General features: G+C 37.9%; 2 protein-coding genes, 4 long non-coding RNA genes and 2 pseudogenes across 25 annotated transcripts; 5 read left to right on the forward strand and 3 right to left on the reverse strand.

Annotated features, from left to right (window-relative positions):
• Window positions 1-1850: 1850 nt before the first annotated feature.
• LOC103450887 (uncharacterized) lies at window positions 1851-13649 on the reverse strand. Of its 13 annotated transcripts, none has more exons than XR_011572796.1 (7): window positions 13333-13649; window positions 12923-13048; window positions 12751-12803; window positions 11718-11864; window positions 11495-11608; window positions 11128-11344; window positions 1851-2151 (listed from the first exon to the last, which is right to left on the reverse strand). It is a non-coding gene; the product is annotated as an uncharacterized lncRNA (long non-coding RNA). The 13 variants fall into 13 exon arrangements; XR_011572795.1 differs by having other exon boundaries at window positions 11511-11608; window positions 13333-13642; XR_011572793.1 differs by having other exon boundaries at window positions 11511-11608; window positions 12898-13048; window positions 13333-13642.
• A 704-nt stretch (window positions 13650-14353) lies between these two features.
• On the forward strand, window positions 14354-21074 carry LOC103451072 (probable LRR receptor-like serine/threonine-protein kinase At3g47570). 3 transcript variants are annotated; one of them, XM_029088401.2, is made up of 5 exons: window positions 14354-14862; window positions 15907-15977; window positions 16620-16784; window positions 17701-20357; window positions 20470-21074. In XM_029088401.2, exons 4-5 carry the CDS (start codon window positions 17807-17809, stop codon window positions 20835-20837), a joined length of 2919 nt encoding a protein of 972 aa, XP_028944234.2. In that variant the 5' UTR covers window positions 14354-14862; window positions 15907-15977; window positions 16620-16784; window positions 17701-17806; the 3' UTR covers window positions 20838-21074. The 3 variants fall into 3 exon arrangements, with proteins under 3 accessions (XP_028944234.2, XP_070663607.1, XP_070663608.1); XM_070807506.1 differs by having other exon boundaries at window positions 17706-20357; XM_070807507.1 differs by having other exon boundaries at window positions 15912-15977.
• Window positions 21075-21996: 922 nt separating this feature from the next.
• LOC103445189 (uncharacterized) lies at window positions 21997-28895 on the reverse strand. 4 transcript variants are annotated; one of them, XM_070807547.1, is made up of 10 exons: window positions 28431-28895; window positions 28266-28331; window positions 28104-28172; window positions 27472-27571; window positions 26810-26960; window positions 24816-24866; window positions 23960-24067; window positions 23271-23355; window positions 22840-22955; window positions 21997-22414 (listed from the first exon to the last, which is right to left on the reverse strand). In XM_070807547.1, the coding sequence occupies exons 5-9, from the start codon at window positions 26894-26896 to the stop codon at window positions 22870-22872; spliced, it is 417 nt and encodes a 138-aa protein (XP_070663648.1). In that variant the 5' UTR covers window positions 26897-26960; window positions 27472-27571; window positions 28104-28172; window positions 28266-28331; window positions 28431-28895; the 3' UTR covers window positions 21997-22414; window positions 22840-22869. The 4 variants fall into 4 exon arrangements, 1 of the variants encoding a protein (XP_070663648.1); XR_011572787.1 differs by having other exon boundaries at window positions 21997-22955; window positions 23903-24067; XR_011572788.1 differs by lacking the exon at window positions 26810-26960 and having other exon boundaries at window positions 21997-22955; window positions 23903-24067.
• Window positions 28896-33554: 4659 nt separating this feature from the next.
• Window positions 33555-44673, forward strand: LOC103450762 (uncharacterized). Of its 3 annotated transcripts, XR_011572790.1 has the most exons (11): window positions 33555-33709; window positions 34718-34831; window positions 35268-35316; window positions 35477-35595; window positions 35665-35813; window positions 38695-38799; window positions 41433-41474; window positions 41626-41676; window positions 41797-41872; window positions 42392-42493; window positions 44554-44673. It is a non-coding gene; the product is annotated as an uncharacterized lncRNA (long non-coding RNA). The 3 variants fall into 3 exon arrangements; XR_011572791.1 differs by lacking the exon at window positions 44554-44673 and having other exon boundaries at window positions 35665-35789; window positions 41794-41872; window positions 42392-42776; XR_531604.4 differs by lacking the exon at window positions 44554-44673 and having other exon boundaries at window positions 35665-35789; window positions 42392-42776.
• Window positions 44674-48004: 3331 nt separating this feature from the next.
• Window positions 48005-49422, forward strand: LOC103454056 (probable LRR receptor-like serine/threonine-protein kinase At3g47570; annotated as a pseudogene).
• Window positions 49423-49809: 387 nt separating this feature from the next.
• LOC103450698 (uncharacterized) lies at window positions 49810-50564 on the forward strand. Its single transcript, XR_531596.4, has 2 exons — window positions 49810-50087; window positions 50189-50564. It is a non-coding gene; the product is annotated as an uncharacterized lncRNA (long non-coding RNA).
• A 1244-nt stretch (window positions 50565-51808) lies between these two features.
• LOC103450605 (uncharacterized) lies at window positions 51809-53402 on the reverse strand. The gene is made up of 4 exons (XR_011572797.1): window positions 53158-53402; window positions 52812-52853; window positions 52240-52483; window positions 51809-52149 (listed from the first exon to the last, which is right to left on the reverse strand). It is a non-coding gene; the product is annotated as an uncharacterized lncRNA (long non-coding RNA).
• A 5017-nt stretch (window positions 53403-58419) lies between these two features.
• LOC114819724 (RHOMBOID-like protein 1) lies at window positions 58420-65845 on the forward strand (annotated as a pseudogene).
• The last annotated feature ends 5740 nt before the right edge of the window (window positions 65846-71585 follow it).

Below are 71585 nucleotides of genomic sequence, written 5' to 3' on the forward strand. Positions count from 1 at the left end.
GGATCAGTCAACTTTGAGGGTATTTTCCGGCCATCTCCGGCAATCATTGGGCTTTGAAATAGGTATAATCTTATTCTACACTTTCCTATCTTCATTTTGATACATTATGGGTCTAATATGGTTAAGAAACGATTGAGTTACGAAGCTTTGAAAATTGCTCAAACTTCCTCCGGGACACTTAACGAAGTTTTTAACGGAATGACCAAAATGATGGATGATGAAAAATCTTATGGACCACTTTATCGTTTTGGAATCTTAGGGACCAAAATGATGAATTATGCAAATCTTAGGGACCATTTTGGCGATTTATCATAACTTCTATAGAAAAACCATCATTTTTTGCTTTAGCTAATATAAGGGGCAGATTCGTGACATACGTTTTTTGTGGGGTCTACTCCGTAATGTATTTTAATGATCCGACTCGTCTATTTTTTAGAACATCATACATAGATCATTGAAAGGCTCATCAATCATCTTGCAAAAAATTAGACAAATTCAAAACCATTAAAGCATTCATTTGTAGTGAAGAAAGCAGTTCTACAAAGAAAATCCAACGGTCATATGGTTTCAAATTTGGATGATTTTTGGTAAACATGATCTTTGAAGGAAGATCTAAAATATAGACGATTTGGAGCGTTGAAATGCACTATGGAGTGAGTTCTACAAAATACGTGTCAAAAGTCATGTAAAAAAATTAGTGTCACGTATCCTTCCATAAATGTGTGTGTGTGTATGTGTATATATATATATATATATATATATATATTTTGTACTGTACTAATAGTTTACTTTGATAATCTGAGTTATACCAATTGTTGAATTTCTAGGTGAGTTTCATTTGTTCCTTTCACTGATGGATTCTCCTTTTTCTTGGATGGCCATGTTAAAAGCTAAAACACACTGAAGCTGCATTGTTGGATCACTGTAAATGCAAGCTTCCCACCAAAATTTGGCCCCCAACAGATTCGAATTTTCTTGCAAAGTACCCCATAAAATCCACCCTTCCCCTTCTTTTGAGGTCAATAGTTCGATGTGTTGACAAACACAGAAGGTTCCTATTTTTTTCATGATTTATAAAGCAAAGGAGGGAAGAATGATCAAGGTTAAGGCTAGTCATAATCATTATCAACATTCACCGTCCTTGTTTCTAATATATATAGCATGGGTATCCAACGTAGTATTAACAAGCAAAGATGCCCGCACTTTGCTGCAGATTTTGAAACTGTACCCACATTTTAAAACACCCATCTCCAAATAATTTAGAAACCGATCAAAGCAGTTAAACCCAAATGCAAGGTTTTAAAAAATGTTAGGCGCTAGTCGGGTGGCGGGCTAGTGCCTAGCGCCAAGGCGGCTAGGTGGAGTCTAAGCGGGTGCCTGGGCGGCTAGGATGGGTCTAGGCGGACGCCTAGGCGGATTTAGGTAAATTTCATGTATATCTTATAAATAAGTGCATATTGACACTTACAAAAAATTATACTTGTATGAAATCCATGATTAAGATAATAAAATAATAATAAAATGCAAAAAGAATATCCAACAAGTCCAAAATTTAAAAACACATTAAACATATATGCCACATAATCATAGTGAAGAGTATTATAGGATGACACATGTACAATAAATTCACAATTTAAAACCACATAAAATGCAAAATAGGAGGAAAATATGAAAATATAGTAATGTAGATAGGGTTTTTTATTTATTTCAAAAATAAAAACCGCATAGGCACCGCCTAGAGCCCAGCCCAGCCGATTTTTCCAACAAATTTGCAAGAAAACACCTCGGGCCACCACCGCCTAGCGCTTTGGCCGTTTTTAAGAACATTGCCCAAATGGTAGAAATAAGTCTTTACTTTGCATGTATGTTCTATTGAATTTGCATCAAGAGATGATGTACAACTAAAACGGCAGCTTTCCAAGTACAAATCAGAGAGTAAATAAATTGCTCCCATCATCAATTTGCACCTGATTATACTAACTTTATATTAACAATCTATGTACAACAAAAATGATTCACATGCTTTACTTCATCAATTTGCACCTGATTATACCAACTTTATATTAACAACCTATGTACAACAAAAATGATTCACATGCTTTACCTTTCTTACTTCACTGTTCTTGGGGCCCATCACATTCTTCTCTTGTCCTGCATTCAGAAACACTTTGAAACTTCTTTTTAAAACTGTAAAGACAGAAATTTAATCAACTAAATACAAATATATTGAAACACTGAGAAGTGGAAAAAATAGAGACATAAAGAGTTCATGGAAAGATCAAACAGTGAACAAATCATTATTTTTTTATTTATTTAGAAAACATGCTAACAAATAACTAAATGAGTACCAGCTGAAGTCCTTAAACCATTGTTGTAGAAATAAAGAGAAATACTTAAGAATAAAGTTGAGATAATTACGTAATGAAATAACTGATTGATTTGGAAGCCATTAAATCCAAAATCTAGCCTCTTTTTTAACACCACATCGCGCTAAAGCTAGGGCGTCACCCGTAAGTGGCGCGCTGTGTGGCCCGAGCACAGTGGTAAGTGAGCAAGGGTCGCTGTATCTCCATCGGCACCCGGATGCAGTGTTAAATGAGCAAGGGGGCCATAGAAACTTCTTTTCGAACGACTCCACTCAAAGTTGTTTGAGAGCATATGCTCCTATCAACTTTACCCGGGACACACAAAAGAAGTACTTTGATCCTATTAGACGGGGGAGGGTGAAGAAGCTAGGACAGAAGGGTAGAGTTCAAGAGAGCAAAATGCGTTTAGGAACGTGGAATATAGGAACCTTAACGGGAAAATCTATGGAAGTAGTGGAAGTTATGGTGAGGAGAAGGATAAATATTATGTGCCTACAAGAAACTAAGTGGGTTGGTAGTAAGGCAAAGGATCTAGAAAACTCAGGGTTTAAACTTTGGTATTCGGGCACAAATAGAACGAGAAACAGTGTTGGCATCATCGTGGACAAGACCTTGGTACAAGATGTTGTAGATGTCAAGAGGGTAGGAGATAGAATGATGGCAATCAAGATTGTAATAGGACAAGAACTTATCAATGTGATTAGTGCGTACGCACCTCAAGTAGGGTTGGATACGAGTTCGAAGGAGAAATTTTGGGAAGATCTTGGAGACTTGGTGCAAGGAATTGCTCAGACGGAGAAGTTATTTATAGGAGGAGATTTAAATGGACACGTGGGCAGGGAGACAGGCAACTATGGAGGTTTTCATGGTGGCCATGGTTTTGGGGAGAGAAACGAGGATGGGGAAGCTATCTTGGATTTTGCAATGGCATATGATCTCTTCTTAGCCAACACCTTCTTTAAGAAGAGAGAAGAACATGTGATCACCTACAAGAGTGGGTCGTCAAAAACACAAATAGATTTTCTTCTAATGAGGAAAAGGGATCGTATAACTTGTAAGGATTGCAAAGTTATACCAGGAGAGAGCGTGGCTAATCAACATCGCTTGTTGGTGATGGATGTACATATCAAAAGAGTAAGACAAAAGAACAAGACTTGGAAGTGCCCAAGGACTAGATGGTGGAATCTAAAAGAAGAAAAACAAGTCATTTTCAAAGAGAAGGTAATCACCTACTGTGTGTGGGATAGAGAGGGGGAAGCTAGCCAAATGTGGGATTCCATGGCTAGTTGTATCCGAAAAGTAGCAAAATAGGTATTAGGAGAGTCCAAGGGCTTTGCCCCACACCAAAAGGAATCTTGGTGGTGGAATGAGGAGGTACAAACAAAGGTGAAAGCTAAGAAGGAATGTTGTAAAGCCTTATACAAGGAGAGGACCGATGAAAATGGTGAAAGGTATAGAAAAGCGAAGCAAGAGGCGAAGAAAGCTGTCAGAGAAGCTAAGTTAGCGGCTTACGACGATATGTATAAACGACTAGATACCAAAGAAGGAGAATTGGATATCTATAAACTATCTAGAGCAAGGGAAAAGAAGACAAGGGACCTAAACCAAGTGAGGTGCATTAAGGATGAGGATGGAAAGGTTCTTGCTACAGAGAACGCGGTTAAAGACAGATGGAGAGGTTATTTTCATAATCTTTTCAATGAAGGACATGAAATGAGTGCTTCTTTAGGGGAGTTGAGTAACTCAGAAGAGTGTAGAAACTACTCTTTTTATCGTCGAATTCGGAAGGAAGAAGTGGTTGTAGCTTTGAAGAAGATGAAGCATAAAAAAGCAATAGGCCCAGACGATATACCAATCAAAGTGTGGAAACTTTTGGGAGAGACAGGTATAACATGGCTCACTGACCTTTTCAATAGGATTTTGAAAACGAAGAAGATGCCAAATGAGTGGCGAACGAGCACTTTGGTGCCTATCTACAAGAATAAGGGCGACGTACAAAATTGCATGAACTATAGGGGTATTAAGCTAATGAGTCATACAATGAAGCTCTGGGAGAGAGTCATTGAGCATAGATTGAGGCAAGAGACACGCGTTTCGGACAACCAATTCGGGTTCATGCCAGGGAGCTCCACCATGGAGGCAATCTATCTCTTACGAAGATTGATGGAAAGATATAGAGATGGGAAAAAGGATTTACACATGGTCTTTATAGATTTGGAAAAAGCGTATGATAGGGTCCCAAGAGACATTCTTTGGAGGATTTTAGAGAAGAAATGAGTACGAGTAGCATATATCCAAGCTATAAAGGATATGTATGAAGGAGCAAAGACTGCCGTAAGAACTCATGAAGGACAAACCGAAAGCTTTCCCATAACTGTAGGATTACATCAAGGCTCATCCTTAAGTCTTTACCTTTTTGCGTTGGTAATGGATGAGTTAACAAGACATATTCAAGATGATATTCCTTGGTGTATGCTTTTCGCAGACGATATAGTGTTGATAGATGAAACTCAGGAAGGGGTAAATGCAAAGCTTAACCTTTGGAGAGAAGTGTTGGAATCTAAAGATCTTCGCCTAAGTCGATCAAAGACAGAATATATGGAGTGCAAGTTCAGTGCAAATGGAGGCCAAAACGAGTTAGGGGTGAGGATCGGAGATCAAGAAATACCAAAGAGCGACCGTTTTCGTTACCTAGGATCTATCTTGCAAAAGAACGGAGAATTAGATGAAGATCTTAACCATAGAATACAAGCTGGATGGATGAAGTGGAAGAGTGCATCCGGCGTGTTGTGTGACCGCCGTATGCCACTGAAGCTCAAGGGAAAATTTTATAGGACGGCAATAAGGCCGGCGATGCTGTATGCCACAGAATGTTGGGCGGTGAAACATCAACACGTACACAAAATGGGTGTAGCGGAGATGAGGATGCTTCGTTGGATGTGTGGGCACACAAGAAAGGATAAGATTAGGAATGAGGATATCCGGGGTAAAGTAGGAGTAGCCGAAATTGAAGGAAATATGAGAGAAAATCGGTTACGGTGGTTTGGACATGTGCAAAGAAGGACTACTGACGCTCCGATTAGAAGATGCGACTATGGGACAGAGGTTCAGGGCCGAAGGGGTAGAGGAAGACCTAGGAAAACTTTGGAAGAGACTCTAAGAAAAGACTTAGAGTACTTGGATCTAACGAAGGACATGACACAGGATCGAGCACAATGGCGTTCTAAGATTCATATAGCTGATCCCACTCAGTGACTTGGATTTTCCAAGTTTCCAACCGAGAAGTTTTCCTCACTCGGGAAATTAAGGGAACACTACCCCAACCTACATGCTCCACTCAGAAAGCTTCAACATACAAGCTTCAACAAAAGAAAATTCAAAGAACTTAGCGAAGAAGGCTTTGGTGTATTTAACACAATACGTTGAAATGAAGGAAAGCTTATTTATTGATATCCCCGATAAGCTACAAATATGTACATATACATGAGTCAAAATAAACACACAAGAGGGAGCCTTCACAAAGGTTGCTTAGGAGAAGTCTCAGCAGTCGGTAGAGCCCCAGAAAGAGAAGGCACCGGAGGGGGATCATTTGGAGCCTCAGTACTTGACAGAACCCTAGAAGGAGGAGGCATCAGAGGTTGATCATTTGGAGCTTCATTACGCGGTACAGCCCCAGAAGACGAAGGCAATAAATGCCTTTGGAACAAACCCACAAATCTCTGATGATCAAGTAAAACCTGACCATCAGTTTCCTTCATCTGGTCAAGCTTCCTCTTCATGTTTGTAGCATAGTCATATGTGAGCCGATGCAACTGTTTATTCTCATGCTTGAGCCCCCTAATCTCCTGTTTGAGACTCATCACTTCAACCGCCAATGATTCAACTTGGCGGGTTCGAGCAAATAGGCGTTGGGCCATATTAGACATAGAACCTGCACACTGAACACTGAGAGCCAGCGAATCCTTAACAGCTAACTCATCAGACCGTTTGGAAAGTAGTCTGTTATCTTTGGAAGTGAGAAGGTTCCTGGCCACCACCGCAGCGGTCATATCATTCTTCATCACGGAATCCCCAACGGTAAGAGGACCAGTAGGGGAGACGAAGGATGGGCGCCATATGTTGTCTGGAGAAGGCGGGGCTGCCTCTTCAACAAGGTTCAAGTCAAAACGACGGTCGGATGGGCCAGACATTTTCAAAGGTGTTGAAGAGAGAAGAGGTCGGACAAATCAAGATCTTAGAAGTGCAAGAATGAAGCTTCTACTGGTGGAGATTCAAGTGTGCTTTGGAACTTAATGTCAGTCCCTATAAAAATCTGCACTCGACGGAGGTTCAGAAATCGAAGAGGCGCCTGCTCAGAAATCGAAGAGGCGTTTGCTTTCTCAAAAGCTGGGCTGCTTAGAGATCACGAGGGTTGATCTCAGAAATCGAAGAGGCGTTTGCTTTCTCAAAAGTTGGGCTGCTCAAAGACCACGAAGGCCGATCTCAGAAATCGAAGAGGCGCTCGCTTTCTCAAAAGCTGGGCTCTCCAGAGACCACGAGGGCCGATCTCAGAAATCGAAGAGGCACCTACTTTTCCAGCCTTGTCAGCACCTGTCACACGCACACTCAGCTTTGCGGAAATTATGGGCATTCTGTCAAAGACTTCTGGGGAAGTAGAAAACACATGAATCTTACTGTTCAATCATCCACTTCCCACACGCAACAATAGCTCATGGGTACCACAGATAACTTTGCCAAAGTTCTCTGCCAAAGTTGAGCACGTGAAGCTTGCAGCTCCCACTACATCGCTCTGACCAAGAAGGGTAAAAGAATAGCAAAGAAACAGCACTAACAAAGTTTAGACCCATAAATTTTGAAGGTCTACCTACCATATTATTACCCACAAGGGTAAAGGAACAGTACCATTGCTGGATAATTGGAAAGTCTCTGTGTGTCAACCTCTGTGCTTCGTGGCAAGGTAGACTAGCAAACATGCCCAACCTTTACTCACATTCGAGAAAACACTCCCAATAAGATTGCTTGCTCCAAAATCGAAGAGGCACCATCCTCCGAATCTCAAAAGCCAGACTCCCAACATGACTACTTTCTTAAAAATCGAAGAGAGGGTAAAGGAACAGTACCATTGCTGGATAATTGGAAAGTCCCTGTGTGTCAACCTCTGTGCTTCGTGGCAAGGTAGAGTAGCAAACATGCCCAACCTTTACTCACATTCGAGAAAGCACTCCCAACAAGATTGCTTGCTCCAAAATCGAAGAGGCACCGCCCTCCGAATCTCGAGAGCCAGACTCCCAACATGATTACTTTCTCAAAAATCGAAGAGACACTGCTCCCCGAATCTCGAGAGCTAGACCCCCAGCATGATTGCTTTCTCAAAAATCGATGAGGCATCGTTCTCCGAATCAATCGAAGAGGCGCTCGCTTTCTCAAAAGCTGGGCTGCTCAGAGACCACGAGGGCCGATCTCAGAAATCGAAGAGGCACCTACTTTTCTAGCCTTGTCAGCACCTGTCACACGCACTCAGCTTTGCAGAAATTATGGGCATTTTGTCGAAGACTTCTGGTGAAGTAGAAAGCACATGAATCTTACTGTTCAATCACCCACTTCCCACACGCAACAATAGCTCATGGGTACCACAGATAACTTTGCCAAAGTTCTCTGCCAAAGTTGAGCACGTGAAGCTTGCAGCTCCCACTACATCGCTCTGACCAAGAAAGGTAAAAGAACAGCAAAGAAACAGCACTAACAAAGTTTAGACACATAAATTTTGAAGGTCTAGCTACCATATTATTACCCACAAGGGTAAAGGAACAGTAGCACTGCTGGATAATTGGAAAGTCCCTGTGTGTCAACCTCTGTGCTTCGTGGCAAGGTAGACTAGCAAACATGCCCAACCTTTACTCACATTCGAGAAAACACTCCCAACAAGATTGCTTGCTCCAACATCGAAGAGGCACCATCCTCCGAATCTCGAGAGCCAGACTCCCAACATGACTACTTTCTCAAAATCGAATAGGGTAAAGGAACAGTACCATTGCTGGATAATTGGAAAGTCCCTGTGTGTCAACCTTTGTGCTTCGTGACAAGGTAGACTAGCAAACATGCCCAACCTTTACTCACATTCGAGACAACACTCCCAACAAGATTGCTTGCTCCAAAATCGAAGAGGCACCGCCCTCCGAATCTCGAGAGCCAGACTCCCAAGATGATTACTTCCTCAAAAATCGAAGAGACACTGCTCTCCGAATCTCGAGAGTCAGACCCCAGCATGATTGCTTTCTCAAAAATCGAAAAGGCATTGTTCTCCGAATCTCGAGAGCCAGATACCACAGACCACTTTTTCAAAGTGCTCTGACAGAGTTAAAACATGTGAAACTGGCAGCTCCCACTACCGTGCTATGACCAAGTAGGATAAAGGAATAGCATTACTACTTGTTGTTAGGGAGACTCCTATATATGTCAACCTCTATTCCCAACGGACAGGCAGACCTGCAAAAATGCTCAACCCTTCATCATATCTGAGAGGGCACTCCCAACGAAGCCTTTCGAAATATTCAGCTTTCTTTCCCCCCGATAATACCTCTGCAAACAAGCCATACTAGAGCAAGAATATCTCATATCATCAGGGTTAAAAGCAAGAGTATCCCATATCATGCTTTTTCCCTGTCTTTTCTTTTGGCCTTGTTTTTACCTGTAAGACAAGGAGAAAGAGAGCAATCAGTCAGCACTTGGAATCAAGCTTCCCGCCAGGAACTGACTGCCTGGAACCCCTTACCTGATTACTTACCTGGCATTGCTCTCGAGTACTCATCTTCAACATCTTATGTTTCCAGGGAAGATTCCGCATCTGCTTGAGGAACAGATAGGGCAAGTGCGAAGGATACAAGGAAGCATGTGGAGACAAGCGTAACAGCACACGTGCCGATACATCCATTACTCTGTCAAAAGCAAAAGTATCCCATATCAGCAGGGTGGAACGTACTCTAGATTTGATGGACTTGTTTTGACCCTCAAATTCTTCAGTCGGCCTTATACTCTGGAGGAAATCAGAAAACCCTCCAGCTCAGTTCAAGAATAAGCTTGTGGAAAGTTACTTCTTCAAAAGCAAAAGTATCTCATATCATCTCTTCTCATTTTTCTTCTCTTTATCCTTCATGCTGCTGCAAGATGGGGAGAAGGTGAACAATCAGTCGGAGCTCTGATTGCTTACCTTGTCTGTCACCTCTTTCAGCAGACCCCCTAGCTCGGCGACTTGGGGGACTCCTACTACATGGTTTGTATCGCGCTTGACCAAGCCTGAAACTACAAGTAAGCTTCAAGTGAAATTGATACATTACCTTGTGCATCTCCACCAGTTAAAGATACCACCCCTGGATGGAGGAATAGTACTTCCAGAGAAGATGCCACATCTACCTATGAGACAGATAAGGCAAGTCAAGACGACACCACACTCCGATACTTAGAAGTTTCGTGATTACGAGATCATTCTCCCACAATATTTCCTAATGTCATTTGTACTAAACCATTCACTTGTACTCACTAAAGGAGAGCTTGAACCTATGTACTTGTGTAAACCCTTCACAATTAATGAGAACTCTTCTATTCCGTGGACGTAGCCAATCTGGGTGAACCACGTACATCTTGTGTTTGCTTTCCTATCTCTATCCATTTATATACTTATCCACACTAATGACCGGAGCAATCTAGCGAAGATCACAAAAAGTGACCGTTTTCGCACCTAGGATCTATCTTGCAAGAGAACGGAGAATTAGATGGAGATCTCAACCATAGAATACGAGCTGGATGGAAAGAGTGCATCCGGCGTGTTGTGTGACCGTCGTAGGCCACTGAAGCTCAAGGGAAAATTTTATAGGACGGCAATAAAGCCAGCGATGTTGTATGACACAGAATGTTGGTTGGTGAAGCATCAACACGTACACAAAAGGGGTGTAGCGGAGATGAGGATGCTTCGTGGGATGTGTGGGCACACGAGAAAGGATAAGATTGGGAATGAGGATATCCGAGGTAAAGTAGGAGTAGCCGAAATTGTAGGAAAGATGAGAGAAAATCGGCTCCGGTGATTTGGACATGTGCAAAGAAGGCCGACTGACGCTCCGGTTCGAAGATGTGACTACGGGACAGAGGTTCAGGGCCGAAGGGGTAGAGGAAGACCTAGGAAAACTTTGGAAGAGACTCTAAGAAAAGACTTAGAGTACTTGGATCTAACGGAGGACATGACACAAAACCGAGCGCAATGGCGTTCTAGGATTCATATAGCCGACCCCACTTAGTGGGAAAAGGCTTTGTTGTTGTTGTTGTTGTTGTACTCATTTACTTGGTGCGATGGCAAGTGTCTTCGCCCATGAGCGGTAGGTCTCGGGTTCGAGACTTGGGAGCAGCCTCTCTATAAATGGGGGTAAGGCTAGCCGACATTCACCTCTCCTAGACCCTGCGTAAAGCGGAAGCCTTGTGCACTGGGTACGACCTTTTACTCATTTACAAAATATATTAAAATTCATATAAACTAATAAAACCCAAAAAAAGGAAAACAGAGCTTGAAGTTTTTATATGAACTTACAACAAACAAATAATTTTTTTTTTCTGCAACCAAGTAGCTGATTGTTAAGCCAGAGGTTCTGAATCCCAGATCCAGAAAACGTTTTGGGCAAAGGACCAGTAAAGTTATTGTAAGAAAGCCTCAGGTTTTGCAAGTTCGGAAACAAATCGAACACATCAGGCAACGACCCATATAAATTCACATTACCTGCAGCGAAAGTGACCAAGCTGGAAGCTTCAGTGAGCTCTGAGGGGAAAACCCAAGAGTCGAGATTGACGTTCTGGCTCATGCTAAAAATCTGCAAGCTCGAGAGGCCCGTGAAGCAGCCGGCCGGAATGGAGGTGAAGTTGTTAGTGTCGAGGTAGACTTCTTGGAGGGAAGAGAGGTTGGCCAAAGAAGGAAAGGCACCAGAGAGAGAGTTGCTCTGGAGAGAGAGAGAGTGGTGAGCTGAGAGAGAGTTGATAATAGAATGATTAACCCATTTGCTATAATTGTATAATCAATAGCATTTAAAATTTGTGGTTGACTTCAAAGAATGAACTACTTTATAACAGATCAGATTCTTTATGAATACCTCTTGAAGTGCTTACCGTTATCGAGGCCTTATGCTACCAAAAAAACATCCAAAGTAAAACTGTTTTACAGAATCCAACACCAACCTATCACAGCTCAATGATCACTCAGAACACTGAACGGAAAAATCAAAAAAAAAATCACCATTATAAATTATCATCCGTTTCATTTTCTTAAATCCACTAAAAAAAGCAAAAAATTAAAATGAAATTAAAAAGGTGAACCTGGTGGTCGCCGCTGCTGCTGCCGATGATGAGGAGGTTGAGATCACGTGGTAAACTTCCTGCCTTGCAAGTTGGGCGATTCGCGGGGCGAGGTGGGCTGTCAATAACTTAGCTCAGGCTCAGCAACGTCAAACCGCAAGACCATAACTAATGCAAGTTAGAATGTACCAATCAAATAATGGGTTTAAGGATGCATTTCAGAACGCTACATAGCAAAAATGTCTATTCCAAGTTGAGCATAGATCGGAGAGAAGAAACCATCCACAAAGTGAATAAACCACCATGTGATATAGAAAGTGATCGCTATTGGAAATAGGATCACATTGCAAAAGAGCAAAGAGTGAGCAGCTAATATGATATATATATATATATATGAGCAAAAAGCAATCTCAAAGAAGGAGAACGAAGCTTTGATCTCATTAGCTACTACATAACGGATAAAAAAAAAAAAGGTCGTACCCAGTGCATAAGGCTCCCGCTTTACGCAGGGTCTGGGAGAGGTGAATGTCGGCTAGCCTTACCCCCATTTATGGAGAGGCTGCTCCCAAGTCTCGAACCCGAGACCTACCGCTCATGGGCGAAGGCACTTGCCATCGCACCAAGTGCGACCTCTCTACTACATAACGGATGCATCAAAAAAAAAATCCACACATACATGACATTAGCGTAAAATTATTTGAAATGGGCTCAGTCTAAAACTTGTAATAAGCTAAGTTGTACATTTCTTGAATTCATCTGGCAAGGGGCAAGTTCTCTATCTTAGCTAACTTGTAATATACTTCTACTTTCAGAAAGAGAGAAAAACAGATTATAAATACATGCCGACAATCTAAGTTTAAATTCCTATCACTACTAAAGCACTCCATCTTTCAACTTTAAATCATAAGAAAAATCACAAATCCACCAACTTTAAAGATATTTGACCCTCCTCACAACATAGAATTGATGGTTTACACACAGTATCAAACAGAAAATAGTATAGCTTATGAACATGATTTGAACGAAATAGAAGCCAGAAGAAAGAAATGCCCACCATCCTGTCATGAACTTTTTTGATGCCCAACTTCTAACAACTTTGGAAAACGTCTGCACAGAGATAAGAAGAGATCAGAATGATTGTTATGAAGATTAAGAAAAAGGAGCACAAACACTCAAAGCATCGGAAAACTTATGCCCCAACTTAGGCCACCAAAAAAGTAACAAACTTTGACACACTGTAACTGTTTCTTCTTCTCCTTCCGATTCAGAGTGTATTATGTTGGAAAACTGGACTGGGCATTCATGTGGCTTCCCTTTCTCCGGCCAAAACCAAACAACAGCTTGCTCATCTTCTGCAATTAAAATACAACAAACAAAAAAAAATCAAAATAATAAGTTAAAATTTAAAATCTCATATGGGTACGTTGGGTTCGATATTTTATCAATTGTTGTTTCTGAGTTGTGTTTTTTTGCGGATTTTCACAACCAAAAATAATCCTTAATACCCAGGCCTAAATTTCTTGTTCGGATTTTATCAGATTTTTTATACCGTATAACTTACCAATTTCCATTGTGTTTGAGAAGATAAACTGCTTTTGTAGAACTTTAAAATTCTAAATTAGGATAAATTGCTTACCTTTAGCAAAATGGATTCTACCGCTGTTCTTTACAGGCGACGGTGAATGTTTGGGTGCCGCTGCTGGTTGGGATTGTGCTAGTTGTTGCACACGCGGCGTTGAGGTGGACCGATGGGTTGCCGTGGACGAAGAGAGCTCTGCTTTGTTGACTGGTTATGCGGCGCGATTCTGCGAATTAATGGATTTGGATGAATCAGTGATGGCGGTGTTTTGGGTAAACTATTTGGAGAAACAATTTACAGTCTCACACGGTGGGGAAGCATGCAGAGAGAAAAGGTGGGTCGACAGACTGAAACGGTGTGGGGAGGAAGAATCTAGAAATGAAATAAAAGACCAAAGACTAAGATCTAGGTGCTTAAAAAAAAAATATCTATGAAAAAAAATTATGAAGGTTTTAAGTGTTTGGTAAACTGAAAAAAAAAACTTATTTTGGAATCTGCTATGAGAATAAGCTGAAATCAAAGGAAAAAGCTGAAGCTGCTATTTGTAGCTTTAGAAAACTGGTTTTTTTTCAAAGCACACGGAGCTACAGTGCTCCTTTAATGAAAAGACCCACTATCAGACTGTTTTTTTTTCCAAAAGCACTTTTACAAAAAAGTTTACCAAACGCTCTGCTGATTTATTTCACAACCGCTTGCTTATTCTCACAGCACAGCCGCTTATTCTCACAGCAATTTTTTTCAAAGCTATGCAATACCAAACCAGCCCTAAGCAGGGCTAAAGACGGAATCTCATTGTACAATAAACAGTGACGACAGAAACAAAGAAGGGGTAAAAATGGAATAACACTGTAGAATAAACAGCATTTTAGGCAATTTTCTCTTTTAGTGTGTATATATAATTGTAGAGTACGTAGCACTGGGATAAAAATGACTCGTACCACAACAACAACACAAGAACTACTACCATTAAGTGGATTAGCTGTAAAAATTCTACTAAGTTTTATTCCATTAAATAGATTAGCTGTATAAATTCTACTTCATATTTTTTCTTACAATTTCTTTCCAAGTGTAGAAAAAAAGTAGAAAAGTAAATGACTTTTTTGGAAGAAGAAAAACCCCAAAAAGTAGAAAAAAAGAGGGCAAAATTCAAAACCCATTTCATTCAATTTTGTCCCACATTTTGATTTCGATGAGATTCGAATCAAAACCCAAATGGGGTTTCTGGGTCTGAATCAAAATCCTTGATTGAAGACAAAAAAAAAACAAACGAAAAAAGGGGAGACTTTTATGGAGAGAGGCCAACCTGCTGCGCCGAGCAGCTTAGAGATAAAGGTGGTGAGTCCACGGCGGAGCGACAACGTTGTGCACCCGGCGGGACAGCCTCCGGAGACCACGACGCCGCGGCGGTCGTTCAGCGACTACAGCCCGTTGAAGAGGTGGGTGTCATGGCTGGTGTCGTCGATTGTGGTGGCCAACATTGTGGTTTTTGTGGTGACCATGTTCGTGAACGATTGCCCCAAGAACTCCGACACTTGCATTGGTCGGTTCCTCGGCCGCCTCTCCTTTCAGCCCTTCAAGGAAAACCACGTAAAGCTTTCACTCTTTTATTTGTTGGGGTTTGGAGTTTTGGATTGAAATTTGTGTTTTGGGATTTATTGGGTATTTACATGTGGAAATTTGGAAAATTTTAGTTGTGGATTGTGGGGAACTGCCGGAGTGGCGGCGAACCGTTTCATATAAGTTGATCTCGTTTGTGTGTTTTTGGTGAAACTATGATGAGAAGGGTTGGATAGTTGGATTGGTTTTGTTGTGAAATTAGAGTGGGATCAATCAAGGTTGAGACTTTTTTAGGTAAGAGTAATTGTGAAAGTTATGTTTTTACCTTTTTTTTTGGTCAATTTTATGACTTGGTGGATTTAGAATTTTGGTTATATTACATATATTTGTAAAGAAAATAGTTGAACTGCATGAAGCTTGATGTAATTCTGCTTTTAATCAATGTTGGACTTGGGAACCCTAGTGAATATGGAAGTGAATCTACGATCAGTTGAGAAACTTAAAGGAGCTAGACGGGTAATGAGGGTTTATGTATTTAGTGACATTCAGGCAATGCTTGATGTCTATTTGATGTCGGCATATCGGAAATGCTTGAACAAAGAAGAAGGGAGCTCTGCACTTATCGGAAATACTTGAAGAGTTGCAAGTAGTGAACTACTTGGCTTGATTAGATTGCTATGTTAACCAAAATGTCCCCTGTAATATGTTACAGGGTTAAAGTTTTACAGTAGTGTTCTTTAGCGATTTAGTTTCAAAATTTTCGTTCGACTTTCCTTGCTCTGTGAGGTCAATGTTAGAATGATTATGGAAAAATGAAATTGTTTGTCATAATATCTCTGGTAAGAGCGGGTATGCGTTCTTCAAGGACTTGTTTGTCATTCTTTAAAGCTGTTTAATGTGCTCATTTCAGTATGTGTCATCCAAAGTCTATAACTGCTAAAAGTAGCACTACAAGGCCAAGGGAGCTATCATCTGTATGGAAATAAGAGCTATAGACATGCCCCATAAGGGTCAATAGGTCTCAGCTGCACATCTAAGTATCTAACTTGTTTCTCATATGTTTTCATCCTGAAGGTTAGAAAAGATGGGTGCTCTAGACGTTCAGAGAGTGGTTCATCGACACTAGGGATGGCGGCTGATCTCATGTATGTGGTTACATGCTGGAGTTTTCCACGTGCTTGTCAATATGCTGAGTCTTGTAGTAAAAGATAAAGCACACGACATAAATTGTAGAATAATAAATTAGTTACCAAGTGCAAAACTTCTTTCATAAATCTAGAAGAGAAACACTTTCCGGATGGTTTCACCTACCTTGCGATTAATCTACAGAGGATTTCTATGCATTTGTTTATTGAATTGTAATCCTAGAGTAGTGGTCATGTAGTGCTGGTTGCATTATAACTTTCACCAGTATGTTGCTAGGTTTGATGGAAACAAGAGGACGTTTTATTCAGCGGTGAGCAAAGAAAAGAGTTTATACACCGAAGATGGGGTTCAAACTTTAGTTTTAGACATAGTATTTCATTTTATAGAATAAAATTGCTTGAAACAAAAGCTGAGAGATTATTTCAGTTTTCCATCACATCTGTGGGAACAAGGATTGTTTTGGATATCCAGTACATGTAGACATGGTTCCTCATTTTGAAATGTTTCAAGATGCCGTCTATTTGAAAAGATTGAAAAAATAATAGTTTGATGCTGATCTACATCATGTACGGTTGTTTTGATGAACTGTTTTAACTAATTGGTTTGAAATTCTAATTTTTTTTTTATTTGTTCTTCGGCAGTTCGAATTGGTTTCCTATATTCTCATGTCTGGTTTTGGTGGGAGTTTGCTTTCAGCTCTTTTTATTCAATATGGTATTTCTGTTGGTGCTTCTGGTGCACTTTTTGGTTTACTCGGAAGCATGCTTTCAGAGCTCATATCAAATTGGACAATGTATGTAAATAAGGTAAATAAAGTTTCTGTATACTCAACGATGCACCTCTTTATAGTATGTGCACGACCCTTTGATCTTACAGTTTCAGATTTCAATCCGCAGTTGGCAGCATTGCTTACTTTCCTTTTCATCATCATAATAAACTTAGCAGTGGGAATTCTACCACACGTGGACAACTTTGCTCATATTGGAGGATTTGTCTCCGGATTTCTTCTTGGATTTTTTTTTTCATTTTGAACCAAATGTTACAAATTTCAATCAATGCTCTCGAGTCTTGAACCAAATGTTTTTTCATTTTGGATGATTGCCAAATGTTTCCAGAGAGCTTCTGAAGTCAAGGTGCTTTAAGGGTCTTGGTCCTTGGCGTACCGAAAATGCCAGACAATAGGGCCCAGTAGTGGAAGTAAGCTAGTGAAGTCGTCTAAAAAAACAAGCCGAAGTTGTTATCATTTACTTGGATTTATTCCTTCTCATATTTGAATTTTCAAGAAACAGAAACTGTGGTGTAAGTTCCTCCTATGATCCTATGCTTCTACAATTTTCAATCAATGCTCTCGAGTCTTGAGCCCCCATGAAGTTTAAAAATTAAGAAAGCTTTCATTTTAGATGGTTGCCAAATGTTTCCAGTCAGCTTCTGGAGTCAAGGTGCTTTAAGGGTCTTGGTCCTTGGCGTACCGAAAGTCCCAGACAATAGGTCCAAGTAGTGGAAGTAAGCTAGTGAAGTCGTCTAAAAAAACAAGCCAAAGTTGTTCCTCCTATGATCCTATCCTTCTATAAATTTCCTTCTCGTGTAACAAATGGAACTCACCAAATTCACTCAACACCCATCTCTCTATTTTTTTCTGCTTCTCTCTCTAGTTATATGGTTAACCAGATCAGAAATGGGGGTTTTGGTTGTGAAATTGATCTTAATATACTTGCTTTTCAGTGCAGGGTTTGTTTGCTGTAGGAGCTCCCTGCAATCGGGACTCGGAGGGAACGCAACGGATAGGCTGGCGCTGCTTGCCATCAAAGATCTTCATAATTACAACGTGATGAGCTCCTGGAACGAATCCACGCACTTTTGCATGTGGCATGGTGTGACGTGCAGTCGACGACATCACCAAAGGGTCACTACCCTACACCCGCAATCTCAAAATCTGGTAGGGAAACTATCCCCAAACATTGGAAATCTAAGTTTTCTAAGGGAACTGTGGCTGCGAAATAACAGCTTCAGTCATGCAATTCCTCCACAAATTGGGAATTTGCGTAGGTTGCAGGTATTGCGATTAGACGTTAACTCGTTTAGTGCCAGTATTCCACACAATATATCATATTGCTTCAACCTTATCCATGTGAATTTCAGTCGCAACAAGTTGGTGGGTAAAATTCCTTCAGAAATTGGATTGCTGTTGAAGCTACAAAAGTTTACATTAGAAACTAATAATGTAACGGGACCGGTCCCTCCTTCCTTGGGGAACCTTTCGTCTCTCCAGGTACTGGTTCTTAGTCGTAATCACTTGATGGGAAACATCCCCAGTTCTCTTGGCCAATTGAAAAAATTAACCTTCTTGGGATTGGGGTTAAATAAGTTGTCGGGTAGCATCCCTTCCTCCATTTATAACCTCTCTTCTCTTGTTACATTTTTCATGGCATTTAACGAAATTCAAGGGAGTATTCCATCAGATATTGGCAAAAGTATTCCTAATCTCGGAGTCTTCAGCGTCGCCTCAAACCTACTTACTGGGTCCATACCTCCCGCAATATTCAATGTCACAAGTGTGCGGGCTTTTGAAGTTGGGGATAACAACCTAATCGGACAGGTACCGAATCTCCAAAAGCTTTACAACCTCCAGCGGTTCAACGTTGAACTTAATAATATTGGAAGCGGTAAAGATGGTGACTTAAGTTTTCTCTCGGACTTGACCAATGCCACCCAGTTACAATGGTTGATTATAAGCAACAACAATTTTGGAGGGACATTGCCCATGTCAATATCCAATCTCTCAACCAAACTAGATACGTTTTGGGTGCACCTTAACCAAATATGTGGAAGCATCCCATCTGGGATAGGGAATCTGGTGAGCTTGCAATCGTTGGATTTGGGGAATAATAACTTCACAGGTAACATCCCCTCTGACATGGGTAAGCTTTCAAACCTTGGAGCATTAGAAATTTTCATGAACAAATTATCAGGAAATATTCCACTTTCCTTAGGAAATTTAACCAAGTTATTCTATCTTCGGTTGGATGGAAATTATCTTGAGGGCAGCATTCCTTCAGGTCTGGGGGAATGCCATGGGTTGCAATTGTTGGATCTTTCTTATAACCTCCTAAATGGCACAATACCCAAACAAGTTTTTAGACTCCCCTCCTTATCGATTGCTTTGGAATTGTCTAATAACCTCTTCACAGGTTCCCTTCCCCCGGAGGTTGGGAATTTCCAGAGTCTAAGTGAGCTTTATCTTTCTGATAACATGCTATCTGGAGAACTCCCCAGTAGCCTTGGTGGTTGTGAGAGTTTAGAAGTCCTGCATTTGCAAGGAAACTTCTTCAATGGGTCCATTCCTTTGTCTATGAGTTCAGTGAGAGGGATTCGAGATCTAGACCTTTCTCGCAATAATTTTTCAGGGGAAATTCCAAAATTTTTAGAAGGTTTTAGATTCCTGAATAATCTGAACTTATCATTCAATCAATTTTGGGGAATGGTACCTACTGGAGGTGTTTTCAAAAATGCGAGTGCTATTTCAATTGTTGGCAACACTAATCTGTGCAGCCCTGTTGCTAATTTAAAGCTTCCCAAGTGCAAGTCTAATGAGACCAAGAAACGAAGATTGTCTCGTAGCTTCAAACTAATACTCCCTTTAGTATTTGGACTTAGTCTTCTAGGAATAGCCATGGTGTTCTTCTATTTCTTTCTTTGTTCGTCAAGGAAGAAAAAGAAAGAAATTTCATTGAGCACTTTGGGGAACACTATCTTGCAAGTGTCATATGCTACTCTACTCGAGGCTACTGACGGGTTCTCAGAGGCTAATTTAATTGGTGCTGGTAGTTTTGGGTCTGTGTACAAAGGAGTTCTTGATGAGGATGATAAAGCTCAACTTGTTGCCGTGAAGGTGTTTAACTTGTTACGCCATGGAGGTTCGAAGAGTTTCATAGCCGAATGTGAAGCTTTGAGAAATATTAGGCATCGAAATCTTGTCAAGATTATAACTGTGTGTTCAAGTGTTGATTTTCATGGTAATGATTTCAAGGCTCTAGTTTATGAGTTCATGAACAACGGGAGCTTAGAGGAGTGGCTGCATCCACCTACTGGAACTGAAGAGTTAAGAGATCATATACCCAAGAAGTTAAGTCTTCTTCAGAGGCTAGAAATTGCCATTGGTGTTGCTTGTGCACTGGATTATCTTCATAATCATTGTGAAACGCCAATAGTTCATTGTGATCTCAAGCCAAGCAACGTTCTCTTGGACAACGAATTAACTGGCCATGTTTCTGACTTTGGATTAGCAAGATTTCTCTCACAAGTAACGAGTAATGTTTCAGCAATTCAGAGTCAGACAAGTTCCGCTGGAATAAGAGGAACGGTTGGTTATGCAGCTCCAGGTATATATATGTTAGATATATATTTCATTATATTTCCTTTCTATTTTGGAGTATTAAATTTACAAAATTCAAACAGAATTATTTATACACTTATGTGATGTTTGAATTGTAGAGTATGGCATGGGGAGTGAGGTGTCGACGAATGGTGATGTCTACAGCTTTGGCATTCTCTTGTTGGAGATGTTTACAGGGAAGAGACCCACCGACAACATGTTTGGTGATAGCTTGAACCTTCATAATTTTGTCAAGATGGCTCTCCCCGGGCAAGTTACTGAGATTGCAGATGCACCACTTCTTCAAGGAGGCACGAACGAGAATCCCAATCAATGCAACATGAGAATTCATAAAGTTGAGGTGTGCTTGAGTTCAATATTTAGAATTGGAATTGCTTGTTCTGCTGAATCCGCAACAGATCGACTAAAGAATATCAATTATGCTGCATCTGAACTTCATTCCATTAGGAATACTTTTCTTGGATAGAAACTCTTTTTTATGTGCTTTTGTGATGGAGAAATTTCGTGCATTGCCTGTGAAGTCTAGCTTTTATGTTACCACAGTAGATGTGGAAGTTTGCAATATAAATAATCACCAATGAGGTTCATTGTGTGAAGAGTATTACTACTTCTTATACTCGGTTTTTTTTTTGTAATATTCACATCGATTAAAGTCTAGTTTGTGCCACGAAATTGTTGAATATTCGCATTGACGGATTGCAAATTTTTGAAAGATTCATAACCTCAAAACCCTCAACATTCAATAAAATCATTTTGGAAGCTGTAAAGATGGTGATTTGAGTTTCCTATCAGACTTGGCCACTATCAGTGTAAGGTGGTTTCGAAAATCAAAGTGCAATTTCAATTGTTGTCAACACTAGATTCTTCAAGGGCATTCCGAATCTCAAGCTGCCCAATTGCAAGTCTCACTTGTACAAAGATGCTCATCTATCACGGTCAATGCCCATGATAGATTGAAATCCACCACGGGCACTGTGTCGTTATTAATTTGGTTGTAATAAAAAATCTTAGTTTCTACCACGGATTGTGTCTGTTGTCAAATGTAATATAAACACGGATTGTGCCCGTAGTAGATTGAGATTTAACACCACACTCATTATGGTCGTTGTGGATTATAAATTGAACCACGGCAAACGCCCGTTCTAAAAAAATTTCCAAACATAAATAAATCATTTAATATGTATACAAATTTATTACAATATGATAATTACATAAAAAATGGCAGATTCAAATATTACAAACTGCACACTAAAGCTGACAATGAGTTATAACTAGACCACAACACCACATCTACCAAGGCTGATTGACCACAGGCAAAAATGTTCGTTATAAAAAGTTCAATTTAACCACGGATATTTGAAGTCCGTGGTAAATAAATCAGTTTAACAACTGGCATATATAGGTCCATTGTGGAAGTGGTTAAAATAACAATGATCTTTTAAAGCATGTTGTAGTTTAGCTAAATACTAGGAAAAGTGCCCGCACGATGCTGCGGGTTTTTAAATCGTATAAAATATGTAGAAAGTTACACTATGTACATATACTATTTACATACGTGTGAAATCTATTTACAACCCTAAAAAAAGGTTTCAACTTTGACATAACAAAAACAGTTTGGACAAATCTTAGCAAGAATTAACTAATATATATGAAGGGATCCCCTATAATGATAGTTTGCACAACTATCATTATAGGATCAGTTTGGACAAATCTTAGCAAGAATTAACTGATATGTCTGGAATTAACTGATATATATGAAGGGATCCCCTATAATAAGTAGAAAATGAAAAACCTTTCCTTCTGTAAGAAAGAAAGTAGTAATGGTAACATCAGTTCCAGACATATTTTAAGTGTCGAATATAGGAGCATACTTATTAGCTATTGGATTATATCTCATCAATAACAAATAGCCAATTTCCACACCATTTTTCTATAGCTTCATAGTTGGCATAGTCTGAGCTAGTAACAAATCTCTCCACTTCTTTGAGATAGTTTTGAGCAATCTGTGATTCCCATGAGACACCTTTGCCTAACATCTCAATGCTAAATCATCAGGAAATCCAGGAATAAGACATTGGTGCAAAAATTCTCTATATTCCAAAAGATTGTTATTAAAATCAACCAAATACTTGAGTACCAAAAAAGAGAAAACTACATGCATATAGAGCGGTAGATAAGATAAAGGTCAGTTCTTTGCGAAACCAACATTGCATTTTACCCAAAAAAATGATATAAAAATAAAACCCAACAAAATAAAAGATGAGAATATGCAGTGGCAGTCATATAAGAGTTCATTAATTTGGTATTTCAAATTGGCCCATTCATCATTTCTATAAAATTTATATTATGGCATTCCCACGTAGCAAAACTATTATGTTAGTATTAATAAACTGAAAAGCTATATCATTGTGACCCGAGTCAACTTATCCAATCAGAAAAGTAGTGTAATATCTTTAGTAGAACATAACCTGGTCAATCGAGCAAGTTTTGTGCGAAACTCATTGAAATTCCTTATCATTGAGGCAAACTTGTAGCTCATTATCCGCACATTGATGAAGCCGTTCCAACCCAGACTCATCTTCACCTGCAGATCGTAAGATCTATAAAATAGAGTACAATTGTAGACACTTTGCAGCAAGGATTGTAAGATCAATAAAATGTCCAGAATATTATTTATAGGTTTCGACAAATATAAATACTATTACATAAGTTGGTTACCATTGGAATTGCATTTTGGGGGGGCTGACACGATGACAGAAATTAATATTTTCTAAAAAAACATTAGTTTCATAACAATGGGACGTATGTATTTGATTTGTGGTTGTATAACAAATATTAACAATGACAGTAAAGTTGGTTTCACAGATAGATGATTAAAAGTGCCTAAATTTAAAAATACCTTGAGTTATATGGCGAAATCTCCATTTATATCCCTGTAAATCTTTTGGTGTTGCATTCTGTATTGATGGTTGCTGAGACATGCCCTGTAAAAACATTTGTAACATGAGAGTAAAGTTTGAATAAGTATATATTTAATGGTTGAGTAAGATTATTGAGCTGAAATTCATTTTCTGGAAAAAAGTGTGCTGCTGTACAGTTAAAACACAGGTCAAACATTCACAAACCTGAAAAGAACTAAATAGCAAAATGATAAATGGTAACCAACTGAAATCCAAAGAGAAATCTACCAAATGAAAAATTCACTGTAAAGCCGAACCACTAAGGAATTGGAACTTATTTTGTAAAAAAATTGTTGAACCAGCTACAACTCTTGGTGTTGGCAACCTCAAGCATTGTGGCAACTCTTCTGTTCTCATCATAAAAAATGGCTCCTTTTTGATAAAAGAGAGTATCCATCACTGCATTGCTGCTCAGTGCCCAAATCAGTGAGAAAAAACAAATTCAAAGGTTTAAATGGAATTCCAAAACAATCCCAAAATGGGCACCCTAGAATTGTAAAGATAATGTCTTTATCAAATTTTCAATTAATTACAGCAAAACCCAAAACTTAAATAGTTTTAATGAGCTTACGGGACCACTCATCAGCAAGCTCATGGCTCTTGGAACCTAACACCAAGATCTTCCAACCTCTTTCCACGGTGGCCACCATAACCTGTTTGCTCTCTGTCCACACCCGCACCCTCTTGGACTCGACATACATCGCCAAAGACAATGTCCTAGAAGGCCCAATAATGGCTGCAGAAGAAGAGTTCTTAGCAATCATTTAATGTATGTGTGATGAAGTGAATTTGCAAATGATTCATATATCTGCAAACATTAATCAACAAACAAAAAAATATAACAAAATGATAATTAATTTATTTTGATGAGCACATTGAGCAGCGAGGATGCACAGTAAACTATGGTTTCAGCCCAATGAAGTAGAATGCAACACAGTAGCAACCATCTTCTTCTAAGGAATGTTGGAAATATAATCTAGGAACCATCGAAGGTATTCAGGCTAAAGAAAAACACCATCAAATCTCAAAAAAAAAAAGACAGAAAAATTCTCAAAAACAGTTAATTCAGTAGAACCTAATTGAACACTCATAAATTCAAGAATCCATGTCAATTATATTCATAGAATTTCCAAAACACGGCTCATCTCAAGCAAAATAATCCAAGGAAACCCTTAGGACTCTGTTAATACAAATCTCTTAAAGCTTTGGTCAAAGAACCTAAAAAAAAAATAACCTTGTACAGTTCTCTAATTGAAAGCCAATTGCAGGCTGCAAAAAGAGATTTATCTTATTTTAGCAAAATGAATTCCAACTGGCCACAAACCAATGCCTTGACCAAAATGAATTCCACTTAAGTGTCAACCAAATTTGCAAACATCTAAAAGTTCTTCGATTTTCACACACCAAAACAACATATCAAATTAAAAAACCAATGCCATTAGTGAAATAAATTCGCACGGTATTTTAAGCTGTAAAACAATCACCTTGCAAATGAATAGGCACATCTGATTCTTCCAAATACTTCCACCTCCATCCTAGAATTCGTCCCGTGTCACCGCAAATACTGAAGGATTTATTTTGAAAAACATGTTCATTTGAGCAACATCATATAGCATGCAATTAACAATTAAAGGCGGAATCATGCTTGCATGCACTCAAAAACAAAACATTACCATGAAATTCAAAGCCTAGTAGATTGGTGAACCAATAATCAACTCAAAACAAAGTGAGTTGAAATTATTACCTTTGTAGATTCCTCTTTGCATAAGCAAAGGCTAATCACCCAAAGAGATAGGGCCTTCATTCCTTGCTTCTTAGATCCATGGATTTGGATGGAAAAATAGGTTTCTCCAAGTTCCCAAAATAGGGAACCTCTAAGTCTCTTCACCAAGGTTTGATTGTAGAAGAAATGAGTGACCTTGGAGTAGTAGGATTGCTAGATGTACCCTCCAAGGTGTTGGCCTCTTTAGAGAGAAAATGGAGAGACAATTCTCACCAATTTTCCCCCAAAATAAACCCTTAATCACATTAATGAATATTTGGCTATAAAGTCATTTATATAGTCACTTCTTTAAGTGACCTAAACAACCAAAAAACCCTAATTCATCTTCATGGCCGGCCATATAGAGAGATTTGGGCTTTTGGGCCTTAATGAATCTTTATTCATTAATTGTCATACAACTTAAGTTAATGGGCTTGACGTTCGAAGCCCATTGGGCCTTAAGGTCCAAAACTATCCCGAAGTCTTTAACGAACTTATTCGTTTGATTAATTAACATATTAATTAATCCTTGCCATAAATAAATGATTAAACCATTTAATCATTCTTACTCATTTCCGTTTAATCTCCAATCTCTACCTTTTATGGTGTGCGATCCATTAGGTTCCTTTTAGCGAGGCAGTGGGCGATTAAAACCATTTTACATCGATTGTGAATTGAAACAATTTTCAATTCTCCCTTTAGTGGTTATACACGTATAGGGCTTCCACAAACCATGGTTGACGCCTAGCAGCATGTCATGGTTACCCAAGCTAATCAGAAGAGGATAGAGAACCTATTCAGTTCGGGATTACAAATGCAATACGGTCTTTCTCTAATCTAATACTCTTGACCACATTGTTTGGTATGATAGTTTATTTGTTCATGTCTACTATCCAATGTGAATCGTTTGCTTATATGATTTCCTTGAATGTGATTTGGAACACATTCCACAATCTCATTCATACTCTGGCCAGAGATTCCAAATCATATCATAGAGTATTCTCCCTCAACTGTTTGAAGGTTAGAGATCCCTTGTTGCGCATTCACTTGTCTCCATGACTAAGTGGCTTAACCCCAACGATGCCGTGACACCCCGAGGGGGTGAATTAGACATAATCAAAGATTAAGGACTTAACCACAAGACAACTGTGATGCCTCAGGTCAAAGGACTACTTTGCATTATCCCAACCATGAGTTCTCATGTGACATGGAATATAAGAACTCTTCGTTGATCACGTTCAGTGAACTCATTCGCTATTGAGCACCTACGTACTTGTCTTGATGTCACACACACCAATGACTCGAGACTAGTCACTCTCCCTGAGAGAAGACACAGTACGTACTGATCTTAACGGACTGTCAATGCCCAATTGGCAATCCTATGATCAGGAACATTTAGGATGTGTCTACGAAAGAATGGTCTCATTAATCTAACTTCATTAGATTGCATTCTCCCAATCACATATTCCTTGGACTTTATCGTTTAAGCATATAACATTTATATGAGACGGCTCAAACAATAATCTTTGCCCTTTATATGTAAACTAGATTAGTTTAACATGTGAAATGTCCGTAAAGTATCATCATATGATTGGCTTTAGAGCACATTTCCAACAAATACATGTAAAAAATCCAAGAAAATCAAATGCTAAACTCTACAAAGTCTATGCAATGAGTCAAATGCAATGTAGCATATGATAAGATCAAATCCACAACCTGGTATTGAAATTGCTCATAGATGGCCAAGTCAGTTTTCTCTTCACATATTCCCATTTGCTGCCACACGGGAATCACTACTCCCATCACTCATAGCTCCAGCAGTGGACTGCCCGTTCTGCTGCGGCTCCGGCGTTTTCTTTCTACCAAACTTGGCATCATAAAACAATTTATAATCTTAAAAATATAAATAATTTTAGATGAGATAAATCCACGAATTCTTTAGACAATCATATCCATCAGATCAAGATTTGCAACCGCACAATCTGTTCAACCAAAATTTAATCCAAATCTACTAAAACTCTAAGCATGTAATTAATCCCAAAACAAAAATTATATTAAAATAAATTTGAAAACAGAAGCAAGCAAAAAAACAAAAGCAAACAGAAGGTTTGATTTTGTTTGCATATAAAATTAAAAAAGTGCTTGCATTCAACATCCACATTATGAAGGCAAGAAGTGGATTGCGTTCATTTCAGCCACATCATACCCTTATCTCAATCATTACTCTATCTAAATCCTAAATTTGTAGAAAATGCATCGAAATAACATAGTGGTACATTGTGTTGGTACAATTATGTAGACACATTATCATTGACATCCCAAAGTTTTCGTGTATACATTTGAAAAAAAGAAAGGAGAAAAAGGTACAGAGCAAATACCTATGAGGAGTGATATCAGAGATTTCGATGGGAGCCCAAGACATCATCGTACTTCCAACACAAAGCAAGCTTCCTTCATAGTTCAGACCATTATCTGTACCTTCACCAGCAAAAATGGTAGAATTGTAATAATCAGTGGTTAAAGTTGAATTAATAAAAAAATTAATTAAGGAGTAGGCAAGTACCATAAAAAACATACTGAAAAAATTTTCCAACCCCCTCCTGCACCAACAAACTGTGTATCTACAATTTGATAGCGTTTCTACCAAACATATACCAAGTCGCATTAATGATTATTAAACTTGACCCTACACTACATATGAAATTTTACCATCACTTTAACAAAAACTTTTACAAATCCAAAATAGCGTAGATATCACTCTTCCAATTTTATCACCACAACCTTAAATCTTATGAATCAAGCATAACCATTACAGCAAATCAAATAAATAGAAGAAGCTATGGATTTAAATAAAATTGCTAGCACAAAAATCAGCAAGAAAATATGCATCACCAATTAACAACCCAAAGACGCACAAAAAAAAGTCCCAAATCACCAAAACAAAACAAAACAAAAAAAAAATTCAGCCGAAAAGAAAACAAAGGAAAAAACAAATAATACATTTATATACCTTTAGCACAAAGAGTTCCAAGAATCAGAATCGAAAATCCAAAAATCTGAAAGGGACTGTTTCCCGAATCTGGAAAACAAAACACATCAGACACACACAACAACGATCCAACGAAAAACAAAAGATCGAAACCATATAAGCTGATAAACATGCAAAACTCACCTGGAAACGCCGGATTAGATCGGTCGCAACCAAGTTCGAAGCGAACCCAAGATGGGCACAAAATTTCTGAAATCAAAAAGCAAAGCCCATGAGATATTAACAAAAAAAATCCAAAAAAACATGGAAAATCGAAACTCCGTGCGGTAATATACATGTAAAACTTACTTGGAAAACCCGGATTCAACGAACCAAAAACCCAAAAAATTATTGGAATCGAACCAAAAAGGCAGAGATATTAACAACTGTGACCACTAATCGAAGAACAACTAAGTAAAATGGTCCGCGTTTTGAACAACGAAGCAACACGATGAAGAAAACAGAAGCGAAAACGGAGAAAAAAGGACGACCAGAAACAAAGCAAATGGAGATATGCGAGAGAGAATAGGCGAAAGCAAAAGAAAGATCCAGAAATAGAGACCTCGATTGAAGAGAAATGGTGAAGCCCATCCTAAATCGAGCGGCTTGGTGCAGAGAAGAGTGAGGCGAGGAGGGAGGCGGTGAGAGCAGGAGTCGAAAAGGTGGGTTTAGAGTCTGAAACGGTGGGGGAAGCATCTAGAGAAAAGCTGGGTCGAGATATAGGAAGGAAGGGCAAAGTTGAAATAACAAAAACGAAGCAGGGATGGAAATGGGAGAACATGGTTAATGAACAGTGATTTTTTTCTGTTGGGTTTTAGTATATGTATAATATCACGAGACAAGCCTGTGATTGCAAAAAATTTAAAACAGCGCCTTTTTAAATCTACAACGGGCTATAATTGTTAACGTTATCATTTCAATTTTTTATTTTTTAATCAATCAATATAATATCATGCCTGAGTGTCGAAGACCCTTACACCGAGAAGGCCAGTGAACCATAAGATAGAGCTGGAACCGGAGGCTTTGCTCTTTATCGAACCTTATCTACGGTTTTCAGATCAGACGGCGCCAACCACCAAGTGTCCCCCATTCGCATATGTCAACCCGACCCGAAACTTCTCATTTCTATCTCCAAAATCTCACTCCCTGTACATTTTTCTTTGCCTTGTTTGCATATACTATGTGAACCCTAATTTTTCTATTTCTTTGAGCATCTCAGGTACTCCCAATACTGGATCTTTGTCTTCTCCAACTAGAGAGCATTAGATCTTTCTGGCGTATGTCTCGGTGGATGAGATTTCAGAGGAGGTGGCGGCTTTGGCACAATCGCCGTTGTCAGTCGAAATGGAAATCGATCTTCGAGATCGACTGAATTATGGTCGGCGAATGTCCACCATTAATGGCGGAAAGAGGATTCATAGCCTAGCTTCTCTTGGATAACACTGAGCTCACTATCTCAGAACACACTCCTCTTCTCGATCTATCAGGTAAAAGTTATTTTTCAGTTATTTTTCTTAATTTTTAGTTTATCCTCTTGTTTGATATTTTCCTAATTATCGTATTGATTTATTCATAATGTTTGTTCTAGAAATTGGTCAATGATTTTATAAATTGGTATAAAGAACAACATTTAGTTATGTATGATGATTAAAATTCTGGGGTTTTTTTTCTTCTGCAGGTTCAGTAGTAATTACTAGTCGTTTTGTTTGTTTTACAACCCTTTTTTACTGTTTCATTAGCTAGGAAGAATCAAATGGGTTCCAGTTAATTGACTGATCAATCTACTAAGAGTAATTTCAACTGGGACTTTAATCTAACTGTTGGTGGATGGAAATCCATGCCAAATAGGGTATGTATGTCTGCATGATTGTGTTCGGCCAAGCTTAATGGTCTTGTGATGAGATATTTCAATTCTCTACATTGTTTCAAGTACTAAATCCCCATATGAGATTGATGAGTAGAATTTATATTATATATTTTACCCTATTTTTAGTATATTTTGGTTAATATTTTGGAAGAATTTTGATACTTTGAATTGTATTTTCAATATAGGATTTTCGACTTCCTCTGGAGCAAAACAGGACCAAATGGACGAATTTTGGAGTAATTCTAGTTGGAGGATGTTCGTGCGTCACTTAGCTTGATCATATCAAAATTTTGGATTTTTCCACCAAGCAGTTATTTTCTGGCAAAAAAATAAAGGAGCGATACGCGGTGCTGGAAAATGACGTTTTTGGGCTTAAATTGCGTTTTTGGAGCCCAAGATGACCTCGGATGGTTTCGTGGCCTTCTGGAGATGTGTTGAGAACGTCCTGATCTTTAAAACAAGCTATCTTGGGCCAGATTTGGAGGAGATTTGAGGCTAAAATGTGGCTGTACAGTTTCTGTGCAGATTCTCCTAACTTAGTTAGGATTCTATTTTCTAAGTTATTTTATTTTATTATTTAGTTGTCTAATTGGAAGAAAAAAAGACTAGGGGTTTGTACGATGGCCAGAGGAGTTTAAAAAGGTTTTCCTATTTTTGGGGACACGCTTTCTTTTATGCAACTTTGGAGACAGAGAAAATTGCTAGGGTTCTTGGAGATTTTTTACTTTAAGATGTTTTCAATCCTTTTCTTAATAATATTTTTTATGATTTCAATTATGAATATGAGTAACTGCTTCCTTTTGCTAGGGCAAAGCTTTGAGCCTTAGCATGAATATGTGATTTTTATTTAATTGCTTATGATTGATTGCATGCATACTTTGAATTATTAATCACCGGGATTAAAACTATCTAATTGTCTTAATGCCTGATCACCATTACGATCTTTAGAAAAGTATTTTGATACAATTTTGGTCGGAAGGTTCCCTGAAATTGACGCTGGCTTTTTGTGATTAATAGTTGTAATTTCACTTAAGATGAACACCACGTCTTAAGGGTTGCATGGTTTTTCAAAGGATTTTCATAAAACATAATGAGTTTTACATGTTTAGATTTGATCCGAATGTCTGGACGGGTTGCATGTTAGATATCCGTTCTTTATTGGACGTTTCAAGTAGAATATGAATTAGGAAAATCTAACCTTCAAAGTGGCATGTGTAGATCATAAGTAATTGGTAAAGGTTCATAGGATTGCTAGGTGATGGTGGAACCCTTGTGCTTTCTTAATTTGATTTCTCCCAAAACTGTTTTCTTTTCTTTCATCTTTAATATTGCAAATTAGTTTACTTTATTCATTAAATTCATTTTTAATTTAAGTAGTTTATAAAATCAATCATCTCAATTTCTACTTTACAATAATTAATTGGAATTTGGTTTGTTTCAAATTATTTAATAATTCATGTGGAGAACGACCTTGCGAGATCCGTTTATACTACAATAACCTTGTCATTCTTGCAAGTATTATAAGAGTTTTTAGCTCGTTCACATGTGTAGTAAAATCCCTATCAGAGATCTCTAGATTCAACGTTAGACATGTCGATTTTTCTTTCAGGAAACACCCTGAGATGAAATACTGATGTTTGAGATAAATTTTGAGTGATGTTTCATTCTTAAGCGCAGTTTCCAGTTATATTTGTGCAAAGGACTTTCAGACAGGGTAAACATTTGATATTAATTTTTGGGCTAATGATTGATTTGGTTTATCGGATTGGTTTGGTTAATCTTATATAGTATATATTTGCAGAAATATATGTAGTGGCTCTATTTAGTAGGTTCATAATCTAATCATGTGTTTATCTTTTCTTAAAGTGCTCTCCATATTATAATTTGTCAAGAGTTCAATTGCAAAGGAATACATGCGTAGAAAGGTTTAGAGGCAGAAATTGTACATAAAATGCTAGTTTTAGAGGTAGTGCGGTTGAGAAGAATATCTAGAAACTTGATGATTGTAAGTAAGTTCTTGGCTGCATTTGCTCAATTCTCTGCATATGCAATGCTAATTTTGCACTACATGCTCTTGTTGGAGTTAATTTTGTATATTTGTGCAAGTCTTTACAGGTTCATTTTTGGCTTCATGTGTGGACTGTTGGAGACTATGCAGATGCTTATGTCTATGCAAATAGAGAGACAACAATTGCTGAAGCTCAAGCATTAGGTGCAATATTTCACTCTCGAAGTCTTTTCTTTGGAGGTGTTCAAAGAAATGTAAAATCTTCAAGTGACAATGTTCTGTTTGGTACCCTCATGGATAGTTTCTTATTTCTCAGTATAACTCATTGGTTCTATAGTTAGCTTTAGTGTACAACTTGTAATATTTCAATATGTGATTTTATGTAAATTATTATATTGCAGTAAATGTTTTGGAAATTTTTTATAACTGGCATTGGCTGTGGTTAATGTATAATCCACAACGGCCATAGCTTGTGGTAGAAATCAAGATTTTTTATCACATCCAGATTACTACGGGCACCATGTCCGTGGTGGATTGCAATCTACCACAGGCATTCACCGTGGTTGATGAGCTTTTTTCTTCTAGTATCCACAAAGCATCAAATAGGCCTCCAATAACAAGGACACATGAAGACTACATATTTCTTTGAACACCTTGAAACAAAGGACCTTGAGAGTGAACTACTGCCCCTAATACTTGAGCCTTAGCAATCGCTGCCTCTCTCTATTTGCGTGGACATAAGCATATGAATCACAAGAAAAAAATCTTTTATTGGTATAGGTGGAAATATACATTTGGTCTCAATCAAGAAAAGTGAATGGATATACAAAACCTGAAGAAAAAGTTAACCCAGGTTATTTTATTCCACCTTTTAGAAAGAAAACAACTTAAATCAAAATACTTAACAGCATAGCGATACAATTATACAAAACTTATACATTGATACTTTTATATCAAAAGACTTGAACAGATAAAAATGTCTCCAACAATCCACACAAGAAGCCAAAAATTAACCAGTAAAGACTCGAACATGTATATATAACTAACTGAGCATGTAGTGCAAAATTAGCAATGCAAGAATGAAATTACTTTAGTCTAAAGAAGGCTTTTCAATTGCACTGTACAAATGAATAGTATTTGAACCCGAATTTCACTTTATTTACGAAGCTGCCATTAATTATCTCTGCCGCTGATCTTCATGCCGCGTGTTGATTATCGTGGAAAGGCAGGGGTGCGATGGTCATTTTAGTCTGTAGGGTTTCGAACGGGTTGGGTCGGTTAGAGACTTTCATTACCTTTCTTTCTGATGAGCTGCAGTGGGACTCGGTGAGACCAAGCAGTCGCGAGAGAGAGAGAGCGAGCGAGCAGAGAGAGAAGATAGACAGGGAGGGAGAGAGATAGGGATTTGGTGAGAGGAAAGCATGCGGCTTGCAGGCAGACAGAGCCACATGAGGTGTACGATTCGAGGGAGAGGGAGAGGGAGAGGGAGAGGGAGAGGGAGACAGCGCGAAAGTGAGAGTGAGAGAGGGAGGAGTAAGGATCGGCGAGACCACAGAACCACCAACCCCTCCATTTTCCGGCAAAACATCACCACAGAACCACCACCACTCACTCCGTTCTGCTCAGGACACACATGCGAAGGCCTTTCACTGTGCAGTGGCTCCTGCCACTGTTTATCGGCTTCTGTTACGAGACTCACTGCTCCCGACCTCGGTAAACCACCCCTACACTCCTCCTTTTTGTTTTCAATTTGGGACTTTGCGTCCAATCATCATCACCCTCTCTGTCTCTCTCTAAACAATTTCCAATTGGTTTGGGAAATTTGGAAAAATAACCAAAATTTGGTTCTTGTATAGAATTATAACCACCCTTTTAAATTGTTGATAATTATAACCAAAAGTTGAATGAATTTATGAATATACCCTTAATTACTAAAATCCTTGCATCCCCAAATTCCATCTGTGTTTCTCTTCCCAGCATACTTGCCACACATTTCATGTACTATTTGATCAATATTAAACACTAATGCATGAATACCTTTCCTTATCTTTTCCTCCCCTGGGTCTTGCGTCCTCCAATACAACTTGCTTAAACCATGCCCTTTGTATTCTTCAATTCGTAAAAAAAAAAATTGCCAGATTCATACCTTTAACATTCTTGGTCCTAACAAATTAATTAACCCGCAATTTATACAATTAAATAAAATCAGAACAATAAACCCGTTTATTTTTTTTCTTAGAAAAGCACCAAATAAGCTTTAGATGTAATCAGATTTGTTTTGAAAAAGAAAAAAAAACATCAAAAACAAAATAAGAGAGACATTCGAGAAACCCAGCATAGAAGGTCGGTTCCAAAGAGGGGTGTTTGAGAGTAATGTACTCTGATGTTCCACTGCTACCCAAGAAACCTAACAACAAATTTAAGATCAATACAAAAACCAACAATTGTTTGTTTGATGTAGTAATCACTTGGTTCAATTGCCTTTGAGTATAGAGAAGTGTGGTGGTAGTGTTTCAACAATTGGAATAGAGATGAAGAGTTAAAAAAACAAACACTAGAGCTCCAGAGGCAGGAGAAGAAGAGAGAGTTTTGACATACGGGTAATTAAGTCTTTTTAACTTCAATTTTGGCTAGTTTTATAAGATTCACAAAAGATAGGCTATATTTCATTAGATGGTTCTCAAAATGGTTATATTTCCAAATTTCCCAATTGGTTTTTAGAGAGAGAAGGTGGCAGCAGCAGCAGTGGGAAAGAAGAAGGTCTTTTCCTGCCTCTGTGATTGTCTCTGCCCTTCGAATCTCTAGGGTTTGGCTTTGGCTCCGTTAGCTGTTGAGGTAATTATTAATCCATACTTCGATTGTAATTTTTTTTTCCGTATTCAGTAAGTTTGATCAAATGGGTTTCTTTGGACCTGCATAAGTTGTGTATATATTGCTTCAATCATTTATTGGGTTCCTTTTGTATTATTGAGTCTTGGGTTTTGCTTGAAATTGTATAAATTTTGACCAAATTGCATAAATTATTGAGCTTTTGTTTGGTATTTTTATGGCTACTGTGCTAATTATTTCATACCCAAAAAGGAGCAAATAATTAAATGTTCTAATCACTAATTCCCCACTCTGAGGACTTGAGACCTTGGACTGATATGCATTTATGAGATTTATTATTTATTTTTGTATAGAATATTTAAAGGTGTTAAACTTTTAGTGTAATTATAAAGTATGGGTCTTTGATTCCATATAAATTGCTGTTTATATTTGTGAATTCAAGAGGGGAGCATTTACATGTGGAGGCAACAAGGAGGGGTGGCTTTGAGAAGGTTGAGCTATCTATTTTATCTGTAGTTCTTCATTTCACTAAATTAAATATGAATTATTAATTTTTCAATTTTTAAAATGAAAGATAAAAGGAAATCATATGTACTTAATTATATGTGTGTGTGTGTGTGTGTGTGTGTGTGTGTGTGTGTGTGTGTGTAGATAGTTGCAGAGAAGAAATGGAGGGAAGTGGGAGGTGTTTTCATGTTCTCCCCAACACAACAAGTGCTTCATTTGTGCTGAGGAAACACTACTCAACCCTTCTCTGCCATTACGAGCAGGTTCCTTCTCTCTCTCTGTATTTCTTTGGTGCTTACGTACATTAGTTCTAATGAATGTCTTTTCATTAGGCTGATGCTGGTGGCAACGAAACCATAGACTATGATGAGTTCATCGCAGCAACAATGCACTTGAACTGGATGGATAGAGAACATCTCTACACTACCTTCTAACACTTCGATAAAGACAACAGCGGGTATGCAGAGATCATGATAGATATGTGCTTTTTTATTTTATTTTATTTATTTTTTATCTTTTACATAATGCTCTTAAATTCCAAGTACATAACACGCAATTTTGGTTGCTCCTGTGCTGTTCTTTTCACTGTGGCTCTGCTTCAGGTATATAGGTTGGGGTTCTCCTTTTTTCCCCTTATTTTTTTTTCACATTTTCTGTTCTTGGATGAACCTTTTTATTAAATTTGGTTTTTCTGTTTGTCGTCAACTGGCAGTGAAACCCCATTACTGTAACTGGATAGAATAATTTAAAACCCATAGTGGGTTAGAGCATCGCCGCACACCAAGCAAAGATGTCTCGATATGATTCGTTAGTTAGTTTTGATCACAAAATTTCGATTTCTTTGCTTTGTTTGGAAATTTGTGCGTTTATCTTTGGTCAACTGTAGGGGACAATGTGAAAATTGATGTTTTGAGACTTACCTTTTGATCAAGGCTTTGGTATGTCCTGAACTTCGATACATTGTTTCCCCATGCTTTCCGTTTCAGATAGTGTGATTTTAAAATTTTTTAACATGTGAGATTAACCTTTGTTGCCTCTTGCTTCGTATGTTCATTCGCGGTGCTATAATCTGCCTTCCCCCTCCCTTTCATTTGTGAAATGTTTGAATGTAGTCATCTTTTAATTAGCTTTAATTTCGTTTGATTAGATTAGATTTAGACTATGTCTATGCTTTGAAGCCCTGACATTTCCAGGCTGTGATTTGGTTTAAGCTTTTCTGCTTGGCTTTGCTTCTGTGCATAAAGAAATTTAAGTGTTTTTCTCAATTTGTTTTGTTCTGTGCATTTCAATTTAATTGTTTTTTTTCAATTTTTTTTTGTAATTTGTTTTTCTCAATTTCGATTATTTGAACACCTAAATTATGTTTTGTTTTGTATCATGTAAATTCAAAGAATGGCCCTTTCTCCAGCCAATCATTTGAACCTAAATGATTAAAAACAGTTCACATTTGCTTCCATTTCTAGGTTGTCATTTGGTTTAAGGTTTTCTAATTTGCTTTGCTTTTGTGCATTTCAATTTCAGTGTTTTTGTCAATTTGCATTTTTATTTGCATATTCCATCAAAGATACATATTTTTTTGCCAGCCAAAAATATAAAATGTCAATTTATTGGAGGTGCTTTTCATTTTGTGATTTAGTTTAATTCCAAGATTTGTTAACCCAATTGCCATTTTACTTCATTTATGCTTTTGTTACTTTAAAGCTTCATGTTTCTTTAAACTTCATGTTATACAAGAATCTGGGGCACAGATGAAACCATGGCAAACTAGCCATTTGGTCATTGAAACAATTGAATGAAAGAAGAAAATTATGGCAAAAGTGGTTGTTTGGGAATGATTGGACTTAATTTTGTTCTTTCATTTAATTGTTTGAATTACCAAATGCCAAATTTAGCAAGGTTTCATCTGTGCCCTGGATTCTTATCAGCCAATCATCCTTCTTAATGAATCTGGAATCTGGATTCATATGGCTGTTGATTTGAAATTGCTTTTCACTGTGAGCAGGGTGCAAGTGGTTAATTAGTTAATTGTTTTCACTCAACTTTTCATGATTGTTCAAATGAGTTTTAATCACCTAAATCATGTTGTGTTTTTAAATAGGGAAGTTAGTGGGATCTATTTTGATAAGTCCCTTTATCCCTCAATGTGAAGCCCACAAACCAATTTGTCTCTATGTGACTGATGAATGAAATCATTAGTTTTATGGTCGTTACTCTTTTTTACACCTTCTCAATGCACTTATGTTTTTAATAATGGATATTTTTTGTTGGCAATGATCTGATTGTGTTAGGATATATTTGTGAGCTTATATTTTAGTCTTTTCAATCATTTGATTACATAGGATGTTGGTGTTGACCATTCTCTTAGTCTGGTCTTTAGAAAAAACAAAAACCACAACAAGCCTATGCATTTCTGAAGTTTAGAAGGCGGGTATTTTTTCTTTGGCATGCCATTGTCTTTATTTAATCATTCTTCACTTAAGCTCTGATGGACAATTGAAATAAAATGAACACAAATTTGGACAAGAAGTTCTGATCCTTCTCCAAACTGTTAGTATAGGGATGGTTAGATTAGGAATTTTTATTAGCTTTTAGTGATTGGCATCTAAATAAAGGTTTTGTGTGGCATGTCTTGCTCTTTAGCTATAAATTACTTGGTTAACACATGGTGTTGGGTGATTTAACAATGCACACACTTATAAATCCCTTTTAATACCATGTTAGGAAGCCAACATCCAACTCAAAAACAGTAACAATGCTAAGTTGAGAGTTGATCGTTTAAACTTATTTGCAAGCCTTTTTTCTTTACATATTTGTAGTTCATGCTTTTAACAGTTATCAATGTATTTAGGAGTTTTTTTAAAATGAAGTAAATCTCCATGTTTGAAATCTCACACTGGCCCTTTGACTTTTGAGGTATATTAATTAACACTGGTTTCATGGCTGTTCTTACATGTTTTTTTGCACATTGGGATTAAATCTAGTTATCTAATTATAACGTCCTTTTAATATATACGACCATAATAACACTAGAATGTGTGATTGTTACGTCTTAAGTTGGTGTGCTTGAAAAAATCTTCATACCATCAAAACTACACTAAAACATAATTCTAAATAAAAGGAAGTTAAACAAGAATAGCGTAGATTAACATGCTGTGAGAGGACCGATTCCAAAACACGTTTTAACAGCTTTATCCAGCTAATAATTCAGAACATTATCAAGCACTTAAGCTAAATGTAACTATTAACGATTTTTTGTTTTTTTTTTTGTTTTACCTGGATTCCCATTCTGTGAAAGGCATGTGTGTCTCTGTGTGTGTGCGCAGTTGTCTAACTAATGATTTTGGTTTGCCTTCTCTGATCAGAGCTCTTAACCTTCTCAGTGGTTTCGCTACCAGAGGTTACACAGCTATGCAGAGGGTTACATAGTGGAACTTGGATGTTATAGCTCACAGCAAGCAGGGTGTTAGGTATATTTCATCGCTTTTACCATTTTATAACTTAGCTTACCAATGGGTTATTTCGAATCATGTGGTTTCTTTTCTCATGTCAAATTACCGTAATTTTTTTTCTCGCATTGTATCTAGAAGTTATTTCAATTGCAGTGGCACCCTTAAAAATTGTGCTCTACAGTTGTGTAACTGGTTTTAGTGTGTTTTTTTTTTTTTTCAGTTGGAAAATTTTAGATGGCAACAGCCAAATGCATCTAGACGTTTGATCTGCCTATTCTAAAATTTTGAACTCCTTCTTTAATTGGTCTTTGTTATTTTTGTTTTTTGGGGTATCTAATACGCTAAGGTTGCCAATTTTTTTGGGAGTATCATTGTTATTTCAATTTAATTGTTTTTCTCAATTTTTTTTTCTCAGTTTCAGTTTTTGGACCCCTAAATTATGTTCTGTTTTTTATCATGTAAATTCAAAGAATGCCCCTTTCTCCAGCCAATCATTTGAACCTAAATGATTAAAAACAGTTCCATTTCTAGGCTGTCATTTGGTTTAAGGTTTTCTAATTTGCTTTGCTTTTGTGCATTTCAATTTCAATGTTTTTGTCAATTTGCATTTTTATTTACATGTTCCAGCAAAGATACATATTTTTTTGCCAGCCAAAAATATAAAATGTCAATTTATTGGAGGTCCTTTTCATTTTGTGATTTAGTTTAATTCCAAGATTTGTTAACCCAATTGCCATTTTACGTTTAAGTTCAGTTTATTCCAAGGTTTTTCATTTATGCTTCTGTTACTTTAAAGCTTCATGTTTCTTTAAACTTCATGTTTTACAAGAATCTAGGGAACAGATGAAACTGTGGCAAACTAGCCATTTGGTCATTCAACCAATTGAATGAAAGAAGAAAATTATGGCAAAAGTGGTTGTTTGGGAATGATTGGACATAATTTTGTTCTTTCATTTAATTGTTTGAATTACCAAATGCCAAGTTTAGCAAGGTTTCATCTGTGCCCTGGATTCTTATCAGCCAATCATCCATCTTAATAAATCTGGATTCTGGATTCTGGATTCATATGGCTATTAATTTGAAATTACTTTTCACTGTGAGCAGGGTGCAAGTGGTTAATTAGTTAATTGTTTTCACTCAAGTTTTGCTGATTGTTCAAATGAGTTTTAATCACCTAAATCATGTTATGTTTTTAAATAGGGAGGTTAGTTGGATCTATTTTGATAAGTCCCTTTATCCCTCAATGTGAAGCCCACAAACCAATTTGTCTCTATGTGACTGATGAATGACATCATTAGTTTTATGGTCATTACTCTTTTTTACACCTTCTCAATGGACTTAAATTTTTTAATAATCGATATTTTTTGTTGGCAATGATCTGATTGTGTTAGGATTATATTTGTGAGCTTATATTTTAGTCTTCGCGATTATCTGAACACATAGGATGTTGGTGTTGACCATTATCTTAGTCTAGTCTTTAGAAAAAACAAAAACCACAACAAGAATATGGATTACTGAAGTTTAAAAGGCGGCTATTTTTTCTTTGGCATGCCATTGTCTTTATTTAATCATTCTTCTTAAGCTCTGATGGACAATTAAAATAAAATGAACACAACTTTGGACAAGAAGTTCTGATCCTTCTCCAAACTGTTAGTATAGGGATGGTTAGATTAGGAATTTTTATTAGCTTTTAGTGATTGGCATCTAAATACAGGTTTTGTGTGGCATATCTTGCTCTTTAGCTATAAATTACTTGGTTAACACATGGTGTTGGGTAATTTAACAATGCACACACTTATAAATCCCTTTTAATACCATGTTAGGAAGCCAACATCCAACTCAAAAACAGTAACAATGCTAACTTGAGAGTTGATAGTTTAAACTTATGTGGAAGCCTCTTTTTTTTACAGATTTGTAGTTCATGCTTTTAACAGTTCCCAATGTATTTAGGAGCTTTTTAAAATGAAGTAAATCTCCATGTTTGAAATCTCACACTGGCCCTTTGACTTTTGAGGTATATTAATTAACACTGGTTTCATGGCTGTTCTTACATGTTTTTTTTTTTGCACATTGGGATTAAATCTAGCTATCTAATTATAACGTCCCTTTAATATATACGACCACAATAACACTAGAATCTGTGATTGTTACGTCTTAAGTTGGTGTGCTGGCAGAAATCTTCATGCCATCAAAAGTACACTGAAACATAATTCTGAGTAAAAGGAAGTTAAAAAAATAATAGCGTAGATAAACATGCTGTGAGAGGACCGATTCCAAAACACATTTTAACAGCTTTATCCAGCTGACAATTCAGAACATTATCAAGTATAAATGACTGGTCATCAGTTAAACCCTTTTGTTGCACTTTCACATATTTACTCCATTCCACCATCACAGTTTTTGTTACATTTACAGTTTCCCCATGCATTCTGGAATACGTTTTCCATTTTAATAATATCTTCTATTTGATATCTTTTAAATCTCAGAGTGTGTTTGAAATTAAAAGTAAGTAGGTTTGTTGCACGTTCTTTGTCTAAAGATTTTCTAAAGAGGCAGATTTCTATTTTCCAGTCAAATTCTGCTTTTGTTCCGACTATTTTCCATACCATATGCTGATTTTATTTTTAAAATTTTTGTTTTTCTTTGATTAGCTGGGGAATTACAATCAAATGATGAATCTTCAGTTTACTTGGGTAAGCATTTTTTCACATATAATTTGGCTGACAATTTTAACTGTCAATCCATGTTGTTTTAGTTCATGCAACTAATCATGCATTCGATAGATTTATATATACAACAGCGTTTAAATGCTAATCTATTACTAACATAATGTGGTCTTTACAGGAAAAGCAGTGGATTCTCAAGAGGGGCTTCAATTGACAGAAGAATTACAAGGTCTTATTAGCTATTCATAATTTTATATAATAATTTAAATAAAATATCGATGAGAAATAATATATATACCAAATAAAAATCTCTAAAATCTCTTTGTTTTGTTTCTTCTCTGTGTAGCAGATGTCATCAACATGGAAGATGGCTAGCCAGGATTGGAAAGGTTGCTGGAAATAAAGATCTCTATCTTGGGCATTCAGTAAGTGATTTTTCGAACTTTATTTGTGTTTTTTCGTATCTAAAAAGTTTCTTAATATTTTTAATATAATCAGTGAAACCACGATTTCATGTACTAGCTAGCTACTAGGATGCTTGGTTTTTGTATGATTTCAATTATTTGAGGTATATGGGTAAAGTTTTGTTCAAAGTAGGAAAATGAATTTAAACTCAAGCTTCTTTACAAGCTTGAGGAGAGATTTTAGTCATATAATGATTAATAATTAAGATACAATTAGGGTAATACATGTACTACACATATTGCTAACTATGCTAGACCAAAATTATCATCATCACTGCTTAAACATACCAATCAGTTTACATTCTGTGAACGTAGATGACGATTGAAGGGTTTAACCTTCAATTGCAATCTCATTTGTAAAGCTTTTGCTATCCCAATTGATACACATGTAATTTTGTGTTTACACCATACTAAACAATATTTTTTTATATGTTTGTTGTTGTTGTTTAATCAAACTCTTATCTAATGTACATTTCACAGAGAAACGTGCAAAAAATTGATGACATCCTATAAAATTGCCAGAAAAAAGGTCATTTCCAACTAATGCAAAACCAGACTTCTTTCCTAGCAGAAAAACACTAGGTAAACACAATCTATCCTTATTTTGTTCATAATATAATTCTATTGTGATACAATTTTATTTCATGTATGCATGTAATTTATTTTCCCCATAATTTTCATATAATTTATGAAGAATGTATAGGAACGACAATGATCGAGTGGATTATGCAAGTCTCACCATATAAATTGTAAATTTCACATGATTGTTCCTTCCCCCCTCTCAAAGCCAAGCTGCTAATTGTGCAATGTTCAGTTGAATTCATGTAAAAGTCAAGCTGCTTATCTTATCGACCTCATTCACTCATGTGTCCTTCTGTTCATTGATGATTGTGTTGAATTTCTTTAGGTTAAATGTGTCTTATTCATGCAGTTATGCCTGAAATAGTGGTTCCCGCCGCAATGCGCGGGCTTATTTTCTAGTAAATACAAAACTAAAATTACAATCATCAAGTTTATAGATATTCCTCTCAACCGTTCTACCTCTATAGATATTCCTCTCAACCGTTCTACCTCTAACACTAGCATTTCATGTACAATTTCTGCCTCTAAACCTTTCTAGTCATGCATTCCTTTGCAATTGAACTCTTGACAAAATTATAATAAGAGGAGTCCTTTGAGAAAAGATAAACACAAGATTAGATTATGAACCTACTATAAAGCCACTACATATAGTTATGCAAATATATACCATACAAGATTAACCAAACCAATACTATAGAACCAAACCAATAATATAGACAAAGATTTTTTATTTTTTATTTTAATTTTTTATAAACCATAAACAATAGTAATCAGATCGACAGTAAAATCTAATAAACAATAGCAATTTGAGAAATTGAAATTATAGAAATATACAGAGGACACACCTGAAGAAGTTAAACATAGAACCACAATTTCATCACTAGTGGAGATTCGCCGCCCAGAATTTAATTGGTATGTACGATTCACTATAGTGAAAAATAGCATACGTATCAAATATACCTCAATTCATTGTTTTTTGAATGAAAGCTTGATAATTCAAGAGTAACTTGCAAATTGTAATAACCCTAAATTAACAAAAACAATAGACTAGTTAAAAAAAAAAAAAGCATTAAGACCTTTAAACCAAGCAAAACCCAGCCACTTGCAAAACATCTATATTGGCAACATTAGCCAAATTTCAACCCGTTTTATCTTCTTTTCTACTTCTATTAGTCACTATATAGCAGTTCGCCTACAAAATGGCCAAAAAATTAGGAAAACAAACAAAAATAGGTTCAAAGATAGCATCATTGAGTCTTCAAGGACATCAAAATTGAAAATGAGAGCGCGACTACCTGAGGGAGATCTTTCACATATAAATTTGTTAGAAACCAAAACTATAAACACGAAGGACAAACAATTCACTTATCAAAGAAAAACAACATCCCACGTCATTAATTCAAAGCTAGAATCCCATTATCGTACCCCGGTTAGCACCATTTTCATACTAATCAGAATCCTCAAAGCAAATTCTATACCAATCAGTGCATACCGACGTCAATTTAAGTTCACAATTCATCAAGAATGCCGTTTTTAATAACTACAGCTACAAATGTAAAGCAACCAGTTCTGAAAAACAAAAGAAAGTGTGAATGTAAATGTACCTCAGGCAGGTCGAGATGCAAATCGTCTTTTAAATAAAAAGTTAAAAACTGACAGCAAGCCTTGCAAGGCCTACAACACTATGAACAAAATACACCATGGCAACAGCCACCTTCTACGGTGGCTCCGACGCCTCCGGAACCATGGGTACGTCACCAAAACCCTACATTTCCCCTTCAAACTCTTCACCATTTGCCTGAACTTTTCATTTTTCTTAATGTGCACAACAATGCCACATTCCTTTAAAGCGGAGAAACTTACATGCACTAGAAATGTCATTGCGTCAGTATCCTAATCACGTGCTGCATGCATTATGATTTTTACACGTAATGTTGCATTATTGAGTTGAGATACTGTAGCGCAATCCAACAAAACCCATCAAAGATCTAAAACCATGAACTTAATCAAGCTCAATTATCAATTATCAATTAATTAACTACAACACTTGAATTTTTCAGGTGGGGCTTGTGGATACGGAAATCTATACAGCCAAGGGTACGGAGTTAACACGGCGGCACTGAGCACAGCGCTGTTTAACAATGGCCTCAGCTGCGGAGCCTGCTTTGAGCTCAAGTGTGCAGACGACCCCAGCTGGTGCCACTCTGGAAGTCCATCTATTTTCATCACCGCCACTAACTTTTGCCCTCCCAATTTTGCCCAACCAAGCGACAATGGCGGATGGTGCAACCCTCCTAGGCCCCACTTCGACCTCGCCATGCCCATGTTCCTCAAGATTGCCGAGTACAGAGCTGGGATCGTCCCTGTTTCCTACCGTAGGTTAGTAAAGCTCACGTCTCTGTTTTTTATGCTCTGTTTTTGTTCTCTGTTTTCCTTGCTCTATTTTTAGGTTTGGTTATTTAGTTTATCCATTTGAAAGTAATAGTCTTGGATTTGGAAGTATTGGAACATTTTTTTACAAAATGAGTTACTATATTTTTACATCTATGTAAAGTGAGATTCGACTATGAGTTTAGAAAACTAATTGACCTAACTCACGTCGAAAAACAATAGTTGTAACTTTTTAACCCAATGAAATGTGGTTTCCAAAATTTCTACTTAGACCACTTTTCTCTCCAATATAATTGTACTGGAATTGGTTGTGTGAGTGTTTCTTTTTTCCTTTTTTTTTTCTTCTGATTTAATTTCTTTTCGTATGAAATAAATTAGACTACTTTTCTTTTTTCTTTAAAGCTTTTTGTGACCTTTCCCAATCTTGCGGGTCACACCTGTGGTACAAGTGAGTTGGATTTTGGTCTGAGTTTTAATTGCTTTCGCAGAATGTATATGGTTTCTATCGATCAAAATTCTATGGTATTTCGAACTTCTTCAATATCAAAAGTAAAAAATTTCGAAGTATCACATGTTTAATAGGACCATAGAAAATCCAAACAATCTATTTACTGACCATGTGGAAAGAGCTCACTTGAAATTGACTTATTGCCCCAAATTCTTTATATTTCTTTTGGTAGTTAATGGGTTAGTTAATTTCGGTTCTTTCAAAAATTTGAATTTTGCCCAATTGGTCGTAAATGCTGAAAGCAAAATAAGAATGGGCAGTAGGGAATATTTAACTCCCCAAAAACCTTAGGTTTAACATATGCCACTGTGTCATCCTTTGGCCTTACTCTTGGCCTTTTGTTATCCACTAGATGAGCATGCGCGTTCTAGGCGTGCACTGCATCACTTCATAAGGATAAAACTAAGTTCCAAATTTAGTGAACAAGTGTAAACTGTGATGCAAAGGTCAGTTAGGTCTGTAAGTCGGCGTTGTGTGTCTGACTCCTTATTCAAGTTTGGGTCGAGTTTGATCCTCTTTTCCTAGACTCATAGCTTAGAATACTTATAAAATTAACAGAAGAGAGGGAACATGCTAAGGAAACTCTCTCAAAGTGAGACTTTAGAGTTAATTCTTGTGTCAATATAAACAATCTGTCATTTTACAACTTAACGTTAATTTTCATGTCAACATTATAAAATATTTTGAAAAAAATATAAGATAATAAAAAGTTCACAAAAAAATTTACTTTTGAGAAAGTAATCTCAGCATTTCTCGAGAACAGAGTTGCTAAATTCGACTTATAGTTCACTAAACTTGCATTTAGCCACCAAACTTGGCTTTTTTCCTTGGATTTTGCTCTTTGGTCGACGGCAAGATCTGCACCGTACGTACTTTTTGACCGGTAAATCATACGATCACACAGTACGATGCGCATGTGGTTCACAGTTCCCTACGTACAAAATCAAAGACCATTCCAAAGCACAGCCCCTAAAATTCCGACACTCGTCGATCAACGTGAAAAGACCAATTTAGTGTTCAATTTGATTGGCTCATTTAATCATGCCCGCCGTAAAACACGGTCCGCGATCCACGTTGGCACAAACCAATTCAAAATTCCGAACATACCGTCATTCTTGTAGCGAGTATTATTTCTCTTTCTTTTGTTTTCAGGTGAATTACATACTTAACTCCTCATATTTGAGATTTATTACAATCTCATACAATATCTTTAAAACATTTCATTTTCATACCTTACCTACTATTTTATTTAAATATAGTACTTCCGTTACATTTTTCATCTATTAATCCGTTAAAAGCTGACGTGACTGACACATTTGTACCACGTGGCTGACACCTGTGTGCCATTTGGCAAAAATAATAATTTTATAATTTTGTTTTTAAAAAAACCTGAATCTTCTTAATAAAAAAATTAAAAAAAAAAAACTGAAAAACCCAGAACCCACCCCACCTTCCGGCAACCCCTCAAGAGCCTCCCCAACCACCTCCCTCCCCTTCTTCCCCAGATTCCTCACCTGTGCCCACCCCCATCACCCACCCATTCTCCCACCCCCTTCTCCCCACCAGTGTGTCCAAAAAACCCACCACCTCCCCCTTTTTCCTGTCCTCATCTCCTAAAAATAAGATCTTGGGCTCACTACCTCTCTCTTTCTAAAACTCAAACACCCCATCAATCAAAAACCCAACTTTTCTTTTCTTTTCGTCCAAACAGACCCTCCAAATCCAAATGGATATGGCCCCATAGGAGCTCCAATTTCTCACCATCTCTGACATCCACAGAGAATCCACCTTCATCCCCAAACAGTCCCCCAAAACCTTCTACCTCATAACCCTAACCCTTATATTCCCTCTCTCATTCACCATCCTCACCTACTCCCTCTTCACCCACGTTCTCCTTCGCCATCCTCATGTTCTGCTACAATCTCATCTTTGTCGGCTTCCTCGTCCTCCTCATCCTCGCCATTGATACCCAGAATTCCTTTCTGCTCCTCCTTGTACCCAAAACCCAGCTTTTTTGGTTGATTACAAATAATTTGGCTTTTTGGGGTGGGAGAAGGTGGGGGTGGGGTGGGATGGGTGATGGGGGGATGGGTGATGGTGCAGCCACCGCTTCCACCGCCGAGGGCATTGAGGTTCATCTCCGCCGCTCATTTCCGATTAGATTTTTTATTTGTTTTGTTTGGAGATTTTGATACTATGAAATTGGATATGGGCAAGTCACGTACAAAATGGGATTTGGGGATTTTGGGGATTTTGGAATTAGGGATTTGGGGATTTTGGAATTAGGGTTTGTTTTGGTTTGAGAATGGATTGGAAGAAAGAGGGATTTTGGGGTTTGGGTAGAAAAGAAAAGAGAGGAAGTGGAGGAAAGTTGAGAGCTGGTGGTTATGGAGATTGGAGGAGATGGAGGGTCGGGTGGAAGAAGGGGGGGTTTTGTGTTTTTTTTAATTTTTTTATTAATTGTTTGGCCACATGACACAAATATGGCAGCCACGTGGCACAAATGTGGCAGTCACGTCATCATTTAACGGTTTAGTTAACAGATTTTCTAACGGATGTATGAAATTGAAATAAAATGATAAGTAAATGTATGAAAGTGAAATGTTTTAAAGATGTTGTATGAGGTTGTAATAGATCTCAAACCTGAGAGGTTACTATGTAATTTACCCTTTGTTTTTTGTTGGGTAAAATAGTCTTGTGCATTCACCAAGCAATGGTTCCCATTGTCATTATTCTTTTCAGACTTTTACTGCCTTTGTACCTCTTTTCTACTATTCATAACAGTTGAAACCCATACCAATAACTATGAAATTTACTCGCAACATAGAACTACTCAAACATGCAATTTACTCACCATACCTAAGTTTGTTGAATGTGGTATGTTACGGATCCTCTCAATCGGACCTTTGCACTCTACCTTTTCGGCTCTCTCTCTCATTCTGTAATGTTGCAAGATGATCGGACGCATGAATACTTTCCAGTTCATCCTCTAGAGACCAACTTTGAAAAAAATCAACTAAAAAAAAATCGTTTAACCATTTAATTAACGTTGTCAAAATTTCAATATTTAAGTGAAAAATATGGTTCATTTATTTATCAGATAACAGTTAGATGACAACATAAGTATGAACTACTTCGGTTTTTGGAGAAGTTGGACTTTAAAAGGTGACATATAAATAGACAATTCGGATTATTGTACAACATTAAGATAAGAAAAGGAAAGAAATTTCGATAACTGGCAACACCAGGCTTTACGGAGGTAGTGACAATCTCCAACTGCAAGTGCAAGTCCAATAAGGGAGGATCATTTCGAAACTTGACATTAAATAATCCCCTTCAGTGTTTTGTCATATTTATTTCTTTGTTCCTCAAGAAAGGAAAGGAAAGAAATTTCGTTAAGCACAATAACAAACTCTTATTTGCAAGTTTCATATGCTACTCTGCTAAGAGCTACTGATGGGTTATCTGAGGCTAATTTGATTGGTGCTGGAAGTTTTGGGGTTGTGTACAAGGTAGTTCTCGATGTTGATGATAGAGCTCAATTGGTTGCCGCCGTAAAGGTGTTTAACTTGTTACGCCATGGAGCATCAAAGTGTTTTATATCTGGATGTGAGGCTTTGAGAAATATCAAGCATCGAAATCTCGTCAAGATTATAATTGCATGTTCAAGTGTTGATTCTCTTGGTAATGATTTCAAGGCTTTGGTTTATGAGTACATGGAAAAAGTAAGCTTAGAGAAGTGGCTGCATCCACCGACTGATATTGAAGAAGCAAGAGAGGCACCCAATAGTTTAAATCTTTTGCAGAGGCTCAGCATTGCCATTGATGTTGCTTGTGCTCTCGATAAGTCAATTATCTTCATAATCATTGTGAAACACGATAGTTCATTGTGATGTGAAGCCAAGTACTATTCTTTTGTACAACAAGTCGAGTACTGGACATGTTTTTGACTTTGTTAGCTAGGTTTCTCTCACAACTGATCAATATAGAAGCTTCAACACATCAGACGAGTTCCGTTGGAATAACATGAATAATTGGTTATGTGGTTTTAGGTAAATATTCACATCCTCTCCACAACATCCTTAAAAAAAAAAAGAATTTGCATAATTCAACTATTTTGTTCTCAGTTTGCTAACAATATTTTCTGATGTTTGAATGGCAGAGTATGGTATGGGAAGTTTACAATTTTCAAGCAATGCTTGGGTCTTGAGCCCCCATGAAGTTTAAAAATTAAGAAAACTTGATATGACTAGTGATTGTTACAATTTAAAAAAAAAAAGAAAACTAATGAAAAGAACTTAAAAACTTCGAATGTTAACCAAAAATCATATAGTAATTTTATTTAATGATTAGGACAAAACTCAAAATAAAACCAATCCAATTAAAATGGTCCTAACAATGAATTTTCAATTTTGCCCCTTACAGCATGCCCTTCCCCGTTTAATGTCTCTCTCCCCCTTTCTCGATCCTCCATCTTTTCTCTGCTATTGCTTTTATTTCCAATTCAATTTCACTTCCTCCATTTTTGCAATCTCTCTCTCTCTCTCTCTCTCTCTCTCTCTCTCCACCCAATCTCTTTTTCATTTTCAATTCGAATTCTGCCGGTTCACAAATCAATTGAATCATCGAATTTGATAAGCCCCAGGCAAGCGGCTCAGTATCGAGCCTCTGAAGCTCAGTATTTCCTGTCAAATAGTACGCTCTCTTCTCGTTTCGGTTTCTGATTTCGTTCCTGATTTCAATTCACGGTTTCTTCATTTTGTTATTGAATTTCTCCAATCGAATTAATGATGAAGGTGAAGACTCCGGCAACCAGAAGCTGGAGTTGCTAGGCTTGGAGGGCAAATGACAAACGAGGAGGTCAAGAGCTTGAACAAACGGTTAGAGCTGTTTCTTCATGCTTTCGCTTTTCAATTTGTTAGGTGCTTCATTTGGAACCTCCTTTTTAATATGAGGGGATGAGTTTTTATTATCTAATTATCTCGTAAAATTTCTTTTAATTACTTTTCTAGTACAAATACATCTTAAATAGTTTATCGCAATCATTCAATTTCCATATGGTTTGACCTCTTTTCATTGTTGACGTGGGATTCTATCTTTGTGAATGTTGATCTATCCCTAATGAGTTTTTAACTCGATTAAATTATAATACTATGTTTGATGTGTTTTGGATGGAATGACTGGGTTGGGGCTTGTGGTTTTCAAATTTCAATCCATGAATTGGAGGACGAGTAAATGGTTTTCAAATTTCATTACAGGAAGTTGTATTTGGGAATAGCATTGCATTGTTGTTATGAATTCTAATCTTGATTCTGAACAAACAATCAAACAAAATCGTCAAATGTTTTTACATTTTTAGGATTGTTGGCAAATTGCTTAGCTGAGCAGGATGCACCAGCCTTTTCCTGGGCGACTCGCATTGCCTCACCTACATTTAGGTGCCTGATCATAGTTTTCTGAGACCTTTCTTTTTCCCTTTTGTTGTGGTTTGGATTGGGGGATGGTGTTTGTCTAAGCATTTAAAAGGTAATTGATATCCCATGGTTGACATGATAAGTGAAATTATTTTGGAGCTCAAATGGTAAGCTTGTGGATGAATGGTTGATATAATGGACAATTTAAAAAGTTTGATCCTTATCCTACCTTAACAAATACGTTCATTCTTATTAGTTCAAAGCATTCAATCCCTTTAGACTTCGGTCTTGGATCAGGAGGAATTTTGATCACAAATCTATTTGCCTTTATGGTCACGGTGATAAGTTAGAAAAGTTATTTATCTTCTGGTTACTTGTTATCAGCTTTACATTGCCAACGTGGGTGGGTGTACGGTGGGTGGGTGTGAGAGGGCTCGGGAAGAGGGAGGTCCGAGAGTGAAAGGGAGAGTACTTGGGAGGGAGAGACGGGAGAGGAATGAGAGTGATAGAGAGTTGAGGGAAAAGTAAGACACGCGGCCAAATGGGAGAGGGGACCAACATGGATGGGTCCCACAAACACAGATAAAATATACAATATTTAAAATATCCCTCAAGATTCGTAGTTTCATAAGATCTTCGTTTTAGCTCCAAACTGAGATCCGTTTGTGCCTACGCGTTTGTTCTGTCGAGAACTACAAGGATACGTTGAGAGAATGGATCCTACGTCTCTCTAACCAAAGGCCAACGATAATGAAAAAACTTTGCCTCTAGGGCATTTTCGTCAAACCATGTTTTTAAAATTAGTAAAATTGTAAATGTAGGGACGGATTGTCACGTAATTTTCAAGTAGAACGCACAATGGTTTAGTAAACCTTTCAAACACCCAACAATATAAGAACAAGCTCATCAATGCATCAATACACATGCTATATAGGAAAAAGGAAGATATAAGAGATTTTGCATATTCAAGATGAAATATGAACAAAGACAAAGAACTTGACATTAAAAAAAAAACTGATTAACTTTCAATTTCTACCGATATTCTGTTCCCTATTAATATGAGATGGTGTACAAAATCTTCAACCTAATCAAAATTTCATACCCACATGAATGGTTGATGACTCTTTAGTCAACCTGCTACCTGAATCAAGGTCAGACTAAAACATGTTCTACAAAAATGTATAAAATGGGTTTTCACATTTCGACTCCATGAAATTGATTTCTCTCTTAAACCTAATGAATTGCCTAAATGGCTCAATGATATACACAAGTGTGCACCTGAACATGAAACTCCACATGATGCACACAAAAACTCAATTCAAATCCCGAATACCAGTTGGGTCCTACAATTTGCAAACAAACAATGTCAAACACGGAAAACATTGAGAATTTAATTAGCAATCGGCTTGAACACCAATAATCAATTTACTTACAGGCACACGCCGAAACGCTTCGTCAATCTCTTCTTTTGTGAGACCCTTCTTCTCGAAAAAAGACCGCCTGTAAACAACAAGAGAGAGCCCCTAACTTTCGGGTGTGAAAGGAATTTCACAACATTTTGCACTTGTTCCTCCCTCATTGGTTCGGAATTCACAAACACCGACAGTGTAGAACTTTCCTGAGCGGGCTCTACCCGATCATCTTGCTGACCCACAATTATGAGTTGAGCAAGCCCTGCTGCTCAAGTTAACAACCACTATTATTATTTTCACATAAATTAGACTGCAGTTAATTTTTCAGAAATTGTGATTTCTTTCATAGGCCATCAATTCATTCAATCAATTCCACCAGGAACTAAATTTCCCTAAGCAAATTTTCAGTAAATTAACAAAAAGAAAACAATAATTTACATAACTAATAGAATATTCAAATTGTTCATTAAGTTTGCAATTGCATACTTCCTCAGAAACTATATGGACAATAAATAATAAAATTAAAGTAGAAAATGAAACAAAATTTAAGGAAATAAGAGAGAGAAAGAGAAACAGAAAGAGAGAGATGGCACCTGGGTTCTGCTTTTTGTCCTTCATGATGTTCCTAAGTCCAACTGAATCACTCAGCAGGCAGAAAAAATACAAGAAAAAGTTAAAAAAAATGAAAAAATATTCAACAAAAACAGAATAAAGGCTTCTAATTGACAATAAAAAGCTTCTAATTTAAGGAAATCAGCCATCAGCAGCATCTCGGCCGGCCTCTTATTAACCTCAAACAAGAACACAGTCCTTCATACAAATCTCTGTTAATTTGATTCTATGAAGCAAAATCCAGATAAGACTTGAACATAAAAGCAAAAACTCATCGAATCAAAATCAGCAATGCACAAACCCCAGTTTTTGTCCATCTTCTAGTACCTTTTGCAGTCGCTCTTCAAGCCATCTCTAATGATGGTCAGAACCATCTGCAACTCCTGTTTATCGGTGGAAGACTGGTCGAGATCGTCTCAGGCTTCTCGAACTCTTCCTCGTCCTTCACTTCCTTGTGGTCACGAGGGTAGCGCCCTCGCCGTCGTTCACGATCATACCGGGCTTACAAAATGAGAAAATAGCAAAGAGAAAAGGATAACAGACTAAGCAAACAGGGAAAGGGATTGCAGTCGGGGTAAAATCGGAAACTCGCTGCTTGGCCCAGTTTTATTGGACTGGTTTGATTTTGAATTTGTCCTAACCATTAAATAAAGTTAATAAATAACTTTTGGCCAAATTGGATTGTTCATCCCCGTGGTCAAAGGACACTTGCATGATGACCCCCGTGGTGAAAAAACTAGGAATTAAATCCCTGTGATCTAGAATGTTAGCAAATTTAGTCCAAAAATAAGATTTTTGTTAAAGGACTGTTAAAAGTTGGGGTAAAACTGTATTTTCAGTTCCAATTGACATTGAATTGGGGCTTTTTTTTATTTAAAAAATTAAGCATTATTTTTTTTGTTAATTGTTATAAAAAAATTATTTATTTTAAATGTTAATTGGAGCTGAAAATACAGTTTTACCCATACTTTTAATAGTCATTTAACAGAAATCTTACTTTTGGACTAAATTTGCTAACATTCTTGACCACAGGGGTTTAATTCCTAATTTTTTCACCACGGGGGTCATCATGCAAGTTTCCTATGACCACGGGGATGAATAATCCAATTTGGCCATAACTTTTTATTAAAATTCAAAATTTTAAAACTCGTTTTATTAATTTTCCTTTGAAAAAAAGGTTTTTTGGAAGGTTGTAGGTCAGTGGTGGGATTGAATGGATGCCACATTAAAGGTTCACATCCAGGAGAGATTTTTCAATGCGTTCGATACATTGGATGATACACAAATGTGTCACTATACAAATGGTGGGATATGTGTACTAAAAAGTTAGTAACTTAAAAAATAAAAATTTTCACTACTTCCATTAAAACACGTAATGTACCACTTTTGTACTCATCACAATGAAAAATTTCTCCACAATATGTGGTTGATTTAGCAAAACACACATGTAAATGTAGAAGGTGGGATCTCACTGGAATTCCTTGTGCCCATGGAATTGCTGCAATCTATAGAAAGGAGGACGATCCATACAAGTGTGTTCATTCTTGTTACAAGAAAGCAGCATACTTGAGAGCCTAGTCCTTATATCCATGCCATGCCTAGTCAAGAATTTTGGCCACCTACAAATCACCAACCCGTTGCACCTCCAAAGTATTATAAGCAAGCTGGTAGGCCAAAGAAGGTGAGGGCAAGAGAGCAAGCTGAGCCACAACCACCATCAACCTTAAACAAATTGCCTAAATGCTTCAGCAAGGTCACTTGTGGAATGTGTGGCAAGAAAGGTCATAATCGTACAACACGCGGGAAGAGGCAACGACAAGCTTCACAGGTTAAAGTAGCTTAATGGTTTCACTTATCGGCATTTTTAGTCACATATGGTTGTTATAAATTGGGGAAGATCATCTCATAGGTAGGGATGGGCAAAATATCATGTCCATTTAAACTTCACGGTTACGGTTATGGGTATAATCGTTTATCCGTGAAATTTAAATAAGTGATTATGGATATTAACCGCAGTTATAAACGGGTAACCGTTTACCCATTTATTTCATAAATGGATGGTTATGGCCACGTTGATTGCCATTTGGCTGCTGCTGCTGCTTCATTATTGTTAGTATTTTTTATTATTTCTGGTGATGATCCGATGGTGTTCGTAAATGGTGAGCTTTTAGTGATTACTGTTTATGAAATTTTAGTAGTGGTCTGAGGGCTCAAAACATCATTTTTTTTTTTGCTCTGGTCGACCATCGTGTGAGTGACTGCCTAATTTTTTCAATAAAAATAAATTCTATTAATTTGTTATACATGGGTTAGTAGATAGAAAAATATTATACACATGGGAAAAAATGTGGATAACCTTTCTTACGTGTAGACGGGTGAAAAGGAATAACCTTTTGTTATGTGTAGACGGGTGAAAAATGAGTAATAGTAAAAAAAAAGATAAACGGGTTAAAAAGGGTAAATTGGTAAAAGGGTATTAAATGATTACGGTTAAATGGGTATGCGGTTATGGGTATGGTTAACCGTTTATAAATGGTTATGGGTATGAGTATAACCGTTTAGACAATTATCTAATAGGTAAATGGTTATGCGGGTATGAGCATAAACGGTTATGGATAAATAACCGCGGTTACCCGTCCGCTATAACCGTTGCCCATCCCTACTCATAGGCCTATGGTGAAGCTGGGAGAGTACAAACTTGTGCGACCAATGAAATCGACCATAACTCACCAACTACTTAAAGTGGGCAAACACTGAAGAAAGTTGAAGTTCCACCATAAAACCAATTGGCAATATGAGGAGTAGCCCAACTTGTTATAAGCCCATGCAAGGTCCATCATTCCATCAATGTGAGACTCATTCTTAACACGCTCCTCAAGTGTGGTGAATTTTAAAGCCTAACACATGGACAACACAACGGGGTGATGTGGAGCACGTGTGGCCGTTGGACTTCACACGTGGAACAACCTGCTCTGATACTATGAAGAAAGTTGAGGTTCCACCATAAAACCAATTGACAATATAAGGAGCAGCCCAACCTATTATAAGCTCATGTAAGGTCCATCATCTCATTAATGTGGGACTAATTCTCAACAAACACAAGCAATGGTGTGCTCATTGAAAACTTTGGTATTTTAAATTTTAATCTTGTATTTATAGACGGGTGTATGTGTAATTCTTTTTATTGATCATTTTGTAGCATGCCACTGGAGGAAATATGGGAAGTGAAACTCCACCAAATCAGGGACAAGAACAATCCGCATCTAATGCCATCTGTTAATTTTTCTGGTTTTTTATTTTTACTTTTATTGTTTGTAGGTTTCTAAAAGGGGTAGAGTGAAACAAAATGCAAGAGGCAAGTCAGTGCACAATTCAAAAAAGCCACCTAAAAACCATAGAATCTGAAGAAATCATTTGGAAATTTAGACTTTTTGTTAATGTCATTTTTTTCTTTTTTGGATGAAGACAATGTTGTGAACGTTAAGCCCTCAGTATTGGTGTTTTTTATTTTGAAGACAATGGATGAAGACAATGTTGCTCAAAATATGTTAAGATACAAAAGTGGGTGTGTTTAGTTTAGCATGTCACGAAATCGAATTTTATATAGGCTCTATAATTTGAGAAACGGGTTGAGGTTTGGTGTTAGAAATGGAGTTGCAAATATATATACGCTACTCAAACACAACTATCCACATGAATACTCTCTAACACAAATTTTAAGGGTTTTACTAAAGAAAAATAAAAATTTGTTAAAATATCTTAAAATGACATAAATAACCCTGAACACAAGTTATGTGCGAGGCACATGACTTATTTTGAATGGAAAACTTAACGGAGTTAGGGTGAGATAACAAATTGATGATTTCGACAAGTTGGTATGACAAATTGCTTGAAATTTTAGTTTATATGATACATTGAAAAAGGTGTGCAAGTTCATATGACATTTTAAAAATTTTCCCTTGGGAACATTATGGTCCCTACGTCCAACCAAATAATAAGGTTTTTGATGAGATAATGCATGCCAACTTGAGCATTATAATGTTCATGATTTTGTTTGCGTCTATACATATATTTACTCTGTAAATATAGATTAGGTCGGTTGGTAAGGCATTGTATCTGTCGTATTCTTATATTCAAGTTTAAATTCTTCTCTCGTAAGTTATAGTTTATAATATTGTCTTACCAAAACTAAAGATACTTATAGTGGGATATATTTTGCTTAAGTATGTATGTTTGCAAGATTAAATGAAAACCTCCAAAATGTATGGGATTTAATTGAATTCTAAACACCACCACCACCCTCATATAATTACGGCAAAAGGCGAATTTAGGAGGGCTCCTTTCAATCATCTTGTACCCCTGCATATTATTGTGATTCAATGAAGCTTCCCGTTAAATGAACTGCACCAAATAGGGGAAACCTTTTTTTGTATCTCTGTGTCCGGAGCCAATAAACACAGAGATCTAGATCACTCATTTTAAATCAAACGATTCTCAATAGCTCATTTTATTGCCCGTTCTCACACAAACCACGAGTTCAGATCTCACTCTCTTTAACTACCTGGATCTCCGAGTTCTTGAACTTCGAAAACAAAAATTCGAAAAGGATCTCGACTCCAAATAAGGTAGCCCAAAAAATAAGGGAAACCCCACCCCACCCCCAAAAAAACACCCACCCACAACAAACGTACAACTATAAGTAAAGCTTTATGAGGGGTCGCTCTAAAATTGTTCTTAAAATTAAGGGAAAACTAACGAAAAATCCAATTTGTTTTTAGTTTTAATGAAAAATGACAAATAAAGGTGTCGTGAATAGTACCAGGGAAAGGTAAAAATATGATTTTTGGTTAAAAGTAAATAGTATCAAAGTGTTTCGTTAAAACTCCCTAAAATTAACTAGTCCGTCATTCCAAAAATTGTTTTGACAATGTTGCATTTAAATATTGTCTAACAATATAACATTATTCCGGAAAAAACTTTTGTATAAATTATAAGTTAAAAAAAAAGACACAGTACAGCTTCTTCCTGACTATTTTAGGTGTATACTCCATTGCTGAAAATTCTACCATGCTCATCATAATTCTTGCCAATCCACCAGGCAATTGGGTTAAATTGCCCTTGACCAAAAAAATGATGGTCCATCGGTGCCAAATTGGGTAGGCAATTGGTGGGCTCCAAGAACCTCGTTGAACTACCCTTGTAGCCAGTTGGCAATAAGTAACGATGGGCTTGACGTCAAGTAGCAGAAGGTTGGCCCTAACCCCGTGCACCGAAGTGAACCAAATAGCTCCAATTTGGGCGCCTCATAGCTGTTGGATTTGCAACCGTTTGTTGATCCGGACCATTAAATTCAAACAATAATAGAAATTTAAAAAGATGATGTTGTGCCACGTGGAACTTTGTGACGCATTTGATATTAAAATTTTGAAAAATTCAATGATCAGGATTAATCCCTTGGTAAAAAATCCAAAAAAAAAAAAAATGAAAAAACTTACAACAAAAAATATCTAAAAAACTTACAAAGTTCACACTAAAACAAAAATGGGAGCAATATTACTAATAGATAATGACAACGATGAAAGTGGATGAAAATCTCGTCGCATCTCCTTTCAGCCCTTCAAGGAAAACCCACTTCTTGGGCCGTCTTCAACCACGTAAAGCTTCACTCTTTTATTAGTTTATGTGTTTAAATTTGTTGGGGTTTGCAGTTTTGGATTGAAGTTTGTGTTTTGGGATTTGTTGGGTGCTCGCATATGGAAATTTGGAAATTTTTAGTTGTGGATTGTGGGGAATTGACGCAGTGGCGGTCCTATTTCATGTAAGTTGCTTTCAAATGTGTGTTTTTGGTGAAATTATGATGAGGAGGGTTGGATAGTTGGACTGGTTTTATTTGTTATGTGAAATTAGAGTGGGATCAATCAAGGTTGAGACCTTTTTAGGTAAGAGTAATTGTGAAAGTTATGTTTTTACAAATTTTTTGGCAAATTTTGTGACTTGGTGGATTTGGAATTTTGGTTATATTATATGTGTAAAGAAAAAGTTGAACTGCATGAAGCTTGATGTAATTCTGCTTTTAATCAATGTTGGACTTGGGAAACCTAGTGAATATAGAAGCGAATCTACGATTAGTTGAGAAACTTAAAGGAGCTTGAGGGGTAATGAGGGTTTTAGGTATTTAGTGACATTCAGGCAATGCTTGATGTCTATTTGATGTCGGCGGATAGGAAATGCTTGAACAAAGAAGCAAGGTGCTCGAAGAGCTGCAGTAGGTAACTACTTGGTTTGATTAGATTGCTATGTCAAACAAAATGTCCCCTGTAGTATGTTATAGGGTTAAAGTTATACATTAGTGTTCTTTAGCGACTTGGTTTCAAAATTTTCGTTTTTGTTCGACTTTCCTTGGTTTGTGAGGCCAATGGTAGAATGATCATGGAAAAATGAAATTGTTTTGTCTTAATATCTCTTGTAAGAGCGGGTATGCATTCTTAAGGGACTTGTTTGTCATTCTTTTAAGCTGTTTAATGTGCTTATTTCAGTATGCATCATCCAAAGTCTATAACTGCTAAAACTAGCACTACAAGGGCGAGGGAGCTATCATCTCTTTGGAAATAAGAGCTATAGACATGCCCCGTAAGGGTCAATAGGTCTCAGTTGCATATCTAACTTGTTTCTCATGTGTTTTCATCCTGAAGGTTAGAAAAGATGGGTGCTCTAGACGCGCAGTGAGTGGTTCATCAACACCAGGGATGGCGGCTGATCTCATGTATGTGGTTACATGCTGGAGTTTTCCATGTGCTTGCCAATATGCTGAGTCTTTTATTCATTGGAATTCGGCTTGAGCAAGAATTTGGATTTGGTATGCATCTGGATTTTTAGCTTCATGTAGTAAAAGATAAAGCACACGACATAAGTTGTAGAATAATAAATTAGTTACCAAGTGCAAAACTTCTTTCATAAATCTAGAAGAGAAACACTTTCCGGATGGCTTTAGCTACCTTGCGATTAATCTACAGAGGATTTCTATGCATTTGTTTATTGAATTGTAATCCTAGAGTAGTGGTCATGTAGTGCTGGTTGCATTATAACTTACACCGGTATGTTGTTTCGTTTGATGGAAACAAGAGGACGTTTTATTCAGCGGTGGGCAAAGAAAAGAGTTTATACACCGAAGATGGGGTTCAAACTTTAGTTTTAGACATAGTATTCCATTTTACAGAATAAAATTGCTTGAAACAGAAGCTGAGAGATTATTTCAGTTTTCCATCACATCTGTGGGAAGAAAAAGATTGTTTTGGATATCCAGTACATGTAGACATGGTTCCTCATTTTGAAATGTTTCAAGATGCCGTCTATTTGAAAAGATTGAAAAAATAATAGTTTGATGCTGATCTACATCAACACTACCTCAACCTACATGCTCCACTCACAAAGCTTCAACATACAAGCTTCAATAAAAGAAAATTCAAAGAACTTAGCGAAGAAGGCTTTGGTGTATTTAACACAATACGTTGAAATGAAGGAAAGCTTATTTATTGATATCCCCGATAAGTTACAAATATGTACATATACTTGAGTCAAAATAAACAAACAAGAGGGAGCCTTCACAAAGGTTGCTTAGGAGAAGTCTCAGCAGTCGGTAGAGCCCCAGAAAGAGAAGGCACCGGAGGGGGATCATTCGGAGCCTCAGTACTGGACAGAACCCTAGAAGGAGGAGGCATCAGAGGTTGATCATTTGGAGCTTCATTAAGCGGTACAGCCCCAGAAGACGAAGGCAATAAATGCCTTTGGAACAAACCCACAAATCTCTGATGATCAAGTAAAACCTGACCATCAGATTCCTTCATCTGGTCAAGCTTCCTCTTCATGTTTGTAGCATAGTCATGTGCGAGCCGGTGCAACTGTTTATTCTCATGCTTGAGCCCTCTAATCTCCTGTTTGAGACTCATCACTTCAGCCGCCAATGATTCAACTTGGCGGGTTCGAGCAAATAGGCGTTGGGCCATATTAGACACAGAACCTGCACACTGAACACTGAGAGCCAGAGAATCCTTAACAGCCAACTCATCAGACCGTTTGGAAAGTAGTCTGTTATCTTTGGGAGTGAGAAGGTTCCTGGCCACTACCGCAGCGGTCATATCATTCTTCATCACGGAATCCCCAACGGTAAGAGGACCAGTAGGGGAGACGAAGGATGGGCGCCATATGTTGTCTGGAGAAGGCGAGGCTGCCTCGTCAACAAGGTTCAAGTCAAAACAACGGTCGGAGGGGCCAGACATTTTCAAAGGTCTTGAAGAGAGAAGAGGTCGGACAAATCAAGATCTTAGAAGTGCAAGAATGGAGCTTCTACTGGTGGATATTCAAGTGTGCTTTGGAACTTAATGTCAGCCCCTATAAAAATCTGCACTCGACGAAGCTTCAGAAATCGACGAGGCGCCTGCTCAGAAATCGAAGAGGCGTTTGCTTTCTCAAAAGCTGGGCTGCTCAGAGACCACGAGGGTCGATCTCAGAAATCGAAGAGGCGTTTGCTCTCTCAAAAGCTGGGCTGCTCAAAGACCACGAAGGCCGATCTCATAAATCGAAGAGGCTTGCTTTCTCAAAAGCTGGGCTGCTCAGAGACCACGAGGGCCAATCTCAAAAATAGAAGAGGCACCTACTTTTCCAGCCTTGTCAGCACCTGTCACACGCACACTCAGCTTTGCGGAAATTATGGGCATTCTGTCGAAGATTTCTGGCGAAGTAGAAAGCACATGAATCGTATTGTTCAATCACCCACTTCCCACACGCAACAGTAGCTCATGGGTACCACAGATAACTTTGCCAAAGTTCTCTGACAAAGTTGAGACACGTGAAGCTTGCAGCTCCCACTACATCGTTCTGACCAAGAAGGGTAAAAGAATAGCAAAGAAACAACACTAACAAAGTTTAGACACATAAATTTTGAAGGTCTAGCTACCATATTATTACCCACAAGGGTAAAGGAACAGTACCACTGCTGGATAATTGGAAAGTCCCGGTGTGTCAACCTCTAGCAAACATGCCCAACCTTTACTCACATTCGAGAAAACACTCCCAACAAGATTGCTTGCTCCAAAATCGAAGAGGCACCGCCCTCCGAATCTCGAGAGCCAGACTCCCAACATGATTACTTTCTAAAAAATCGAAGAGAGGGTAAAGGAACAGTACCACTGCTGGATAATTGGAAAGTCCCTGTGTGTCAACCTCTGTGCTTCGTGGCAAGGTAGACTAGCAAACATGCCCAACCTTTACTCACATTCGAGAAAACACTCCCAACAAGATTGCTTGCTCCAAAATCGAAGAGGCACCGCCCTCCGAATCTCGTGAGCCAGACTCCCAACATGATTACTTTCTCAAAAATCGAAGAGACACCGCTCTCCGAATCTCGAGAGCCAGACCCCCAGCAAGATTGCTTTCTCAAAAATCGAAGAGGCATCGTTCTCCGAATCTCGAGAGCTAGATCCCCGACAGGATTGCTTGTTCAAAAACCGAAGAAGCACCACTTTCCCAACTTCAAGAGCTGGATCTCCTTGGATAAAGCTTGTCTGTAATCTTCACACGCAACATCAGCTTTCGAGATACTACAGAGCACTTTTTCAAAGTGCTCTGACAGAGTTAAAACATGTGAAGCTGGCAGCTCCCACTACCGTGCTATGACCAAGCAGGGTAAAGGAATATCATTATTACTTGATGTTAGGGAAACTCCTATATATGTCGACCTCCATCCCCAATGGACAGGCAGACCTGCAAAAATGCTCAACCCTTCCTCTTATCTGAGAGGGCACTCCCAACGAAGCCTTTCGAAATATTCAGCTTTCTTTCCCCCCGATAACACCTCTGTAAACAAGCTATACTAGAGCAAGAATATCTCATATCATCAGGGTTAAAAGCAAGAGTATCCCATATCATGCTTTTTCCCTGTCTTTTCCTTTGGCCTTGTTCTTACCTGCAAGACAAGGAGAATGAGAGCAATCAGTCAGCACTTGGAATCAAGCTTCCAGCCAGGAACTGACTGCCTGGAACCCCTTACCTGATTACTTACCTGGCATTGCTCTCGAGTACTCATCTTCAACATCTTATGCTTCCAGGGAAGATACCGCATCTGCCTGAGGAACAGATAGGGCAAGTGAGAAGGATACAAGGAAGCATGTGGAGACAAGCGTAACAGCACACGTGCCGATACATCCACTACTCTGTCAAAAGCAAAAGTATCCCATATCAGCAGGGTCGAACGTATTCTAGATTTGATGGACTTGTTTTGACCCTCAAATTCTTCAGTCGGCCTTATACTCTGGAGGAAACCAGAAAACCCTCCAGCCCAGTTCAAGAATAAGCCTGTGGAAAGTTACGTCTTCAAAAGCAAAAGTATCCCATATCATCTCTTCTCATTTTTCTTCTCTTTATCCTTCATGCTGCCTGCAAGATAGGGAGAATGTGAACAATCAGCCAGAGCTCTGATTGCTTACCTTGTCTGTCACCTCTTTCAGCAGATCCCCTAGCTCGGCGACTTGGGGGACTCCTACTACATGGTTTGTATCGCGCTTGACCAAGCCTGAAACTACAAGTAAGCTTCAAGTGAAATTGATACATTACCTTGTGCATCTCCACCAGTTACAGATACCACCCCTGGATGGAGGAAGAGTACTTCCAGAGAAGATGCCACATCTACCTATGAGACAGATAAGGCAAGTCAAGACGATACCACACTCTGGTACTTAGAAGTTTCGTGGTTACGAGATCATTTTCCCACAATATTTCCTAATGTCATTTGTACTAAATCATTCACTTGTACTCACTAAAGGAGAGCTTGAACCTATGTACTTGTGTAAACCCTTCACAATTAATGAGAACTCATCTATTCCGTGGACGTAGCCAATCTGGGTGAACCACGTACATCTTGTGTTTGCTTTCCTATCTCTATCCATTTATATACTTATCCACACTAATGACCGGAGCAATCTAGCGAAGATCACAAAAAGTGACCGTTTTCGCTACCTAGGATCTATCTTGCAAGAGAACGGAGACTTAGATGGAGATCTCAACCATAGAATACAAGCTGGATGGATGAAGTGTAAGAGTGCATCCGGCGTGTTTGTGTGACCGTCGTAGGCCACTGAAGCTCAAGGGAAAATTTTATAGGACGACAATAAGGCCACGATGTTGTATGGCACAGAATGTTGGGCGGTGAAGCATCAACACGTACACAAAATGGGTGTAGCGGAGATGAGGATGCTTCGTGGGAGGTATGGGCACACGAGAAAGGATAAGATTGAGAATGAGGATATCCGAGGTAAAGTAGGAGTAGCCAAAATTGAAGGAAATATGAGAGAAAATCGGTTCTGGTGGTTTGGACATGTGCAAAGAAGGCCTACTGACGCTCCGGTTCGAAAATGTGACTACGGGACAGAGGTTCAGGGCCGAAGGGGTAGAGGAAGACCTAGGAAAACTTTGGAATAGACCCTAGGAAAAGACTTGAGTACTTGGATCTAACGGAGGACATGACACAAAACCGAGCGCAATGGCGTTCTAGGATTCATATAGCCGACCCCACTTAGTGGGAAAAGGCTTTGTTGTTGTTGTTGTTGTTCGGCAGTTTGAATTGGTTTCCTATATCTCATGTCTGGTTTTGGTGGGAGTTTGCTTTCAGCTCTTTTTATTCAATATGGTATTTCTGTTGGTGCTTCTGGTGCACTTTTTGGTTTACTAGGAAGCATGCTTTCAGAGCTCACATCAAATTGGACAATGTATGTAAATAATGTAAATAAAATTTTGTATACTCAATGATGCACCTCTTTATAGTATGCACATGACCCCTTGATCTTACAGTTTCAGATTTCGATCCGCAGTTAGCAGCATTGCTTACTCTCCTTTTCATCATCATATCTTGGATTTTTGTTTTTGATCCGCCCCCAGTTTAAATGGCTTACCCAACAGAATGCTCCCCTTGGACGTGTTACTACTCCAGTTAAATCTAAACACAAGACGTGTCAATATGTATTGTGGGTCCTCTCTTTGATACTATTGATTGTTGGGTAAACTCCTCCTCGATCTCTGATTTAACTGTTTGACTTCATGAACCTAATCGACTCCCTGCATGAGAATCTGGTAGCCACAGTTGACGTGTGCACATTTTTTTTGATCAAATCAGAGAACTGGATTTTTCGTAGATATGTAGATATCATGTGTCATGTAATATTTTCATTGCGATTAGGCTCTGTATCTGCTTGTTTCTCATCAGAATGGTTTGGAGAACGCATTGTGTTATCGCTATTCTCTGTGTGATACTAATTGATCACTTTGTTGATAGCGGCTTCTACTTTGCTGTTTTGGATTGCATGTGTTGGCAGTAGTTTGTTGTTTTGTTATTGGAAACAAAGGTTCATTTTCCTCGTATTTGCGTAGTATCCGTATATGCAGGCATTTTCTGACAGAAGTCATGTTTTTGACAGGTATACTCTTGGCTTGGTTACTCCTTTTCGAGGGTTCAATCTAAACAACCATTGTTCCTGGTGTCATTATTTGAGCTGTGTCCCTACATCAAAATGGAATTGCAAGTCACAAAATATTTATTGTCTGATAATATGCTGTACTTTTCTGCGCATATTAACTTCCTCCTTAATATTTGATAGACAGAAGTGCTTGCTTATTAATATGATCATGGTTGCATTCAGTCGTTCTAGTTTGGCATGCCGTTTAGTCTAATGCCTTAAAGAAACGTAATTTAAGAAATGACTCGCAAAATTCTGTGTCAGGAAATTGCTTCTGCAACGTACTTTGTTCATACTATAAATTGGTTTTGTACTTTGTATTGACATATTGTTCTTTATATGCATATATGCACCAATCTTGCAGTCGAGCCAGATAGGGAATCAGCTGAACTTAACGTGCGTAAGCAATGGTAGAAATGGAACATATTCATTGTCAGATCCCAGCCCCTCCCGGACTCAGCAGCTATATGCTGAGCTTTGCAGTTGACCATACATGTACAGATTTCAGAGTTGATAGAATGTTGATTGATATGCTTGATTCTTGTTGTAAGTATTCTTTCTCTTTCTTTTGTTTTCTGTTGGGTAAAATAGTCATGTGCATTCACCAAGCAATGGTTCTAATTGTCATTATTTTTTTCATTCTTTTACTGCCTTTGTACCTCTTTTCTACAATTCATAACAGTTGAAACCCATACCGATAACTATGAAATTTATTCACCATATAGAACTACTCAAACACGCAATTTACTCACCATAGCTAAGTTTGTCGAATGTGGGATGTTACAGATCCTCTCAATCGGACCTTTGTGCTCTACCTTCTCGGCTCTCGCTCTCATTCTGCAATGTTGCAAGATGATCGGACATATGTATAGTTTCTAGTTCATCCTCTAGAGACCAACTTTGAAAAAAAATCAACTAAATAAAAATCGTTTAACCATTTAATAAACATTGTCAAAATTTCAGTATTTAACTGAAAAACATAGTTCATTTATTTATTGGATAACAATTAGATGAAAAAACAAGTATGAATTACTCTGGTTTTTTGGCAAAGTTGGACTTTAAAGGGTGACACAGAAATGGACAATTTTACAATAGGGGAGGATCATTTCGAAACTTGGCATTAAATAATTTCGAAACTTAGCATATGAAACTTTAAAGTGTTTTGTCATATTTCTTTCTTTGTTCGTCAAGAAAGGAAAGGAAAGAAATTTCGTCAAGTACAATAACAAACTCTTATTTGGAAGTTGTTTGCACTCAAAATATACCCATTTTTACTTATTTGGGCAATTTGGGTAAAATATGGTATTTAAAGGATTAATGAGCAAGAAGACTAATCTGGAGAGATATTTGGTGCAAGTGGGATAGGTTTTACACTATAATATTGTTTCTCCTATTTGTTTGGGTGGTGGAGGTTTGTCTAGCCTTTGTTTAATCAAGATACATGCATGTATTGCAAGTGGATGGAAAGACATCAGCAAGCTTTCGGGCAAGGAACATGTGAAAGAAACCAACTTGCTTCTTTTAAATGTTAGTTTATTACAAGTGGGAAAACATGTGCTAAAAACATGTGGTGGAGATGCAAATTCCCCTTTTAATATTGTTTCTACATGCAAGTTGGCAAAAGCAATGCAAGCTACCTAAGTAAGGAAATGCAAGCTGCCCAAGCTTCTTTCGGGCAGGTACAAAACCTTAGCAGGAGGGTTTCCTCCAGACCTCTATAAAAAGGAGCAGATGCACAAGGATTATGGACACTCAAACAAACAAACAAAAGCACAAACTCTGCTCAAAAAGCCAGATTTGCCTTTCAAAACGAAGCTGTAGTCAGCCCAAGCCTTCATCCCCCGCGGGATAACCTTCTCTTCTAACCTCTGTAATAGCTCTGCTACCTCGTTCTAAACTTGTTGTAGTATCGATTCATCTTTTGTATTCTCCTTTTCCCTTCCTCCCTCTAAGCTTTCAGACCTTTGACAGAACTACAAAGATAGGGACCTGCAAGACGATCAGCCTTAATTGATAAGGTTTAATCTTGCCCGACCTGCTTTGCTCTGTCTTTGTCTTCTCTTTCTTTAAAGTCTAGCAATATGTTGTATACTTCCAGTTATATGCAAGTTGTTTCTAGCAAAATCACGATGACAAAGCTTTCTCAGTACTTGGATCCGATTTAAATATATCTTCAGTGTTTAAATCAGATCCAAGTCCTAAGCCCTCGGGCATGTAAATCTGATTAGTTTAAAAGTCCTTGGCCTCAAGGCATAAAAAAAGAACTTTATGTGGACTTAACCCATCCATGACAATCCTTGATCAACGAGAAGTTCGAAGTTACTTGGGGAGCAAGTAATCGACCTACCTCTTGGTTTTGTTTCTATTATGTCATGATTATCATAGAACGCTTAAGTATGGGATGGATTCTGATAGGAAGCCTCAAGGCCTACACCTAAGGCCCCACAAAGGCACTTATTTGGATTCATTCTATTTTGCGGTCTAGATGGTTTGAATATAAGAACGGACTCTAATAGGAAGCCTCAAGGCCTACACCTAAGGCCCCACAAAGGCACCTATTTGGGTTCGCTCTACCTCTTAGATTCGGATAATCAGAAATATAATAGTTATAAGACTCCGACAACACTAAAGACCAAATATGATATGTTCAAGTACTGGTTTAGTTTGACAGGAAGCCTCAAGGCCTACACCTAAGGCCCCACAAAGGCACCTGTTATATCTAACACGGTTTCTCGGGCATATGCATATTCACAACTAAAACTTGACATCCATTCGACATCTGCCATGCTGAAGATGGCAGTGGCACGCCTGAGCACCTACAAAGTTAATCTTGATTGTGAGCCTCAAGGCCTACACCTAAGGCCCCACAAAGGCACCTTTCAAATTAACTCTGTCATTCTCTTTCAGCATTTCCCGAAGGGTCTTGCCCGAATAGTCTTGCCCGATCAAGATTTGCCCGACGAAACCTGCCCGACAAAGCCCGACAGGAAAGCAGAAGCCCGACAGTAGCCCTCAACCGGCGCCAATCTCCCAGGGGAGCTGTGTGCTCGTTGGCCAGGAAGTCATCCCCGACGGAAATTCCTGCGACGAACATAGTTTTGGCACGCCCGGTGGGATCCTTATATGGAGTTAGATCATGAACAATCCTTATGTTCATGATTTTTCTGCTTTTTCAGAAGATGACGGTGTGGAAGAGCGCCCAAGCTATGGCTATCACATAGAGCCAACCTATGAGTTGCCAACTTATGGGTACAAGGCTGAAGAGTACTCAAGTCCCATGAAACATGATTGTTGGCCAACTAATGGCCATCAAATAAATAATAATCTTACAGATTGGCCAACTTATGGCTACAATGAAGGTTATTATTCTTTTGAAGACAATCATATTCATGAATACTATGATAGGCCAACAAATGGCTTTAAGTATCAAAAGACTTCCAATGAGTACATAGAGCCAATATATGAGATGCCAACTCATGATCATTCGGATGAAGAGCTCTACAAAGAGGATGTGGGCAAATTAAAGAAGGTGTCCAAACTCCATGTGGCAAGCATCGAATATGGTGAAGAGGTGACTAAGTGTTTTAAAAGGGTGGAGGAAAGCTATACAACTTTTGGAGAAACTTTGAAAAAGTTGATAGATCAAATGTGTCAAATCTCCTCTACAAAGCACGCTCACCCTACTACAACCAAGGAAGAACAAATCATACACGTTGATGAAGGCCAAACAATAACCCCACCCAATGAAAAATCCATGAAAATGGATATGGTTGTAGGAGACCAAGTTAAGATGGAGATGATGGCTATTATAGGCCAAACACCAACGCTCGGGGGGCATGAGCCCACACCTCATGTGGAGCCCGAAGAAGAAGAAAATAGCTCCTATAATCTTCCCCGCCAACACAAGCATGTTGTCCGCATCGAGATCTCAAGGAGGACAAAGCTTGGGATCAAACATGAATGGCCACCTCCTATGGTTCCCAAGCTACATAGCATGGCCAATTTAAATGGTGGGTTTGATCTCTCTACACTCAATTTTAAAAAGAGAAAAATATTTGAGTGTTGAGAGAAAAATAACACTTGAGCAGCCAAGGGGCTTCATTCAATTTGCCCGAATGGCTTTCTTTTGTGTTATTCTTTTGTGCATTTTTCTCTAGTACCCTTCCCCTCCTTTTCCTTTTCTTTCCTTTTCTTTTTCTTTCTTTCTTTCTTTCTTCCTTTCTTTTCCTTCTTGTCTCTCTCTCACCTGTCTTTCTGCTGCCCAAAACACTTTTATATCTATATATCTATATTTATTATATTATATTATATGATAAAAGTGTTTTGTCCGACAGGGGGCTGTATGTACATGTATGTTATAGTGGGGGATGGAGAATATATATATATAGTATTATATTTTATAAAATGTTGCCTGAAAGGGCTATATATATAGTTTTTTTAATATATATATTTTATATAATAAAAGGGTGTTGCCCGAAGGCTTTTTGTATGTGTATATTATATTATATTATATGTATAGCTTTTAAAAAAGGACAACAAAGAAAAATAAAAAGATTATATTTCTTCCTTTGTGTTGGTTTGCCCGAAAGGGCTTTTGTCCATTTTATGTTTTACTCTTTTTAAAGAAAGTCTGACAAGTCTTTCTTTTTATTTGTCTTTTTCCAACTTGCTTGGTAGGGCCTTTAATTTTCTTTTTTCTGTCTGCCCGAAAGGGCTCTGTTTTCTTTGTGTGTTTCTTGTACTGTTACAAAGAAAAAGATATAAAAATTAAAAATTACAAAAATTACAAAAACATTTTTCTTTCATGCTTTTGTTTTTCTTGTTTTCTTTCCCTTTTTATTTTCATTGCTGGGGAACTTTACAGAAAATATAAAGAGTTGGGCAGTTTGTGAGTAGCCATTTTTACCCTTTTTTCCATTTTTTCTCTTATCCAATGGGTGTATTTAGCCCGAACCCAAAAGTTGAAATTAGAAAACCATCCAGTGGCTGTACCCAAATTCATGGAATGAGGAGTTTTCATAAAAAACCGAAACTATGGCTTTCCTGCTGAAAAGCATGTCATCTGTGTCTCAATAGCTATTGCAAGAAAGCATGGGGTTATCTTGCCCAATTGCTGGTGCCCGACGAAAGCCACAATCTTGCTCGAGGGCTTTGGCGAACAATGTATGGAGCTCAACCACTCTTGAAGAAGTTCTGGCAATATTCTTGGTGGAACTCAAGACAATGGTAGCAATCGAGCGATTTGGGAAGTGGAGCAAATATATAATGCTCATATATCCCAAAGATAAGAAGTCATGGCCATTTGTAAAAGGAGGAGCCATACGAAAGAATGAAACTGTTGGTAACCATTCACCAGCTCTGATCAACGGTGTTCCCATCAACAAGTCGTCTAAAAATCAATGGCCACCTGATCTTCTTATTTGGGTTCTCAGATTAAGTTGAATAGCCGGGGTTGGAGGAAGAGTACAGAAAACTGTTTTTGAAGTTTGCCCGAATGACCGACGGAGCTTTTCTCGGTCCTTCTGCCATCCAAGATGACGCCACCATGAGATTATACTCTTCCCAAACTATGACTCATGCTTCAATGGAGCAGGCCTTTTCCTCAACGACCAGATGAAAATTTTTCGAAAGATGAATCTGTCAAAATGTGGCGAGCAGCGAAAAAACCAAAAATGGGGAAGACAGCGCGAGGAAATCCCATGAGTCCGGGGTGGCGTTGTGGCTCCAGAACGAATACATGTGTGGTGTCTTGGAGTCACAGCTTGGGCGAAGAACATCAACCAGCATAGCGAATTCCAGTGTAGCTCAATGGAACGGATAAGTGAGCAACAAATGCAATCTGATTATCTCTCAGTATGGGAAGAGAAATCTGGATTTTTGCTGGCTAGAGAGAGGAGTGTGTGAGCACTAATCATACAAGACTTTTGCCCGACTTCGGGCATTTTTCTAGTTTACTATCTCGGTAACCAGTGAGGATGCTCCTATGTTTTTTGGTATCAACGAGAAGGATGCACAAGTCAGACAACATTTTTTCCAATGCTAGTTGCACTACCAATTGCCTTGCTCCTCTTGCCAAAGTTTATCAACGACAGAAGGATCGAAGAGGTAGACGTGCCTCTTCCTTCGACATCAATCCTGGCAGCATTGGGGTTGTAAGTTTCACAAACTTTGCTCAAATTTGTAAAACTTGGGGGGCACTGTTTGCACTCAAAATATACCCATTTTTACTTATTTGGGCAATTTGGGTAAAAT

Source organism: Malus domestica, chromosome 11, assembly GCF_042453785.1.
Source record: "Malus domestica chromosome 11, GDT2T_hap1".
In the NCBI taxonomy this organism is placed as follows: Eukaryota; Viridiplantae; Streptophyta; class Magnoliopsida; order Rosales; family Rosaceae; genus Malus; species Malus domestica.

Bases quoted from the DNA above. Each gene is read 5' to 3' on its own strand.
- LOC103451072 (XM_029088401.2), top strand. From the start codon at position 17,807: ATGAGCTCCTGGAACGAATCCACGCACTTTTGCATGTGGCATGGTGTG. The intron at 20,358-20,469 runs GTATATATATGT...TTTGAATTGTAG, and splicing joins GGTTGGTTATGCAGCTCCAG to AGTATGGCATGGGGAGTGAG.
- LOC103445189 (XM_070807547.1), bottom strand. From the start codon at position 26,896: ATGGGAGTAGTGATTCCCGTGTGGCAGCAAATGGGAATATGTGAAGAG. The intron at 24,867-26,809 runs GTTGTGGATTTG...GACGAATTCTAG, and splicing joins ATGAGCAATTTCAATACCAG to GATGGAGGTGGAAGTATTTG. The intron at 24,068-24,815 runs GTGATTGTTTTA...CTTCTTCTGCAG, and splicing joins TGTGCCTATTCATTTGCAAG to CCATTATTGGGCCTTCTAGG.